At 36.6% G+C, this 72,089-nt stretch overlaps 3 protein-coding genes across 10 annotated transcripts; 2 read left to right on the top strand and 1 right to left on the bottom strand.

Annotated features, from left to right (window-relative positions):
• The first annotated feature begins 190 nt into the window (after nucleotides 1–190).
• LOC121989898 lies at nucleotides 191–845 on the top strand. The gene has a single exon (XM_042544197.1). It carries the CDS (start codon nucleotides 264–266, stop codon nucleotides 636–638), a length of 375 nt encoding a protein of 124 aa, XP_042400131.1. The 5' UTR covers nucleotides 191–263; the 3' UTR covers nucleotides 639–845.
• Nucleotides 846–2,600: 1,755 nt separating this feature from the next.
• Nucleotides 2,601–7,579, bottom strand: LOC121991814. 8 transcript variants are annotated; one of them, XM_042545858.1, is made up of 8 exons: nucleotides 7,438–7,575; nucleotides 6,774–7,041; nucleotides 6,215–6,627; nucleotides 5,392–6,021; nucleotides 4,346–4,464; nucleotides 3,939–3,980; nucleotides 3,213–3,801; nucleotides 2,601–3,128 (listed from the first exon to the last, which is right to left on the bottom strand). In XM_042545858.1, exons 2-5 carry the CDS (start codon nucleotides 6,841–6,843, stop codon nucleotides 4,420–4,422), a joined length of 1,158 nt encoding a protein of 385 aa, XP_042401792.1. In that variant the 5' UTR covers nucleotides 6,844–7,041; nucleotides 7,438–7,575; the 3' UTR covers nucleotides 2,601–3,128; nucleotides 3,213–3,801; nucleotides 3,939–3,980; nucleotides 4,346–4,419. The 8 variants fall into 8 exon arrangements, with proteins under 8 accessions (XP_042401792.1, XP_042401790.1, XP_042401791.1 ...); XM_042545856.1 differs by having other exon boundaries at nucleotides 3,213–3,636; nucleotides 3,725–4,464; XM_042545857.1 differs by having other exon boundaries at nucleotides 3,213–3,980.
• Nucleotides 7,580–25,252: 17,673 nt separating this feature from the next.
• Nucleotides 25,253–26,083, top strand: LOC121990718 (uncharacterized protein ycf23-like). Its single transcript, XM_042544799.1, has 5 exons — nucleotides 25,253–25,336; nucleotides 25,416–25,475; nucleotides 25,567–25,656; nucleotides 25,734–25,841; nucleotides 25,916–26,083. The coding sequence occupies exons 1-5, from the start codon at nucleotides 25,253–25,255 to the stop codon at nucleotides 26,081–26,083; spliced, it is 510 nt and encodes a 169-aa protein (XP_042400733.1).
• The last annotated feature ends 46,006 nt before the right edge of the window (nucleotides 26,084–72,089 follow it).

Genomic DNA, 72,089 nt, shown 5'->3' with positions numbered 1-72,089 from the left:
ATTTTCTAATAATAACAATTTAACCCAAAAAAAACAAGAAAAGAAAAGAAAAAACCAAAATGGGGACAAAAAGGCGTTCGAAAAAGGGCACACGGCCGCTCGATGGACGCCGCGTGTGCCGAAGGCCTGCCTTCTCTCCCTTCCTTCGCAGTCCTTATCCGCTTGTTCCTTTCGGCTCTATTTAAAGAGCGACCGACCACTTTCCCAAATCCTCCAGACGAAATTTAATTCAACGGCGACAAAAAGAAAACCGCAGCGAGAATATGGCGTCAGGTTTAGCCCTCCCCTCGATCCTGCCGGCGGTGGCCTGCGCGAGCTCCCTCGACGGCCGCGGCGGGCGGAGGAGCGTCCCCGCTGCTCGAGCCAGCGGGAGCAACTGGTGGTCCCCCCTGTTCAGCTGGTCGCCGGAGCCCGACTACATCGACGCCCCCAGCGCGGACGCCCCTGAGGATGACGGGGTGGAGAAGAAGGGGCGGCCGGCGGCGAGGAGGTTCTCGGCGTTCACGGAGGAGAAGGCGAGGGAGCTGCGGATCCGGATGATGGAGTCGGAGGCCTTCCACGACGCCATGTATCACTCCGCCATCGCCTCCCGCCTCGCCTCCGACGTTCCCCGCCGACGATCCGCCAACAATCTGTGAGAGATGGCCGTTAGGTCTCGGCGTGGCTTCCCCAAAATAAGACAAGAATAGAAAAATGATGTCTGTAATTGAAAAATAAAAATGTATCTGGGGAGTTATTGAATTTTTATATATAATTTCCCTTTCTATTGATGGATGTTACTTTACCTTCTTCGTGTTAAAAGTTAAATTAATGAAATAAATATTGATCTAGTAAATTGGTGATTAGGTAAAGCTCCTTAATTATATGAGATGAGTAGAAGGGAAGCCACTTTAGATATAATTTTTTTATAAAGAAAAAAGAAAAAGAAAAACTAAAATTGACATGCAATACTTATAGATGTTCGAATATTCCATCGCACCTTTGTAAGACAGAATATTCCACGGCACCTTTAGTAGATTCAAATTTTGAATCCCCTTAGAGTTTGGCCGGGCCGGGCCGGGCCGGGCCGCTGCACATCTTTCATCAAATCAAATTTTAAATGAACCGCCTGCTGCCATTTATTTTAAGGTAAAATACCTTTAACCCAATGTGATTTTTTATTCCTAGTATTTTATCTTCTGTATTTAAAAAATAACATTTAACATCCTACCAAAAGTCAAATGTGAAAAAACTTATAGATAATTATACTCTTATCTTTTTATCATTTTTTAATAATAACTTCAAAGGATAAAATCATATTAAATTAACTATTATATCCTTTAGTACATTCTTATAAAATTCATATATAGAACCGTATAAATAATCAAAAAGTAATAATTCTAACAGAGATAATCAGCCAAAAACACATTCCACCATCCACATCAAACTAAAAAAAATTAAAATTCTAAATTAAAAAATCAAAATCAAATGAAGATGAAACAAAGTTCATCATTAAAAATCTCCTCATCATTAAATGTGATGACCTACAATAAAGTAGGAATAATTTTGATTCATCAATTTAAAATTTTGGCTCTTTTTTTATTTAATGAGAGTGATGAAATGAATTTTTGATTGATTATCTTTTTCAGAGTTATTTCAGAGTTATTATATTTCTGTTGTTTAATGTAAATGTATGTATAAATTTTAAGAGAATTTTTATCGAAGAATATAATAGTTAATTTAATATATTTTTTCTCTCTTAATGTTATTATCGAAAAATAATAAAAAGATAATAGCACAATTATCTTTTATTCATTGTATATCACAATTGATATAAGAAGATTTTGAATGATAAAATTTGTTCCATCTTCATTTGATTTTAATTCTTCAATTCAAAATTCTTACTCTTTTTCCATTTGACGAAAGTTAGTTAATTATCCTTTTTAGAATTACTATTTTCTATTATTTATGCTACTGTATATATTAATTTTATAAAAAATTTTATCAAAGATATAATAATCAATTCAATATATTTTTTCCTATTAAAATTATTATTAAAAAATTGATAAAAAAAGAAAAGGCTGATTAACAGGATTAAATATTATTTTTTAAACAGAAACGTAAAATGCTTCTAAATAGAAAGTCTAAGGGGTTAAAAGTATTTTAACCGTTATTTTAATAGCAGATGAAATGTAAATTAATCGGTATAACTGCATATACGATGCTAACTTGGAAAAAAAAAATTTAAATCCGCTATCAGGCAAAAGATAGAAAAAAAATGATTCCGGCAATAATAATATCAAAGGAACAATGTTAGTGAGAAATTTTAAAATTTTAAAGTTGACATCCTAAATTTTGATAGAAAAAAAATGATTGGATCAAATCTGACGCCATCAAACGAGTCTTTTAAGTTTCAAGAAATTTTAGAAGGGTACGTGTAATTTGTACGTTTTTTATTTTTTTTTTAAAAAATATTTATAAAAAATGATATTTAATTTACATTTTTCATATTTGGTTTTTAAAAAAATAGATAATATTTTTTAAAAAAATAAAAAATATCAAAATATCATTTTCTATTTTTTCAAAAAATAAAAATAAAAACACACAAACCCCACCCTAAGTTTGTTGCTATCAAATAGCAATTTGATAATAATCAGATTGTCATTTACAGTGAAAGATTGTCATTTCTTGCTCATTTGATGTTATCTATCAGCGGTAAAGGATTATGGACTGATCGAACACCACGGTTCAATCTTCTACTGGAACATAAACTGACTGAACTTGATGGAAAAATTTCGACTAGACAGTCATGAGTCGAAGTACCAAAGTGAAAAAAACGACGAGTTGACCTCTGAGTGAAGTGCTCGTTTTGGAGATGGAACGGTCTTACAAGAACGGCAAAGACTGCCCAAGTCAGCTGTTGACATAGTTGCTAAAGCGCTTCCAGGTTGCCCCTTTAGGGACTGATGGGAAACTTGGCCAGGATCGGTCACCTCCGTGATTAATCAGATCATACAAACTGAAAACCTGAGTTATCAGGGAAAAAAATTATCGCCCGAATAGTTTGGGCAATCAGACCTTTGACAGGACACCGGACGAATACACGATAAGGATGCAGCAATGGATTCAACTTGGGTTTTTTCTGCCATCTGCAAAGTCGATAACTCACGATCATATATCACTTGTATTTTTGTTGAGTTCTAAAAAAGATTATAACTCATAGTAAATCATACCAGAAACTTGAAAAGCAACTCCAAAAAACATCCTTTTAGCAGATAATGACAACATTTTCTGCAAGATTATGATTTCCAGACCATAACATTAATCAGGTTCAGCAATTGTAAGTCTTTCCGAGCTATAAACAATCAACAATGTGGTATTCAGTTCCTCACAGATTGATCAACTCAAAAAACAGTGTATCCATTCTCTCAAAGGTTAATCAACCCAGAATCAAATCAATTAGCAATAAAGTTTGATTTTGAAGGAGTGCGCATCCTTGAGGAACAAAAGGAACCATGATTCCAAGACCAATGCAATTTTTCATGAACAAAAGGAACAGAACATTTTCCTGATTTAAGAAACATATATTGGATTAGCCCTTCATGATTCACTTCCAATGCAAGGCATAGTATTTGCAAGTTAAATCCCTCAGCCTGCCTGCATAGAGAAGGACTCAATAGGAGTTTAAAATATGAAGTTGCTTGTTATTCAAAAATCCTGATAGTTCAAAGGAAAGAGTACTGACATTTTCTTTTGGAGTTAGAGTAGTGTTTAAATCCACTAGGAAACAATATGCCCACTTGATTCCACAATAATATGAATCTACTGACAAAATTTAAATTTTATGGATAAAAATAAAAACCACATAAAAGTGAGGGGGGGAAAGCACAGAAATTTCTTTTCCACCCAAGAATGAAAGAGAACAACAAATGGTTCAAAATCTGAGGAAAGATGCTTGCCTGTCCAAAGTTTGCCAATGCACGATTGCACACCTCATGTGACTGATCCAGTTCTCCTCAAATGAAAACGTTAGAAGAAGATCATTTGAGATATAAGACATAAGACTCAACCATTGGAAAATGTCGACAACTTTGGCAAATAGGAGCAAAAACATGTCAGATAAAAGCTCCAATGTAAAGCATCTAGGGGCATAACTTCACTCTAGGTCATAATTCAGACTAGTTACAAAAACCTTGCAATAACACTAATAACAAAATAAAAGATTAATCGTTTGATGCTAAAAAAGGTTTCAAATTTTTTAAATTAAATATCTATGGTAAATTTCCTTTCATCTCACATGTATCACAGATAAAAGATCTGAAATAGTCACAAACAGAAATACAAGAACCAAAACTGATATACCCACCATGAGAATAAGATGGAAATCTTGCCAAACTGATTGAAGCGCAAAGGCATCACAATTCAACCCTCATCAAGGATTCACAGGCCTATGGAAGCAAAGCTTAGAAGCCTCCAACTTTGGCCCTGGAAGACGGACAATAAGTGTCAATTCTGTCCGCAAGATGGAACTAAAATTAAGCCATTCAAATGGATTTGACATACTAGTACTGATATAAAGCAGAAAAGCTTCACATAATCATGAGATCTCAGATCAACAACTCATACATAAGTGAGCATGACCGGTTAATTATTTAAAGAGATTCATGTTATGGTTTCAAGTGAACTCCATCCACTACAAAATGTAGTAACACAAATCAAAATTCTTGCTAAGCTAGCCAGTCATCGAGTAATTGAAATCAACTCCTCCAATAAATTGAATTTGTCAATTTCTCCTTATTGACAGCTTGACTCCATGTAAAACAATCAACTTTATTGCAACCAACACATGGCTTATTTTTCAGTATTTGCACAAACTAGTGGATTTTGAGTCCAATCTATATTTAAAAGGACAAAGCATTAATTGAAAACCTGATAAACAATTACCTCTGTTAAAGTAAATTTACATTTGTCATCCAACCATAAGTTCTCAAAAAAATCACAATATAAAAAAAACTCTTGATAGGACTGTGTTTATATCTATTACAACACTAGTACAATTGGATGTTATATCAATGAAATGAGCCAGTGTGGGAACTTCAGTCGGTGAATATTTCTCATTGCTAAACAAGAGCAATACAAAAAGATTATGCCACAAAGGTTGGCCCAGTTGTGTTAAAAAGGTAGCTAGAATACTCCATAGTTTTATTTCACCTTCATACATGTCAAATTATCAGAGCAATGATCAATGTATTTGGTAACTCCACAAAACCTAGGGAGATCTTCTAGTCAACTACAATGATATGTAGCCATATCAGAATTAATCAATTCCTTTAGCTCCAATGAGTGTTCATCATTTGATATGTTTAACATAAAGCGAAGGTTTGTCAACATTGCTTCTCGTTCCCAACTTACCGGCCCAGAAACATACATTGCTGTTAATGTGGATCTATATGCGCTCAACTCCAGCAGATGAATTTCTGATTGCGAGTTAACCTTCTTAGAAGGAGATGAATCTCTTACATAACTGCAAGAAGCTTCAGCATGATCAGTATGACTACACACTTCTTCATGGTCCTTCAGTGATCCACATGGACTGTTGTCAACACTACAACTGCCAACAGATGATGAAGTACTATCAGCATCAGCATTCACTGAACTCCAAAAATAGTTGTTTTCATCTGAATGTGGTACAATGCTCCCTGATTCAATTTTGGAGGAACCAGTTCTTTTGTTTAAGTAACAATTGATGTATTTTTCACCAAACAACCTTCCAGTTGAAGTAGCATTATCTACCTTTGCTTCACTCTCAGATATTCTTTGCCAACTTTCATCTTTCACAATTGCCATCTTTTTTCTTCCTCCATTGCATGTATTAGTGGGAACGACCATATCAAGTTTCCTTTTATTCATTCTTTTTGACAGAACCATTGGAAAATTGTTGTTTTTGGTCTTCGTCTTCTCAGGTGGCTGGAGCATAGGGCATTTTGACTTCCCACCTCTAACTGAGCCACTATGTTTTCGATCATTTTTTTCTCCAGAATCCTATTAGCAAGAAAAAAAATATTTCAATTGAAATACTCAGACAACATATGTACTGTGATAGTTATGAAATAAAAATTGACAAAAGAATACAACGACTAAAAATGAGTCACTATACAAATGTAAGAATGCTAAGAATCATAATTCATATCAACTTATGAAAGCCTTTGTGGTGAAAAACAGCATATCATGCTACCTTATGAATCACAGTCCATTTGTTGTCTTCCCAGGACAGTTGTCTCCTAATGTAAGATTTGTGAACTTGTAATTCCTTCAAGGAGTCAAGGAGCAGCATATAACAATAGTTTTTATCAATTATCGTCAGAACTTCACCAAGCTTCCAGGAATTATTGTCAAAGACCTCCACAACATCGCCAATGCTCAACTCTTTAAGGTCCTCTGATGGTCTGCATGGTCTAATGGCTTTTCTTGGCACTCTATCCACTGCCAAACAGCTATTTGTCGGATACCCATCATACTTCACAGAATATGTATGCCCATTACCAGATATGATTTCGGCACTCCACCAAGAGCCAGAAAGAACCTCCCTCCTGTTCCAAACTTCCACCTTATTCCCTTTCTTGAATCTCATTGCAGATCTTTCAATTCCTAAACAAAGGAGATCAGAGTTAGGGTCTGTTTCCCGAAGGATGGATATATGAATGGATGAATGAACTGATCAACAAGTATGAATATAACCAGAAGGTTGCTAAAAGAGTATATCCTTTGCCCCCTCGAGTTACTGCAGTTGGTACCTGCATGGGAGGCGGATGGGTGTTTGACCTCCCCATTCAAAGGGCCACTGCACTGGCCAAATGCCCCCATGATTTACCCCCTTCTTGGGGCCAGGCCACTAAGGTGACGGCTTCACCCGTTGCTTTGCTCCAATATTACGACTACCAGGCAGCGGAAAACCGAAAAAACAACATATTACAAAATGCGATTTTTGGTATCGAACAAGGCAACAGACCCCGTCAGACCCTACTGATCGATCTTGTGATGCAATGCAAAAAATCAAAATATCTGCTAAATGAAGTATTGTTAGAACCATAAGAAATTAAAGAGGCTTAAAACAATCTAAATTTTGATTTCACTAAATTAGGGATTTAAGATAAACAGTCTGATCCGAGACGGGAAAAACATCTTCAGACAACAGTAAATAACAAAATCCCAATTAAATCAAGTTTCCGACAGAAAAACAATTGCGTAAGACACAGAAAAAAAAACAAGAATAGCGAACATCCCAAGCAAACTAAACAAGCAGAGCCTGAGAAACCTAGCCCAACGAAACACGTAACGCCAAAACATCAATAGAAAGACCAAGCAAGAGATATCCAAGTTACAAACACAAAACAAAAGCACAACTGTGATCGCAAATTTATGATTACTAATTAGGCCATCTGACAAAAGATAACTCACCTTTCAACATCGAGAAGGACGAGAAGGTAACCAATCGATCAAACCCCCCGTTTGTTACGTGACCTCCTTCCACTCTCTCTCTCTCTCCCCCCGCTGGCTCAGAAACAATCGATGGGAAATTTGGCGATGGATGAGAAAATATAAACTCGGAACCGAGGCGGCCTATGAAATTCCGTTTATTGCGTGCGTTTGGGGTCCGGACTTCTCCAACAGGTTTCAGCCGTTGGATCTGAGAATTCATGGATACAACGGACGGCTCAGCATGTTTCCTAGGGCTAAAATCATCAGAGGGGCGGAACGTTAGGTCCGTGGTTTAGGGTTTGTTGGCTTCCGGGGCAAGTTAAATGAGCTCTCAACCGTTTCGATATTATTGAAGTAATATTTCTTATTATTCTATTAATAATTTAGATTTAATTAATTAATTTTTATATATAAATCAGATGTAAAGTTTAAAATTTAGATGTGATGTATTATTAAATTTTTTTTATTAATTAACTAAAAATTTAGAGTTCGTATTATTAAAAAAAATTCTTATTAATTAATCAGTAGTAAACATGATAAATTTATATTGTAATAATTATGATTTATAATATATATAATATGAATGATGTGAATTTTTTTAAATAAAATAAATTTATATTATAATAATTACGATTTTATAATTATTATAATGTAAATATTAAATGAATATTTTTTTAACATTTATTAATCCGCATTACAAGAGAAAATGTGGATTATAACAACTATTACACAATAACTATGATAATATGAATGTTATTGAATCAGATTAAATCTGTTCAAACAGTTCATAGATTAAGATCGAAATCGACTTATCAAAAAATCGAATCGACCTAAGAAAAAGTCAAAAATTAACTAAATACTATTAGAGCCGTCAATTTGGATTAGATCCGTCTGATTGGCCCGTGCCCCGTCAAATAATTTAAGCAGATTGGGTTAGAATTTTATCAACCCAAGTCCGTCACGGGCCGACCCGCCTAGGCCCATGACCCGCGCGGGTCGGCCCGCGATGGGCTTGGGTTGGCCCATGGGTTAAAAAAAATATGTAAGCAGTTTATATCAGTAGTCAATGCTGCAACTGCAAGAGTACCAAGGGTTAAATTGTAACATTTCATTATCTTCTTCGTTGAGAGGAATACTATATAATTAGGAAAAGCTCATACTTGTGAAGTTGAGTGTGATAGAGAAAAGTTACAGAAATATGTATGCACACAAAGTCGATTAATCTTAAAAGTAGATGACATTCTTATTTGATTCATTTATGAGATAAATCTGAAACATACATTATGCACAATGAAGAGCTTGGTGTATGTACCCAAACTAGATGAACTTCTTAAAAGTAGATGACCTTCTTATTTGATTCGTTTACGCACGCACAGTTAGGGTGCCACTGATCTAAACTGCTCGATGCACAGCCAGGAGTCCTAATTATTATTATTCCTCTTCGTTGTACAATTTTATGTCAGTTTATTATCTTTCTTTGTTATAATTTAAAAATAAAAATAGTACACCCAACATAAGTACTTGTTTATCTCCATTTATATTTAAAATACTTGTTTATGAATACATTTGATTGATAAAATATTTTCGAAGTAAAACATTGAAGATATGTCCGCGGGTTGACCCGCCAAACTCACGACCCGTCTTGGATTAGGTTGGGTTGGAAATTTTCTAACTCGTCAAGTTGACGGTCCACCCCGTCCCACCAAATAGTTGACTCGTCATGGGCCAATCCACCCCGCTATGAATTGTCTCGTCTGATAGTTCTAAATACTACACTGAAAGGACAACCGTTTTCAGTCAACAGTGTAATTAAACAAGGGAGACTGATTGGGTGGAGGCATCCTTTAAAAAGAGACGCCTTTGATCTTTAGTTTAGGATCATTCATTGCCCTCGTAAATTAAAAACTAATATTATAATTTATTTTCACGAATCCAAAAGAAACTCACGATCTCTTAAAATTTAACTATAAAGTGAATTATGAATTAGTTTACATTAGATTACATTATACTGAAACTTGAACTAGATCTTGGGTGTCATGCCCCACGATGAGTCCTGGTTAAGTGCCACAAACAGTGTTAGATCTTAATAAAACCATTTGTAGTTCAAGGAAAAGAAATAAAGAAAATAAAAAAGTTCATTCAACAACCATTATCTAGGAGTAAAACCTTGTCATTGCCAATAACATATGTGATCCTGTGTGCGTGCAATCTGATCACACTAGATTCTGGCCCCATAGCTTAGTCTAGCCGATAACTATAAGACAGATTTACAACATGCAACTTAATCAAATCATGACGAAATAGGTGAAAAATGTCATCTCTGTAATAATTGTAATAGAACTAATTACACTAATGCAGTAATCTATAATTGCACCAATAAATGACAAGCATGCAATAAACGTTAATAACAGTAAGGGTTAAAAAATTGTGTATCTCCGGTCGAAGCGTCGGACGTGCCGACTGTCTTTAGAGAATTGATTGTCGCCCACGGTGCAGAGGCTCTCCGGCAAAATCCTCCCAAGATTCGACAACCGCTCGCGTCGCTCGTAGGTGCACTCCAAAACGAGCACCGCACTCGGACTCAACCTTAGATCGCTAACCAAGCCTCAGAACTCAGAAAGAAGGAAGAAGAAGTAGAAAGCAATGGAGAAGGAATGCTTTGCTTTCTGGAGTGAATTAAGAAGGAAGTGAGAAAGTGTATTTATACACTTGAAGCAGTGCAGAGGAGGGACGCACACTTTGCTTCTGTACCTCTTCTCCCGCGCGGATGGGTTGTTTCGCATCCTCACGCAACGCGGACAGAACTGAAGCGCTGCTTCGCTTCCTCACGCGGATCAAAACCGAAGTTCGAATCAGAACCGGAAACCAAACTGGTTTGGTTCAGACTGAACCAAACGCAAGGCCCACGGGCTGGGGATTTGCACCCCCCCCCTGCGCGCGTTAATCGCGCACGTGACGCCCGGTTTATGGATTTCCGGCTCGAACCCCCCAAATCCACTCGATTTGGGCTTGGCCCGCGCATGCGTGTAGGTCCTCTTATCATTGCTAAGCAAGGATGGAAGGGCTTCCTATATAAGCCCTTCCAAGCTTCTCCACTTAGCAATGTGGGACTAAAAACACTCCAAAAAAAAATGCTTTGAATTTTAAAACAAAATTCAACAATCCCCCACAAATTCAAATCATTTTAGTCAAAAACAAAGATATGTTCTGAGGCTTGGTTGCAATGAGCTTTCAGTGAAAATACCTTCCGGTTTGAATTTTCACCTAAGTACACCAATCTTATTCACATAGGTTTGAAGAGAACAGAGTCTTGATCTTAAACCTTTTATATGTGAAGATTAATTGGTAACAACTCATCACTGGCGACGGTTGAATCCTTATGGATTGGTGCATTACGGCCATGCCACCGAATCTTGTTTCATAAGTGCTAAGGAGAGTTGCCTAGACCCCCCACACTGCGGCCTCACAGTTACACTTACATAGGTGAGTTCTCCAAGGATGTACTGCAAGCATCCTGTCATTAAGACCTTGAACTCATTAAGAGCTCCTAAGCTCATCCTTACTAGCAGTCAAGCATCTATCCAGGGAAGAGACTATGAGATTACATCTCAATCAATTTGATGCTTACGTTTCACCCTTATAGCTTGTTTGTACCACATTGAACCTACTTTTGGGGATCTTCAATCAGATAGGTTGGGTTGCCGCTATAGATGAAACCAGGATAGGCCTCAGTCCCATTCCCTTACTGGATCTCTTGATTTTCTCAGAATCAAGTCCTTTAGTGAGTGGATCAGCAATATTGTCTTTTGAACTTACAAAGTCCAATGACACCACTCCAAGAGATACTAGCTCACGAATAGATTTCAATCTTATTCGTACATGTCTCTTCTGTTTCTGGTTATACTTGGAGCTTCTAATCTGAGCTATTGTTGTTTGATTATCACAGTGCACTGAAATAGAAGGTATTGACTTCATCATTAAGGGAATTTCAGAAAGAAGACCCTTAAGCCAATCAGCTTCAGTTACTGTGGTATCCAAAGCACACAATTCTGCCTCAGATGTAGAACGGGTTATAATTGTCTGTTTAACATAACCAGTAACGCCTTTACACTCAGCAGTGTCGACTATCCAACTGGCATCACTATATCCCTCCAGGACTGCAGGGAATCTCCCATACCACAAGCCCAAGGATATAGTGCCTTTCAGATATCTGAATACTCTATCTAATGCATCCCAATGCGTTCTGTCCGGACAGCTGGTAAACCTGCTCAATTTCGATATAGCAAAAGAAATATCAGGTCTAGAACAATTTGCTAAATACATTAGACTACCTATTATTTGTGAGTATCTTAATTGAGACACTGCCACACCACTCTTATTCTTGTGGAGAGTTTTTGAAGGATCATAGGGTGTGACTACAGATTTAACTTGGCTATAGCCATATTTCTCTAATACTCTCTCAATATAGAGTGATTGAGAAATTGCTATTCCATCAGTTGAACGAGTCAACTTTAGCCCTAAAATCATATCAGCACAACCCATATCTTTCATATCAAACTTACCACTTAAGAGGGCCTTAGTCTCATTAATAATAGAAATGTTAGAACCAAACAGTAGAATATCATCTACATACAAACATAAGATAATACAATTATCACCTTTCATTTTAGCATACACACATTTATCAGAGTCATTCACTTCAAAGCCAAATGATAGCATAGCTCTATCAAATTTTTCGTGCCACTGCTTTGGGGCTTGCTTCAAACCATAAAGAGATTTGACTAACATACAAACTTTGTTCTCATTTCCAGAAACTACATATCTCTCAGGTTGATCCATATATATCTCTTCTTCAAGATCTCCATTAAAGAATGCCGTTTTAACATCCATTTGATGGATCTCAAGATGATATATGGACGCCAATGCTATTAATACTCGGATTGTAGTAATTCTTGTAACAGGAGAATAAGTGTCAAAATAATCAATCTCTTCTTTCTGTTTGAATCCCTTAGCAACTAGGCGGGCTTTGAATTTATCTACTGACCCATCAGGTTTTAGTTTTCTTTTAAACACCCATTTACATCCTATAGTGTTACACCCAGGAGGTAAATCTACTAACTCCCAAGTGGCATTAGAGATAATAGAGTCCATTTCACTTTTAATGGCCTCTTTCCAGTTCTTAGCTTCAGGAGAAGCCATAGCATCTCTATATGTCACAGGGTCACCTTCTATATTATAGGTGATAAAGTCCTGGCCTAAATCCGTAGATACACGTTGCCTCTTGCTCCTTCTCGGTTCTGTATACTCACTAGATTCATCTAGTCTAGAGTGACTTGAGGAAGGTGTACCCACTACGGATAATGGGACCTCTACGGAAGAAGGCTCACTTCTAGTAGAAATACTAGAATGAGGTGTTCTCGTCTTTATAGGAAATATATCCTCAAAAAATGTAGCATCGCGAAGTTCTACAATAGTATTTGCATCTATTCCAGGAATTTCTGATTTAATAATCAGGAACCTATATGCAATACTATTTTGAGCATAACCCAAGAAGATACCATCTACGGTCTTTGGACCAAGTTTTTTCCTTCTGTGTTCAGGTACTAGTACCTTTGCAAGGCACCCCCACACTTTAAGGTATTTCAAACTTGTCCTTCGACCTTTCCAAAGCTCATATGGGGTTTTATCCCTTGACTTCATTGGGACTCTATTTAGCACATGACATGCAGTGTATAGAGCCTCCCCCCACATAAAGTTGGGTAACCCAGAACTGCCTAACATGGAATTAATCATATCTTCAAGGGTTCGATTTTTTTCGTTCTGCTATACCGTTAGATTGAGGACTATATGGAGCAGTTACCTCATGGATTATACCTGTATCTTGACAAAATTTTTGAAACGGGTTCGAGGTAAATTCTCCACCCCTATCAGACCTTAACCTCTTATTAGTTTTATCGGTTTGATTCTCAACTTCAGATTTAAAAATCATAAATTTATCTAAAGCTTCATGCTTGGTTTTTAGCAAATAAACATAACAATAACGAGAGTGATCATCAATGAAGGTAATGAAATACCTTTTATGGTCTCTCGTTATTACACCGTTAACACCGTTAAATTCACAATATCGAATTTCTATCAACTGATTTGAAGGGTTTACGGGGTTGTTTATATTGCACACAAATTTCACATTTTTTCTTATCATTTATAGCATGCTTAGGGATCATGTCTAGATTCATCATCCTTTTTACGGTATTAAAATTGACATGTCCTAATCTGTCATGCCACAGATCATAAGACTCAATGTTATATGAACAACCAATATCAGAAGTTTTATTTAAAGTAGCATTTTCTACATTGAGTTTAAATAAACCTTCATTAAGGTAACCTTTTCCAATAAAGGTTCCTAAATGTAATATTACAACTTTATTACATTTGAAGTTCAACTCATAACCAGCACGAACTAACTTTGATCCGCTAATCAAATTTCGACGGACCGCTGGAACATGATGCACCTCATGCAGTGACAGGACTTTTCCAGAGGTGAACCTCAGGTCAACTTGTCCTATCCCAAACACCCTGGCTGCAGAATGGTTCCCCATGGTCACGGAAGTGCCTTCAATTACCTGATAAGTAAGGAAGGCAGATCGATCAGCACAACAGTGTACATTAGCACCTGTATCAACTAACCATTCATTGGGTTGATAGATCAAGTTTAGTTCGGGTTTGAAGGTAACAAACCTATCGCTGGTGTCGTCACTAGCAGTCACGACATTTACTTGTGCCTTAGTGTTGGACGTATTGCTTTGGTTCTTGTCCTTTCGCTTAGGGCGGAATTTGGCATAATGTCCAACCTGCCTAACAAGGCTTAGGTTTAGTTCCAGTTTTCTTTTGAACCTTTGGGTTGGGTTTCATCTTGTTCTTCATTTTCTGATTTTTGAATTTCTTTTTGTCAGATGAGACTACTACATTCGCCTTTGGAATAAAATCCATAGGCATTCTTGTATCATCATTTTTATGTTGCTTCCGATGTTCTTCTTCGATATTTAAGGCAATCATCAAATCTTCGAGAGAGATTTTACCTCTCCGATGTTTAAGAGTCATGCCAAAATCTTCCCAACTCGGAGGCAATTTTTCGATGATTGACAAGACCTGAAATTTTTCAAGTAATGACATATCTCCTTCAGCAAGACCATGAATTTGGACTTGGAATTCATGTGTCTACTCTATCACAGATTTGCCTTCAACCATTTTGAAGTTTAGGAATTTTGCCACAGTGTACTTTTCTAAACCAGAATCTTCAGAGTTGTATTTTTTATCCAAAAATTTCCACAGCTCTTTAGCTGAAGCGGTTGAACAGTACACATCAAATAGTGCGTCTAAGAGGGCAGATAGGATTCTCCCATGACAGAGATAATCCCTTTGCTTAAACCTCTCTAAGGTAGCACTACGAGCAGGTTCCTCTTCATTGGGTGAAGGAGGGTCTGTTTCTATAACGGAGAATAGCCCTAGCGTAGTAAGCCAAAATTTCATTCGTTGTTGCCAACGTCTGAAGTTTTGCCCGAAAAATCTTTCGGGTCGGGCGCTAGCCTCATCGGACCCCGTTACCCTATCGTTCATCATGTTTATTGATGCTACAATTAGGGCTATAAACAAGCCAAGCCGAGCCGAGCTTTAGGGTGTTCAAGCTTGTTTGATAAGATAACCGAGCCGAGCCGAGCCGAGCTTAAAATGAACCAAGCTTTTGAAATGAGTGTTCAAGCTTGGCTTGGTTTATTTTTTATGAGCTTGAGCTTGTTTGAAGCTTGGCTTGAGCTTGGTTCGTTTAGATGTTATCAAGCTCTCAATTCAAGCTTGGCTTGAGCTTGGTTTAAGCTTGGTTCGAGCTTGGCTTGAGTTTGGTTTTGAGCTTGGTTCGTTTAGATGTTATCAAGCTCTCAATTCAAGCTTGTTTGATTGTTTGAAACTTTTAATTGTTTGATTGGTTATTAAGATTGATCGTTTAAATTTATTTATTTATTTTATTATTTATTTAGCATATTGAAAAGAGTTTTATTAATAAATATGGTTCGTGAACATTGTTCACGAACGCTGTTCACGAACATTGTTCACGAACGTTAACGAGCTGAACACATATGTGTTCAAGCTTGTTTGTTTAGCTTAACGAGCTGTTCAAGCTTGTTTGTTTAATCAATCTTATGTATAATGAACGAACATAAATAAGCTCTTACCAAGCCGAACACCAAGCTTGTTCACGAACGCTTGGTTCATTTACAGCCCTAGCTACAATCAATTCTCTAAAATTGTAATAACTGTAATAGAACTAATTACACTAATGCAGTAATCTATAATTGCACCAATAAATGACGAGCATGCAATAAACGTTAATAACAGTAAGGGTTAAGAAATTGTGTATCTCCGGTCGAAGCGTCGGACGTGCCGACTGTCTTTAGAGAATTGATTGCCGCCCACGGTGCAGAGGCTCTCCGGCAAAATCCTCCCAAGATTCGACAACCGCTCGCGTCGCTCGTAGGTGCACTCCAAAACGAGCGCCCACTCGGACTCAACCTCAGATCGCTAACCAAGCCTCAGATCGCTAACCAAGCCTCAGAACTCAGAAAGAAGAAAGAAGAAGTAGAAAGCAAGGGAGAAGGAATGCTTTGCTTTCTGGAGTGAATTGAGAAGGAAGTGAGAAAGTGTATTTATACACTTGAAGCAGTGCAGAGGAGGGACGCACACTTTGCTTCTGTACCTCTTCTCCCGCGCGGATGCGTTGTTTCGCATCCTCACGCAACGCGGACAGAACCGAAGCGCTGCTTCGCTTCCTCACGCGGACCAAAACCGAAGTTCGAATCAGAACTGGAAACCAAACTGGTTTGGTTCAGACTGAACCAAATCAGCAAAAACAGACCGGGCCGCCCGTGAGCGCAAGGCCCACGGGCTGGGGATTTGCACCCCCCCCTGCGCGCGTTAATCGCGCACGTGACGCCCGGTTTATGGATTTCCGGCTCGAACCCCCCAAATCCACTCGATTTGGGCTTGGCCCGCGCATGCATGTAGGTCCTCTTATCATTGCTAAGCAAGGATGGAAGGGCTTCCTATATAAGCCCTTCCAAGCTTCTCCACTTAGCAATGTGGGACTAAAAACACTCCAAAAAAAAATGCTTTGAATTTTAAAACAAAATTCAACAATCTCTCCCTCCGCTGGAGCAATGGGGCCTTTTACCTTTTGCAACGTGTGTAGGTTCGTTTGAAAGCATGAAACAAAATGAAATTAAAATGGTAATTACTCACAGTGATCTCTCGAAAAAATTGTCGAAGAACCACCAGAGAAGTCGCTGCTACTGTCGCCGAGAAGATCACCACTCGGAACCTCCTCGAACTTTTCCACGAACCAAATCTCAGCCTCTGGACGTTCTCTAGCGCTCTCTGATCACCTCACAACTTGCTTGCCCCTCTTTGATCACCTTCGCATCACCTTCTACTGCGATCCTCTCTAATCTTCTCAAAGGCTTGGACACACTTTTATAAGAACACTAAGGAAGACGAAGGGGAAAGGACGTCCCTTCGTCTCCTTAGCGTTACAGCAACGAGAGAGACAAACTCCTTCGTCTCCTGTAACGGCCAACATCTCCCACTCGTCCAAATCAATCCATAATGTTATATGGTCACATAAACTATGCCAGTCACATAGACTTCAAGGTGGATCATGTCACGAAGACCAGAGCAAAATTAGTCACAAAGACCAAATAAGTCACGTAAACTTTATGAGGATCAAGTCACAAAGACTAGAACATAAAATTAGTCACAAAGATCATATAAGAACATCTATTCCATACATTAGGGAAAATGGTTCGTGCGACAACAAACACATTGAGCATTCAACTGCTAAGAAGATTGTCACACCTTACTTAGCTGCTCCATAGAACAAATCAGAGATATAAATATCCATAGAACGAATCAGAGACATAAATGACTTATTTTTACCCCAGATTAAATTATTTACATCATTATGAATATCTTTAATCCCTCATATTGACTATATGTCAAGAGCATGTTCAACATCTCCAATCAAACAAATTATTCACAATTACATTTTATGTACTGAACTAAAAATGTAACTGGTATCAGTAAATAAATGTCAAGATGTAAATCAATCTTAATCTTCCTTTTTAGCTAGAATCTATTCATTCTAATCAGTCGCTTTCCTAGTTATGCTCCATAGACCGAATCATCCATAGTCAATAGGAAACATGCTAAAGTAGCAGACACTGATCAAAACTTCAAGTAGACAGCTAAATAGTCAATTAGGGTAAGATTGAGATTAACTTATAATCTCAAGGGTCTCACATAGTAGAGAAGCAGGGATCCATTCTCCTACTACCCTTCTTGTCGTCATAACACATGTGGTATGAATCACATGCTACGATGTTATTCTCTTTACTAAAAAGAGCGCATGTTTTTATCAAATTTAACATCGTACTGATTTCGATCTAGACATATCTAATGTCTAATCCTGAATTAACATATGAATTCTAATCTGGCCTTTAAGCAGATTCAGTAAATGGTGGGTGCATTTACTCCAATCATTACACAAATGATCTCATCTTAACACAATTATCAAGGCGACCTTAACTTATAGGTATGTCTCTATTCACAACTACATAAGTTGTCCCATAAGCAATAATCTTACCTCTATTCGTACTTAACAAATAGAGATGATTGTCCATGTGAGTGGACCAATCTTAATCTGCCAACATGCTTATCGAGACTTTTATTCGAATGTAACAAAGACATATACACTGAATAGATCATGATATTTTTTATTTATCAAAATGTCTTTACAATTAGTTACATTCTTCGAAGTCCCAAAGACTTCACATGTCCATGAAATGACTCTTTAGTCAATGGCTTAGTAAAAATATCATCAAGCATATTTCGTGTAGGGATGTCCTCAAGAATAATCTTTTTCTTGTCAACAATTTCCCTTACAAAATTATACTTAATTTTTATATGTTTATCTTTGCTGTGATATTTGGGATCCTTGGAAAAAGCTATCGTAGCTTGACTGTTACAGTATACAGTAACAGGACTCCCACTATCCTCTGCAATCTTTAGATGCTTCAGGAACCTTCTTAGCTAGACAACCTCTTGCACAGCCGCTGCACAAGCCACATACTCAGCTTCCATTGTCGACAAGGCTACACAAGCCTGTTTCTTGCTGTTCCATGAGATGACACCACCATTCAGCAAGAAGACATAGTCAGATGTAGATTTTCTGTCATCAAGGTCCCCTGCCCAATCTGCATCTGAGTAGCCACTTAGGCTTATATCTGATTCTTGGAAACAGAGGCAATAATCAACTGTTCCTTTGAGATATTGAATATCATCTTCACCGCTTTCCAGTGTCTCAATCCTGGGTTTAACTAGAAACAACTAACTAAGCCAACAACATAACTTATATCAGGACGAGTACACAACATAGTGTACATCAAACTACCAATAGTACTAGCATATGATTTCTTCTTCATTTCGGCTATTTCATCTGGAGTCTTGAGATACAAACTTTCGCTATAGGTGTCTGTTCAATGTTGCAATCTGACATATTGAAGTATTGTAGCATCTTAGTGATATAAGTTTCTTGAGACAAAACTAAAAGCCTTTTTGATCAGTCTCTAACGATCTTCACTCCTAAGATGTACTCTGCTTCTCCCATATCTATTATGTCAAATTGTGATGAAAGCTAACTTTTGACTTCTATCACACAATTTTTATCGCTTTCAACTATTAGCATATCATCAACATATAATGATAAAATGACAAACTTTTCTTTTTCTTTTCTTAGGTAAACACAATGATCCTCATTGATCATTTCGAAACCATAAGACAAAATGACTTCATTAAATCTTATGTTCCATTGCCTTGACGCTTACTTTAGCCCATATATAGACTTCCTAAGTCTATATACTCTTTTTTCTTGGCCTTCAGCAACATAACCTTCTGGTTGTATCATATAGATTTCTTCGTCAAGATTACCATTAAGGAAAGCTGTTTTTACATCCATCTGATGTAATTCCATGTCATATTGTGCTACTATAGCTAGGATGACACATATTGACACAAACTTCACAACTGGGGAGAATGTCTCTTCAAAGTCAATACCCTCCATTTGAGTATATCCTTTTGCAACTAATCGAGCTTTGTATCGATTAATCGATCCATCTGCTTTCCTCTTTACTTTGAGAATCCACTTATTCCCAATAACCCTTCGACCCGGAGGAAGATCGACTAAATCCCAAACTTGATTCTTTCTCATTGACTCAATTTCTTCATCCATTGTAATTTTCCATTCTTTTCTAACTGAGCTTCTCAAAGCTTCCTCAACTGTTCGAGGCTCCTCATCATCAACTGGGAGAACCATCAATGTCTCATTCTCAATATCAAACCTTCTCCGAGGAATAATCTGACGACTACTTCTTCGAAGGTTAGACTGTTGAGAAACTGACTCATTCAGTGACAAATTACTCTCACTTGATTGACTAGATTCAGGCATCTCCTGATCTGTTGATAAAGGAACATTATCCTCCTCCTCTATCTCATATAGAGGAATTGTCTTATCAACTTCATCTCGTGTTGGGAACTCAGTTTCAAGAAAAGTAGCATCTTTTGACTCTATTTCAGAGATGATTCCATCTTGTCGCTCACCAATAAAAACATAACACTTAGAAGTCTCGGAGTACCTTATAAAGATACACTTCTTACCTCTGGGTCCTAATTTTTCATGTTCGTGAGTCTTGTCATGAACGTAAGCATGGCCCCAAGGTCTCAGATTACTTAAATCCGATTTTCTGCCTGTCCAACGTTTATGTGGGGTAGATGAAACTGACTTTGAAGGTACTTTGTTAAGTATATAGGCCGCAACTAATAATGCATCTCCCCAATAGAAGATTGGCAAATTAGCCTGCGCTATCATATACCTAACCATTTCAAGAAGAGTCCTATTTCTTCTTTCAGCAACCCCATTTTGCCCTGGAGTTCCAGGGATAGTTAGCTGTCTAATAATCCCTTTCTTATTACATATTGTCTGAACTGATCAGACAAATATTCACCTCCACGGTCAGTGCGCAAGGTTTTGACCTTATGTTCCAATTGATTCTCAACTTCGTTCAAGTAACGAATAAAGCAATCCAATGCTTCAGATTTGTGAGAAATCAAATACACATGACCAAAACGCGTGAAGTCATCAATAAATGTAATGAAATAAGAACTTTCATTTCTAGCCTTCATATTCATTGGACCACAAATATCCGAATGAATTAATTGCAATGGTAATTCAGCCCTAATAGCCTTACCAAATAGTTTTCTAGTCGTCTTTCCAGCAAGACAATGCTCATATATAGACAAGTTAATCTTAGCATGAGTGCCTAAAAGGCCCTCCTTAGCTAATCTATTCATTCGTTCTTGTCCTATATGTCCTAGCCTAGCATGCCAAATTTCATCATTAACAACAACATTACTAGTAAAAGCAATGTTTGAAAAACAACTATCATTATTATTTGGTTCTACATAAAAAATTATAAAACCATTTGTTACATAACCATACCCAATTAACATAGAATTAATTCGAAGTTCCACACAATGGCTATAAAAATTTACATTATAACCTAAATCAAGAAGACAAATGACGGAAACCAGATTCCGTCGAATTTCAAGAGCATACAGGACATCATGCAGAAACAAAGTACGCCCACCACGTAAGTTGAGCTTGCAAATGTCAATTCCTTTGACTTCAATTCTTACATTGTTTCCTACATATATCCATTTGTTGCCAGCTGGTACCCGACGATACTCCACATATGTAGCTTGATCATTTGCTACGTTGTTCGTTGCTCTTGAATCTATAATCCATAAAGGATATGAATTAGCTAACAACATTGTACTTGCAACATATTGCTCGTGGAAAGAAGATAACAATGGACCTACCTTTTTAGGCTCAGTACAATCCCGAGCAAAATGATCCTTCTTGCCACAGTTGAAGCAGGTCAACTTGCTCATAGGTCTTTGTCCATATCTCTTTTCTTTCTTCTTGATTTGGTTTTTAACAGCAATAGCACTAGCCCCCTTTCCTTTCTTAAACCATCTTTTCTTATTCTTGGAACCAGAACCTTCAGCTACAAAAGCTTGACAAGAAATCTTTGCGGATTCAATCATCTCCGCCTCAAGTTCAACATGGCGTGAGACATCGGTGAAAGTCTTGATACTTTCACTGTGGGTCAGATTTTGTTTCATCGTTTCCCAAGAATAAGAAAGGGAACGGATAACTGCTTGAACCTGTTGTTCATCGGTCAACGCATAACCAGCAGTCTTAAGCTCTCGAATCATGTTACTATCTCCCTGAGATATTGGGTCATGGTAACATTCGAGCGCTTTTTACAGCTATCAAACTTGATAGTTAGCTGACGGAGCTTACTTAGACTTACTCCAATATACTTCTCTCTAAGGGCTGCCTAGACAGTATGAGTAGATGATAATGACTCATACTCAAATACCAGGGCATCCATCATTGAACTAATCAATATACCTTTAGCAATGGAGTCCTTCCTTTTCCATGCCTTATAGACATCAAGGTCACGTCCGTACTGTGCTGTAGAACCATCAACCGATTCTTCCATGATTTGATTTACAACCTCTAGAACTTCTTGTTCCTCAATAATATATTGTATCTTGAGATGCCAGATTTTGTAGTTATTCCTATATAATTTCTCGCCCTTATTGAGTTTACTATGACTCAGTGTAAATTAGAGTTAGTTTACAAAATCAAGTGATAACATTGTTTCCACTCATCATTTGGATCTTCTAATCTAATCAACATTGATCAATCATATTACACATATCCTATCTAATGAACGAATCATTATTAAAATGAACTAATCATTTTTCATATAAACTAATGATATCATGAAATGAACTAATCATTTCTAAGTTTGTTAACAATATAACAGAACTTTTCATTATATAATTCTGTTCGTACATAACGACAGAAATTATTGCATGACTCAAAAACTCACTACAAGAATTTTTGCATTCAACAACACCCAATAGACAACGCTTTTTAATAAAAACGTTGTCGTTCTTTGTTTTACAACGCTTTTAGTGAAAAGCGTTGTCTATGGTATTTACTTTTTACTAAAGACAACGGTTTTTAATGAAGTGTTGTCTTTAGTGTTGTTGTTTATGGTCAAAGACAACATTTTTTTAAAAAACGTTTTTTAAAGTGTTGTGTATGTTTCCCCTAAACTCACTTAAAATAAATTCGCAGCCCTCGCTTTGCTAAACTCTAAACCCTCAACGCGCGCGCGCCTTCTCCTCACCACTCCTCTCCACGAGTTCTCCTCTCCACTCCTCTCCACGAGTGCCTTCTCCTCTCCTTCTCCTCTCCACGAGTGCCTTCTCCTCTCCACTCCTCTCCACGAGCGCCTTCTCCTCTCCACGAGTGCCTTCTCCTCTCCACTCCTCTCCACGAGCGCCTTCTCCTCTCCACGAGCGCCTTCTCCTCTCCTTGCCGCGTGATCTCCTCTGAACCCTAATCTCGACCCAAACTCCTCACGCAAAACTCCTCACGCCGGCCCAACTCCTCCAAGTCGACCCAAACCCTCAGTCTCTTCCGCTTCCTCCTCTTTCTCCCTCTCCTCCGCCTCCCCCTTCTCCTTCGCTCCCACCGCCGCTGGCGCCGCCTCATCTTCCGCCACTGGTTTCTCCCTAGGCGCTTCTTCCTCCGCCGGTTCCTCCCCATCTCTCTTCGGCCTCTCAACCTTTGGCTCCTCATCGGCCGCATCCTCAGCCTTTTCTACCTCCAGTCTTTTCTCGACGTCTGCTCCATCTTCCGCCGCTTCTACCTTCAGTCTTTTCCCGCCATCTGCTCCATCCTCCGCCTCTACTACCTCTAGTCTTTTCTCGCCATCTGCTCCATCCTCCGCCTCTACTACCCCCGGTCTCTTTTCCTCACAGGCGGTCTCTTCTCCCAAACCCATCCCTTTTCCCTCAGCATCCGCCGCACCTACCGCTTCCTCAAGCCCTAATTTTGGTTTTGGATTGGGGGCTTCGACTCCCAACTTCGGCTTCGGTTCGTCTTCCACTGCTGCCTCTCCGTTGTTTGGTACTTCCGCTTCCCCTCCGGCGCCGGCCTTGTCCTCGGCTCAGACACTGTTTGCTTCGTCAGCTAGTGCCGCACCTTCGGTGCCTTCGTTTGCTACGTCCTCATCTCCCCCCGCCTTTTCTGTGCCGACGACGTCTGCTCCAGCTCCATCCTTCGTATCCCCGTTTCCTGCCTCCTCCTCTGCGTCCCCTCTATTCTCTTCTTCTGCTACCGCTACCTCCTCTCCTGCCATCACCAGCATTTCGACCTCTCCTTTCTCCTTTGGAAGTGGCAGTTCCTTTGCTCCGAGTTCGTTCGATGTCGTGTCGTCTGGTAGTACTACTTCTGTTTTGTGAATGATGATGTTTTAATTTGTGACAACCATCCATCTGGATTATTGGTGTTATCTGATCGTTAACTTGACGTTGCTCTCTGTGTTTAACCTTGTTGTAATTGATTTTTTGTTAGGATATGTCAGTGGTTGGTGTTCCAGACTGCTTGCTCGACTAAGGTTACTCGTCGCTTTGGAATTGCTATGGCCACTTGGGTAGAGAAGGTCGGGGCTCAAGGGGCCTCTGTTGTTGTGAAGGGTGTTTGCTACGACAATCCGATTGGGTTCACTCGGGCTGTAGGATTTCCAGGGTCTTATTTACACAGTTGCTAAGATCATGAATCGTTAGTGCGGCGGCTGGTTAATAATTTACTGGTTAACCAACTAAGCTCTGTATAAGATTTAACTGTACCTGGGCTATTCAAATAAACTATCTCAATATCGACGAATATTAGCGTTAGAAGAAAGGAACAAAGCTTAAATGCTGTTTAGCAGCAGTTTAGTAATTTAGAGATTGATCATATGGAAACTAATCCAATTCAGAAATGTTCATATATACAAAAAAAGAGTAAAGTAATTAAGCAGTCGCCGGAACTTTCTTGGGCCACAGCGAACGATATCAAAGAAAAGGCTGGAGGTTAAATATATTTGCATTAACAAAAAAAAACACTTTTCTTTGTCAATTTGTGTTGAATTTAGGCCATTAAACGAAAGTATTTTCTTCAACTATATATGATATACAAATTAAAAGTTGATATTACTTATTCCAAACAGTCTGGTAGTATGGTTTCATGGTAAATTACTTCTCCTTTGAAAGTATGATGATGTTTTGTGAATGATGATGTTTTGGAAAAATTGTCACTTAGGTGAAAGGATGTTTTCTGGATTAATATGCAAGTACAAAGCACTGTATTATATGTTATTCTGTAAAGTTCTGTCAGTGTAAATTATCTAGTTTCTTTATCTAGCTTTTGTTCCACTATTGGGTTTGTTTTTCTAATAATTACTCGTGCAACAAAATACTGAGCAAGAAGCTGTAGATCTTATAATCAGGTAAAGTAGAAAAAGTTAACTACTTCATTATGCTTTCATCTTAGTATTTGTATATTTGATTTGTCTTCTTTGAACCAGCTTCAAGTCAAAAAGCCAGATCCTCTAGATAGCTGTTAAAAATAAGGTATTATTTGGTTTGTCAGTGATCTTAATATTTGGTAATATTTGGTCTTTGATGCTCACGACAGAGTTCCAACGCTGCATGATTACCTTGTTCAAGCAGATTGCTCGCTGCCTCAGTAGCTCGCATTTTCAGAGTTCCACAGCTCTTCTTTCTTATGATGATCTTGTTCTTGCATATTTGTGTTTCCTCTGTGGACCCTTTGGCATTTCCTTCTGCAGTGGAAGCAGGTGCCCAAATGGTTAGGATGCGATGAACTTGACTGGTTTCGATCGGATTGTCTGTCATACCAAACATTAAAATCCTTGTGCTAAATGCAGGTGGAAATTGGAAATTATGATTCTTTCTACGAGATGGGAATTCAGTTTTCCCCTGAACAGGTATATGAATCATGATCGTACTTTTCCTTGCAGTTCCTCGAGTATTTTCAGCTATTTCTATCTCGTCACTATTCTGTGGTGCCATTGTCAGATTCTAAAGCTCACTAGAGAAACTAGAAGGATTCTTCCATCCATTACACTGTCTGTAACCGTGCCACACATGCTTAGTCTCCCTGATCAGGTAGCTCATTTATTTCCTCGTAAACTGAGATTTGTCACTAACACAATCTCTCGTTGTTTTTTGTTCAATTTAAAAAGGTGAAGCTAGCAGAGTTGCTGGAACAGGAAGGTGCTGATATAATCCAAACTGAAGGAGGGAAATACTCAAGTCCATCAAAACCTGGTGTCCTTGGTTTGATCGAGAAGGTAACAACAGTACGAATAAGAAATCTTAGCACACTTGTGATGGAAATGTGATATTTTTCCTCTTTAAAATGTAGGCCACACCAACGCTAGCAGCTGCATACTCCATTTCCCGAGCAGTTCAGATTCCAGTTATGTGCTCATCTGGATTAAGCGCTGTCACTGCACCTATGGCTTTAACAGCAGGAGCAGCTGGTGTGGTATGCGTTCTTTTGCTTTCTAATCTAATCATTATCTGCTACTAGTGAAAGAAATATAGACTCTTTCAGATTCTCTTGTGTTCTTGATTATCTGCTACTACTTCATTGTCAGAAGTAGTTGAACACTAACACTTGGACGCCAACATTTTTGAGTTGGCGCCTAGATTTGACCATCTAACAGACACGGCTAAAGGATCAACTTCTATGAACACCCTTAATAACTTATACAGATATTTGTGAACAATTAGGTTGGTGGCTATCATTTATCCTCCCTTTTTGTTGTTTTTTCCATGTACCCAATGCAGCTTTCATTTCAAAGGTTCCAAGCTGATGAACAAGGATGGGTGGACACAATCAAGTTAGTGCGATTTGGAGGAGCTGTCAGGATTAGTACCATGGATTGGCTTGGGCAATCTCAATATTTGCGTCAAACTGTCTTCTGGCCTTCCCTATCATCTGCAGATTCTGAGGTATACTATGCACATTTACCGTGAATTTTCCTTATTGAGCTTGGGCTAGTGACGGTTACGAATGTATTTTATTTCAAGAACCGTATAAGCAAGTGTTCGTGCATCTAGTTTTATAACAATGCACTTCGTATCTTTGATCTAAAAAGCTTCTGAAACAAGTCATCTTCTCCAAGCATGCCCTGGTCAACATGCTAGTCACCTACTGGAGTCATTTCCTCGATGGCACGGATGAATACCTGAAATCCATCCTCTACTCCACCATTCTTTGCCACTCCTCAAGCCGAAACAACTGCAAAGGTAGAGTCAACATCAAGTATTACATTGTGCCCGGCTACAAGAAGACCGGGGCCGCAAAATCCAATAAAGACAGGTCAAACATCAAGTAGCATTTTGTAACTTATTCCTCTTAGGTTATATGCTTGGTTAATATATATGCTTAGAACTTGTAAAGACAGGTCAAACATTAATATGCTTGGTTAATATATCCATCTACAGCACTCCTTTTCTACTCCCCTGCTTTGTTCCTTTCTGTTTGATCTTTTGTCTACTTCTCTAACCGGGCTTCTAGCTACCCCTTTTGTGTTTCTGGTTTCTCTCTTTTGAATCTTTATGGACAGATCGAGCAGAATATTCGTGCTTGGCAGTGTAGATCGAACTGCATATGCGAAAGGCATCAGAATCAAGGAAGGGAGCGGAGGGTTTCCCAAAGTTCCTTTGATTTCTCCAATTCTCCTCATGGCAGGTTTATCAATCTGCCCCTTTCTCTTCTACTTGTTCCGTAATTTCTGTGTAAAAGGTTTAATGAATTATTTCCGATTTTTTAAGATTTAAATTTTATGTTGTATATATATCACAATTTTTTTTTTGAAAGCAACGGATAGGGAGATCCACCGGTAATATGTATCCTACTATATATCCAGTTATGAATTGATCATTGCTTTTGTAATGTGTTCCTCCTCAGTTTATTGAAAATTGAAATTGCCGTCTATGGGTGAATTATGTATGTCGACGAGCTTATATATCGCATGGTTATTGTGCAATGCCACAGAGATTTATCTCTTTGGAGCCTGCATCACTTCTTTGAAGCTTCTGAATGGTAAGGACCTGCTCTTTGTTCAATCTGATATGTTGTGTTTTTAATGGACATAAACAGATCAGGTTCTGATAGTTCTTGTTCATTGTTATCTCTTCACATCTTTTATAATTTCTTTCTGATGTAGCTCAGCATCTAAATTTCAGGGATTAGCACAGAACTAATGCCAATTTTTTTATTTTGATGCAGTGTTTAAAGAGCTTGAGTAGAAGTTGGCCCTAAAGAAAACTTGTCAGTTACGATATAAACACACTTACGGTATGAATTACATGTATATATAACATTGACATATTATTTAGTACGAGATTTACATGTATGAAAGTTTTCATACAAAATTTCTTGATTGCCTACAACCCCAGGTGTGCTGATGACAAGTTGAAGAAGATGGCTCTAAGAGTGATAGCTGAAAGCCTTTCAGAAGAAGAGATTGCTGGACTTAAAGAAGCAATTCCATGCGATGGACACCAACAACAGCGGTTAGTCAATGATGAGGTTTTGTAAAACTTGTGTGTTTGAAAAATTATTGTCATGAAGTTAAGGATAACTTGTATGATACAAATTTAATTTGTGGATCAATATGTATACATTTTGTTTGTATAATATAAAGTTTTATTTATTTGTTAAATAGTCTTATTATAAAAATGATTGTGGTTGTGGATATTCAATTATATGTAAATTTTGAGTATTTTTATAATTTTTGCTATTAAGAAAAACACTATTTTTTATAAATTTAAAAAGACAACGTTTTTAAGTAATAAAAGACAACGCTTAAAAAACAATGTCTTTGAGACCAACCACAACGCTTTTAAAGCGTTGTCTTTGATATGTGCATTTTTACAACAGCATCTTTAACAACGCTTTTTAAGAACGAATAGACAACGCTTAAAAAGCGTTGTCTTTGTGACCAACCACAACGCTTTTAAAGCGTTGTCTTTGATATGTGCATTTTTACAACAGCATCTATAACAACGCTTTTTAAGAACGAAAAGACAACGCTTAAAAAGCGTTGTCTTTGTGACCAACCACAACGCTTTTAAAGCGTTGTCTTTGATATGACTTTCTACAACACCATCTACAACATCACTTTTTAAGTACATACGACAACGCCAAAAAAGCGTTGTTGTTTAGCTTTTTTCTTGTAGTGACTAGATGAGCTAACACTGTTCGTACATAACGACAGTAAACAGAACACTAATAAACTAGATATGTCAACACTGCTCCCACTAGGACAAACACTAGTGCAGCAGCCAATATTATCCCTATTAACCTGGATTCATTTGGGATAATCTCAGATGGGGCATCTTCAGGATTCTCCATCAAATCCATTTCTGGATCTTCCTCGAACATTTCCTAGTCCTTTTTAGACTCTTCAGGCTCTTCTTCACTCATATGGTGAAGCAGTTCCTCACACAATTCTGAATATGTGACGCGTCCTTCATGACGTCCCCATACATAGTCTACTATTACCCTAGGATACTCTAGCAATGATTGCATTAATGTCCATATCCTATAACTGTCCAGGACTGGAAACTCTTCTTGCTCAAGTTTCCAAAATAGTCTATCAAGCCGTCTAACATGTCCGTCGACTCTATAAGCGGACTTATACTCTATCTCCTGAATCTCCTCTCGGAGTTGGTTTCGCCACACTTCACGACGAGTTAATGTGGTAATAGTCTGTGCCATCTGAAAAATTGAATTTAAATAAGTTAGTACAAAACCGACTAACCAGTACAAAACCAGTTTAATTCAATTTATACAGGCATAAAACCATCATTATAAATCAAGAAAAATAAATCTTCTCGATTTTTATGAGTCTAAATCGACTGACCTATTGGACCGGTCAATCAGGAGTCCGGATCTCTAAACTTAATCTATTGTCCTCATTAGATCTAATTTAATTGGGCAGAGATTTCTGACCTATGTTCTGTTATTGTTTAAGCCCATTTGAATCAATCTCAGACTTATTGATCAAACTCAGGTCCGTTTGATTCGTCCAATTGTCCATTGGATTAAGTCGGACCTATTAGAACAAATCTAATTTTTTTATGATCAAAACTGACATAACAGAACTAATCCGGTCATATTTGATTAACCTAACTTCTGTAATCAAGATCATCCTAATTAATTCAATAATAAACTGAGCCGGTTAAACCAACAAATAATTTGAATTAGCTTTAGGTATCATTGAATCAAACTGGTCTGCTTAAATCAACTAATAATTTAAACCAGACTTGAGTTTGATCGGACAAGCTGATTTGGTTCCATTTTCAATAAATTGAATAATAAATTAATTAAATATTTATTTATTTATTAATTAAATACATATGGATTTAATTAATCAATAAATATATCTAATTAATTTAAACCAACTGCTCAGTCTGTTATTTCTTAAAAAGAAAACTTTTCAAAAAAAAAATAATAATAACATTTCGAATTTTTATTTCATCAAAACGTTTCAGTAGTTTTTTTACTGTGTTTCGTCAAACGGTACTGTTCATTCCTTCTTCAATCGGTTCATTAATCGATTAAGTTAATTTTTTTTTTCTTCAATCGATTCATGAATCGATTCATTAACTGTGGATTTTATTCAACCGATTGTTGAATCGATTAAATACATGCACTGTGCTGTCAAAAAAAAATTACACTGTTCATATTTTTGAATTTCTCTTCAATCGATCCATGAATCGATTGAAGAACTCCATACAATTTTGAATCGATTGGTTAATCAATTCAATTGATGAACATTGTTCACTGTTCATCTTCTTCTTTGCGACAGAAGAAGAAAAAACGCAAGTTTTTCCACGTCAATTTTTATGCTTTCAAATTTATGCTCTGATACCATTGTTAGTTCTTTTGAGAACATGAAACAAAACGAAATCAAAGCGGTAACCACTCACAATGATCTTCTAAAGAAATCGTTGAAGAACTGCCGGAGAAGTCACTGCTACTGTCGCCAAGAAGATCACGACTCAAAACCTCCTCGAACTTTTCCACGAATCAAATCCCAGTCTCTGGACGTTCTCTGATCACCTCACAACTTCGCTTGCCCCTCTTTGATTACCTTCGCATCACTTTCTATTGCGATCCTCTCTAATCTTCTCAAAGACTTGGACACACCTTTATAAGAAGACTAAGGAAGAAGAAGGAGAAAGGACGCCCCTTCGTCTCCTAATTGACGTTTGCAGCAGTTTGCAACAACGAGATGTTTGTAGCAACGAGAGAGACGAACCCCTTCGTCTCCCCAACAACGTGATCACAGTAGATTCTGAGAAGTGCTGCTTCAGGGTCTTTTGGATGGCACTGTCTGTTGCTTCGTCAAGAACCAAAATCTTGCTCTTTTTCAGGATCGCCCTACCCAAACAGAGAAGCTGGCGCTGGCGCTGGCCACGCTCTAGTTTTCTCCATTTTCAACGACTGCATCAGGATGAGTTTTAAGATCACAAGGCAAAGGCATGAAAGGAAGGCTCTTTACCTTCATAGTCGATGGAGCAAAGTGACAAGTCGTCACCTTCCATATATCTTCGTCTTTCTACTCCTCAAGTGGGTCAATGTTGCCACAAATGGTTCCCTCAAACATGGTCGGGTCTTGTGGGATCTTGCCCAATCTCGGTCTTAGATCGTGAAGTCCTAACATCTAGATGTCTATATTAGATTATTTTCTACTATGATATATATATATATATATATATAGAGGATTGTTATGCTACGGACTATTTCCTACGGATTGTTACGGACTTGTCATGTCATTTTATTTTTAATTTTTTAAATGCAACTTTTTCTTTTTTCTCTTCGTTCTCGCTGCTCACTGTGCTCACCACGCCTCCTCGCGCGCCCGCCACACGCCCTGCCACCGGCCATCTGCCCACCGCCGGCGGCCTCCGGCCGCCTGGACCCACCCATACTATAGACCAGAAGGTGAACCCGTCGGGGATAACGTCCGGAATCCGGCCGCTATCGCGACGTACTGGACGCTCGCGACTGAACGCGATCGTGCCAGATTCCGGCAAGATCGCGGCCGGATTCCGGCGCGATCGTGGCCGGAATCTGGCGCGATCACGTCCAGTCGCGATCGCGTCCGGAATCCGACTGCGATCCCGCCGGATTCCGGTCGCGATGGCGTCCAAAATCTGGCACGATCGCGGCCGGATTCCGGACGAGATCACACCAGATTCCCGCCACGATCGCGCCGGAATCCGGCTGCGATCTCGTCCAGTCGGCAGCGTCCAGTCGCACGATCGCGTCCATTCGGCAGCGTCCGACTGTCTGGAGTCCGGCCGACGATCGCGGCGACGAGGTGCGATGAGCGTTTCGTTAAAAAAATTAAGAAAGAGAAGATATTGTATTAAAAAAAATAAAATAATATGATGTGGCAGTTGGTCCGTAACAATCCGCAGGATAGAGTCCGTAGTATAACAAATCTGTATATATATATATATATATATATATATATATATATATATATATATATATATTGATTTTAATATAAAAGGGTCTAATATGATGATTGTTTAGTTAAAAGACAATTAAAATTATGGGGTTTTATTTTAAATAGAATCCCTCTTCTCTCGCTTTTATAAAAGTAATTATTCAAAATGAGTTGTCAAAAGAATAGTGATTAGAAGTTATTGTAACTCCCAAGAGAAGCTACCGTAAGATAACTTCTCATCGTAGATAAAATATATAAAGGATATATCTTTTATTATCAAAGATATCAAGAACATAAAAGATAGAGACAAGAGAAAGAGGAAATAAATTCTGGAAAAAAAGACAGAGAGAAGAGATAGAGGAAGCAAGTTTCATATATCTAGAATCTTATATATTATATATTCAGGTATATTTTTCTCATTATTTCATAATATTAAATATTGTGAAAATTATTATATCCAAGTTCCTTTTTTGTATGTTAAAATTTTGCTATCTCTAATATTGGTATTAGAGTCAAATTTTATGAATATTATGATTTTCTATCAGTTAATTTCCTAAATGAATTATCGTTGTTTAGGAATTCCATATACATGGTTTCTAATATTTCATTACATTTTAGAAATGTTAATTTCATTTCTTTACACTGTTCATATGATGTTTTGTAAACATGAACACTGATGAATATGCATAAATAGAGTCGAAACAGTGCATGCATGAATGTTTAGTTGTTAATTCAATCCTGTATATTGTTCATTCTGATAAGACATAATTTACGAATGCATAATTTATATTATTAAAACCCCATTACCTTTAATTTAAATTGATTAGTGTTTTAATATTAAAGAGTTTTATTGAAATTGTATGTTTTAATTTGGGATTATATATTATGAATTCGGGGTTTGTTAATCACTAATGTGATCAACTCTGTAGAATTTATGATTCTAATATTAAATAATTATACATGAAATAATATGAATGATACATATTTTGGATTAATTAAATTTCATTGTTATAAAGCATATAATGATCACCCAAAGATGACATGCATGTTATTTTAAGTATGGATGTTAGCCCATTAAAATATGTTCATTTAGCATCATTGTCATTATAATCATGCATTTGAGTATCACCCAAAGATGAACTTAAATACATTATTAAAGTTGATCTAAAATTGATCCATTAAATCTACTTGAAGTATTAATGCATGAGTTTGTATAAATATTTACAGCTCTCAATAATATGTTTACATTTGAAATTAATGGAATGATTAAGTTCAATGACTTGAATTATGTTGACTAATCTGAACAAATCAGTTTCAACTGGGTGTATGGATTTTGATATGACATTGGTAATGGAACAAAGACTCATAGCCATTACAGAGACTAGTACAAAAGCTATCAAGACTCTTTATGAGGCTTGGGTGCGGTCTAATGGGCTGAGTTTGAACTTAATGAAGATGATTGAAAATGTCAAGCCATCTATGCCCAAGATCGACAATGCAAGGGAATTTATTAAATTAATTAAGGAATACTCACAATTAGAGATTACTGATAAATCTATTATGGGAACCTTTGAGTGAGTTGACGACTAAAAACTTTAATTGGTCTAAGCTCATTCATGATCTTGTGACAAGTATGACAAATCTAGCAGCAAAGTTGAAGTTGATGGAAATGGATGTGAGTGAGTCATTCCTAGTACAGTTTATCATCAACTCATTTCCTTCTAAGTTTGGACAGTTCCAGGTGAATTACAATACTATTATCGAGAAATAGAACTTTGAAGAAATCAAGGCTATGTTGGTTCAGGAGGAAGAGAGGTTGAAGAAAATAAGAGACCACTCCATCCATTTGTCCACTTATGACAGAGTCGATAGCAACATGGCTAAACCAGGCAAGAAGGGTAAAAATAAAGTCAAGCTCTTATGAAAGTTAAAGAAAGTGGAGTCCATAAAGAAAAGAAGTGTTATTTTTGTAACAAAAGTGGTCACTTCAAAAAGGACTGTCTAAAAAAAAGAGTTGGTTCGAAAAGAAAGGTAAATAGATGGTTTATATTGTTTTAATCTTGATGTTAATTTTGTTGAATCTCTGTTTTATGTTAAACACATAACTGATAGTAAACACAATGCACATAATGAGAATTTTGCTTATTTGTGACATTAAGGATTAGGTCATATATCCCAAGAAAGAATAATGAGGTTAATGAAAAGTGAAATATTACCTCAATTGGATTTTGATGATTGAGACATATGTTTGAATTGTATTAAGGGAAAGTGAACCAAATATATATCAAGAAATCCAACCACAAGAAGCAGTCAACCACTTAAAATTATACACACTGATATTTGTGTCCTTTTGACGCTCCATCTTGGAGCGGTGAAAAATATTTTATCACCTTTATTGATGACTTCTCATGTTATTATTATTTATACTTATTGCATGAAAAATCTCAAGCAACGAACATCCTTGAGGTGTTTGTTGATGAGGTTGAAAGGCAGTTGGATAGAAAAGTGCAAGTTATAAGATCCGATAGAAGTGGTGAATATTATGGAAAATATAATGAGAATGGACAATGTCCAAGTCCATTTGCAAAATTCCTTCAAAGTTGAGGCATATGTGCACGATATACTATGCCTGGTACACCGCAATAGAATAGTGTAGCTGAAAGGCGTAATCATACTCTTATGGACATGGTTAGGAGTATATTAATTTATAGTATTGTACCTTTTCATTGTGGATGCATGCATTAAAGACTGCTGCATATCTGCTTAATAGAGTTCCTAGCAAAGCAGTTCCTAAGACTCCTTATGAATTGTGGATGGGAATGAAATCTAGTTTGAGGTGTTGGATCGTGATGCACGTGAGAGAGGGGGACTCTTCTTTTCATTTTTTAAAAACACAAGTACGCAGTGGAAAACAAGAAATTCGAAGATAAGAAAATACAAGAAGAACACAAGTAGTTTTTACTTGATTCGGAGCCTTCGACGACTCCTACTCCAAGGCCTAGGTCCCGCGGATCTATCGATGGGCAATCCACTAAAACCCTCTTCTAGTATCCCTGAAAGAAAGAATTGAGTACAAGAAAAGTTAGGCCAAGTGCAACACCCTGCACTTGTCCTTTTATAGTAATTATGTACAAAAAGAAATCTTACCAACACTTCAATGATAGAAATGACAACGCTTTGTGTTGATGACTGTCTGTCGGGCGTGATCGGAACTCCTCAGAGTAGTCATTGGGCTCAGTAGCTTCTCAGTAGAGTCGCAACAGGAACCGGGAGCAGTTGAAGGCTCAAATGTGCGCGCAGTAGCTCGTATGTCGTTGTTGATCAAGTGCCTACTCGAGACTGCCTTATAAAGGACTTGGAGGGTGCCTCCCATAAGCATAGAAGGCGCCTTCAATAAGGCAAACTCGATCCCAAGCAAACTGACACTTATCTGCGACCGATTTCAAAAATTATCCTGCTGAGGGTGCCTTCCATAGCCATGGAAGGCGCCTTCTATGAACAGTTCTGAGGCACCTTCCATAGCCATGGAAAGCACCCTCGGGTACTGTTCACCTAGGGATGTAAATGAACCAAATGGTTCGCGAGCTATTCGGAGCTCGATTTGGTAAAAAGCTCGTTCGAGTTAGTTCGGTTATCTTATCGAGCTGAGCTCGAGCTCGATTTCGAGCTTGACAGTTTTATCGAGCTGAGCTCGAGCTTAAGGATATTCGGCTTGTGAGCTCGCGAACATGTTCGTTTATAGGTTCGCGAGCTAAAAAAACGAGCCTTAAACCGAGCCAAAAAATGAGCTCTAAAATGAGCCAAAAAAAAGAGCTCTAAAACCAGCTTTAAAATGAGCCAAAAAAATGAGCTCTAAAATGAGCCAAAAACGAGCTCTAAACGAGCCCGAGCTCGCTTAACGAGTTAGGCTCGTTAACTTTGATTATCGAGCTAATAACGAGTCGAGCTCGAACTGTTCACGAGCTTGATAATTCTAAAATGAGCCGAGCTCGAGCCTTGTGATAAAAGCTTGATTCGAGCTCGAGCCCGAATATAACTTAAACGAGCCGAGCTCGAGCCTAATACTGTTCGGCTCGGTTTGGCTCGTTTACATCCTTATGTTCACCCGAAGGCAGCTTTGCTTCTTTGCTTGCTTTCTTACCCTACAGCAAATGTGTTAGTCCAAATACCCCGCAAGACAAGTGTTAGCACAAATATAATAAATAGAGTAATTAGTTCCTGTCCTCGCAAGACTAGGAACTAGTGAAGGTCTCAGTTTAGGGATCCCAAATGGACCTAAATTGGACCGACGCCTACTGCCCCTCAACTGGGATGCGTCCTCACAGTCACTCTCCTCAGTGACTTACCTTTACTTACCTTTTGCCAGACATTCGGTCAGCCCGTCGACTAGTCTGGACTTTGTGTCAGATATCCGATCGACCCGTTGACCTAGCTAGACTTCGTGTCATCTATCCAATCGGCCTGTCGACCTAGCTGGACTTCGTGCCAGCTATCCGATCGACCCATCAATCTAGCTAGACTTCGTGTCAGCTATCCGATCAGCCCGTTGACCTAGCTGGACTTCGTACCAGTTATCCGGTCGGTCCCTTGACCTAGATGAATTTCTCCTGCACACTTAGTCAGATTGTTAGATTACAATGAACCTAACTTAACTTACTTTGTCATTCATCAAAAACTGAGTTAGACCGTTAGTGCTAACTGCACCAACAATCTCCTCCTTTTTGATGCAATGACAATCTGGGTTAAGTAAAAAAATGTGCAAAAATAACTAGACCAATGAGATGATTTTGATTTAGCCTGAGTTTGATTTTACTAACTTAATCCACCTAACCCTCCCCCTTTGGCATTTATCAAAAAATAATAAGCATAGACAAGTTTGGGAGAATTGGCTAACGGAAGGAAAATTTTAACAACAGAAAAATTTCAGGGTTACTGAGGAAATTAAACTTACAAAAATAAGTTAACAAGTTGTTCAAAAATAAAGATTTTCAATAAAGAAGTTTAAAAAGGATTTTCAAATATGTCTTAAATCTTCATGTCAGAATTTCAAAAAATAAAGTTGAAATGATTTTCAACGTCGCATAATTTTCAAAATTTATTATCTTTTCATTAGATTTCCAAAAGATATAAAATTTGAAAATGCTAGACCAGAGTTAGAAACTTAAAGAAACAACATTTTCAAAAAGTTTGGAAAATATTTTGAAAATTGAATTTTGAAAACATTTTAATATAACTTTCAAAACATTTTGAAAAACATTTTCAAAAATTGAATTTTGAAAAAGATATAAGGGATGTTTTCAAAAATGTCTTTTCAAAAATTTAAGGTTTTCAAAAATAAGATGATAAAATTTTAAGTAAGAAAATCTTTTGAAGACGAAAAGTTTAAAGATAGCAGTAAATCCTTTAAAAATTTGAAGCAGGTTTTAAAAATAATTTTGCAAAATATGCAAGCAGTTTGCAAAATATAAAATATTAATGCTCTCCTGAAACAATATTTTAAAATAAAGCTTTTGAAAATATTTGCCAAAAAACATTTAAAGTAAGATTTTTAAAGTATTTTTTTTTAGAAAATTTAGGTAGGATTTTCAAAATAGATTTTAAAGAGAAATTTGATAAGGAATAATTAAAAAAAATTCTAAGGAATTTTAAAAAAAACTTAAGGAAATAATTTTCTAAAAAATTTGATCCTCTCCCAGAATTTGATACTCCTTGTGAATTTAATACTCCCTCTGAATTTATTACTCCCCTGAATTTATTATTCCCCTGAATTTATTACTTCCCCTTAATTTATCTCTCCCCATTAAGTTAACACTAAGGTTTGAGTATGTTAAATTTCAAAACATTAGCACATTTTTCTACCTAAGTGTTTTAGGGGAATTAGAGTTAGTAACACTTATGTTTATAAAGTTTATTATTTATATAATTATCTCTATATACTTGGTATAATTGTTCATTTAAGTTTGCTTAATAATTAATCAATTATTCTAAAAATAATTAACTTTAGATTTAGGTGTATTAAGTTAAACTTTAGTTTAAGGTTAAATAAAATAATTTATTACTAATTCAATAACAGTTAATCATTATCAATAGTTTATTGATTAACTTTTACTTAATTCAATAATTTAATATTTATTTGATTAAATAATTTAAATTTCATATTAATGGATTGAGTTAATTGATTACTGAAAGTATCGGTTATAATTTAACTTTTCATTTACTTCATTTTTTTTAGATTTAATTTACGTAAAATTAACTAAATTTAAAGTTAGTATTAATTCGAAGTTAAATTTATTAAAGTTATTAAACAAAGTTAAGTAAGATTCAATTTATGTCAATCTTTAATTATGATTTAATTAAAATAGTTAAAATTTTAATTAATATTTTAATGTAAAGTCAAGTTTCATTTAGAAATCACTTGATGTAAAGTTAATATTTTAATTAGGTTAAATTAAGGTACTGATCAAGTCAACCTAAGTTCTTAAATAAAGTTAGACTGAACAATTAATTTTTAATTATTTACTTATTAATTATTAAGTTTAAAGTTTAATTTAATTCAATTTTAATTAATTTAATTATAATTAAAATTAAAATTTTAAGTTAGTGTCTAAGTTTTAAATTGATTTTAAAAGAATCTTTTGAAATAATTTTTAAAAGGATTTTATAAAAGGAAAAAGGATTTTAAAAGAATTTTTAAAATAATTTTTAATAGTTTTTAAAATGATTTTTAAAAGAGTTTTAAAATGATTTTTAAAAGAGTTTTTTAAAATGATTTTTAAAATAATTTTTAAAAATAAATTTTTTAAAAGGATTTTTAAAGTAACTTTTAAAAGATTTTAAAAATAAATTTTAAAAGATTTTTTTTAAAATGATTTTTAAAAAGAATTTTGATTGAGAGTATTAATAGATTAATTAATCTATTAAATAAGTTAGGAGATAAGTAGGTTAGGTTAATTTTTTTTAATTAAGATTAACAATTAAGTAGATTTAAATTAAATAAGTTGTTAATTTTAAGTTGTTAAATTAAGCTGAAATTTAAGTTAAGTAACATAGATTAGAATTAATTTTAATTTTAAGTTTTTAGGTTTAATTTAAGTTTAAATTAATTTAATTTTAATTTTGATTTAACTTTAAAGTTTAATTTTAAGTTTTAAATTTTAAGTTTTAAGTTTAATTTTTAAGTTTAAATGTTTAAATTTTATTTTAAATGTTAAGTTTTAATTTTAATTTTAATTTTAATTTTAAATTTAAATTTAAATTTAAGTTTTATTTTAAATTTTAAGTTTAATTTTAAATTTAAGTTTAAATTTTAATTTTTAAAGTTTAATATGAAGTTTTAATTTTAAGTTCAAGTTTAAATTTTAATTTTAATTTTAAGTTTAAATTAATTTTTAAGTTTTAAGTTTTATTTTAAAGTTAATTTAAGTTTTAAGTTTTATTTTTAAGTTAATTTAATTTAATTAGATTAAATTAATTTATTTTAATTAGATTAATTTAATTTAATTAGTTTATTTTAATTTAGTTTAATTTTATTTAATTTAAATTTAGTTTAATTTTATTTTTAATTTAATTTAATGTAAGTCCTTAGTCATCTCACCTTATCTATGTTATCAATCAGGGAATTCTATAATTTTTGTGAGATGAGTTAAGTTCAATTTCAGGATTTGGTTTAACTTTCTGTTAGATTCAGGTTTAACTTTGGGCTCAATAAACAAGCATTCTTCGGATAAACTACTGAATTATTGTGAGTCACTTAGATATCATTAGAGTAACCATGCCTTTGAAGTTTTCCAAATAGTTCTATCCACTGAACTTAGTACAAAACATTGGTCTAACTAGTTAAGATTCATAAGGGGTAGCTTCAGTCAGTTCCACTAAGCTAAATGCACCAGGTCGAAGCCATATCTTCCTAGACATGCATAGACAGAGTTTTCCTAACCTACTATCATCCAAAACTTCACCAGTACCGTAGGACAATTTAAACTTTTGCCCCTTTTTAATCTAATCCTAATTACCCTACCGGGTAAGTTGCTATTTTGGAGGTACTAACTAATTTGGAGCCTCTCCTAAATTATTAATTTCTTTTTAAGATTTTTGTGTAATTAAAGTTAATTTTATTTGAGATTTAATGTTTAATTTACAATTTAAATTTAAGTTTTTAATTTTAAATTAATTAAATTGGTCAAATTATCCTTCAAGGAGTGTATTTAATATTTTAATTTTCTTTAAATCTTAATTTTATTAAGTTAAGATTATTTTTAATGTTTAAATTTTTATTAGTTTTTAAGTTCGAATTGTCTGAATTATATTTCTTTAAAAGTTTATCTTTTAACTTTGTATTAATGGTTGATTTTGAATTTTCTGGATTATCTTTGTTTAAGATGTTATCTTTAATATTTAATTTGTAACTTTGGTTTTGATTTTATCAAAGTGTTTGAATTTATCCTTATGTTTTTTTGTCTTTTATGTTTATATTATTAGTTGAATTTATTAGATTAGTCTTATCTTTAAAATTTAATTTTTTATTAATTAAATAATCTTGGTTTTGGATAGAATTTTCTAGATTGATATTGTCTATATTATTAAATAATTTATTAAGACATTTATTGATTTTATTTAAATCTATTTTGTTATTTTTAAATTTAAATTTATGTTAATATTTGAATTAATTGTTTCTAAATTTTTATTTAATTTTAAATTTTCTGAATTAATCAATGTGTCTGAATTGATTTGGTCAATGTTCTATTTGATCAAGTCACGGTTGATGCAATTTGATCAATGTCTTGATTGACTTGATCAAAATCTAGATTGTCATACAGCATACTAGGGATAATTTCATAAGTATCTAGATTATCATGTAGATAATTTAAATTACTACTTACAGGGATATTTTGGTAAATTATACTGACCTTAAGCGCATCCCCCTAATTCAGTAGGCTTCTTCGTTGTATCTGACTTTAGTCTGGATTCAATTTTGACTTGATTCTCTAACTCCAACGATTCCTCGTGAAGTTGGTCAGGCATGTCCAAAACTTGTGGGCATCCTTGACCTTTCCTATCCTGCATGTAACTTTGTTAGGTAACAGATCTGAAATTAACTCTAATACCTTTTGGGTTGCTTCTGAGTTCTGGGTTGATCGTCTCAGTGCCATGTTGTCATCAAGGTCATTCATAAAGATGAAGCTTTCCATCTACATCCTCCACAAATTGAATTCGTGTCTCTCGTATATCTCATATGGTGGCGATTCGTGGATGCTCCGTCCTTCTTGATGAGACATTGATACACTTACAAAAATTATAGACACGAAGCAATTTCCAAGACTTTGACTTGAGGTAAGTAGTTTGGGAGATAAAGAATTAAAGGTATTTCATTTTTTTAAAAAAATAATAAAATAATAAAAAGTATTATGACAAAATTTACCAGAATGGTAATTTTTTCAATTCAAACTAATAGTAAAAAAATTAAAGTAAAGTTTTCAAAAAAAATTGGAGGGAAAAAACGCAAGGCGTAAAAATAATTTTTAAACGAAAATAATATATAATTTTACTTTTGAAAAGGACCCCCTTTGCCTAATTGATGATTGCACCAATTCAGAGTGGTACCTGCTTTGATACCATTTATTGGATCGTGATGCACGTGAGAGGGGGGTGAATCACGTGGTTTTCAAAAAACTCTTCTTTTCGATTTTAAAAACATGAGTATGCAATGGAAAGTAAGAAGTTTGAATATAAGAAAATATGAGAAGAACACAAGCGATTTTTACTTGGTTCGGAGCCTCCGGCGAACCATACTCCAAGGCTCAGGTCTCGCAGACCTATCGATGGGCAATACACTAAAAACCTTTTCCAGTACCCCCAGAAGAAAGAATCGAGTACAAGAAAAGTTAGGGTATGTGCAACACCTTACACTTGTCCTTTTATAGTAATTAAGTACAATTTTTTTTTTTTACCAACACTTCAATGATAAAAATAATAGCACTTTGTATTGATGTCTATCTGTCCGGCGTGATCAGAACTCCTCGGAGTAGTCGTCGGGCTCAGTAGCTTCACAGTAGAGTCGCAGCAGGAACCGGGAGCAATTGGAGGCTCAAATGTGCGTGCAGTAGCTCATATGTCGTTGTTGATCAAGTGCCTACTCGAGACTACCTTATAAAGGGTTTGGAGGGCACCTCCCGTAAGCATGGAAGGCGCCTTCAATAAGGCAAACTCTATCCCGAGCAAATCGACACTTATCTGCGATCGATTCCAAAAATTATCTTGCTGAGGGCGCCTTCCATAACCATAGAAGGTGTCTTCTATGAACAGTACCGATGCGCCTTCCATAGCCATGGAAGGCGCCTTCTATGAACAGTACCGAGGCGCCTTCCATAACCATGGAAGGCGCCCTCGGGTACTGTTCACCCGAAGGCAGCTTTACTTTTTTGCTTGCTTTCTTGTCCTACAACAAATGTTTTAGTCCAAATACCTTGCAAGACAAGTGTTAGCAGAAATATAATAAATAGAGTAATTAGTCCGTGTCCTCTCAGGACCAGGAACTAGTCAATGTCTCAGTTTAGGGATTCTAAATGGACCTAAACTGGACCGACGCCTACTGTCCCTCAATTGGGACGCATCCTCACAGTCACTTTCCTTAGTGACTTACCTTTACTTACCTTTTACCAGACATCCGGTCAGCCCGTCAACTAGTCTGGACTTCATGTCAACTATCAGGTCGGTCTGTCGACCTAGCTGGACTTCATGCCAGCTATCCGGTCGTCCCGTCGACCTAGCTGGACTTCGTGCCAGTTATCCGGTCGACCTATCGACCTAGCTGGACTTCATACTAGCTATCCGGTCGACCCAAGGATTCTCCTCAGTGAGAGCAAGGATTCTCCTCGGACGATGCGCCTATCTGGGACAGATGAAAAGGAAAGGCACCAAGGGTCGATGATTCTTTCGAACGGATCAACCGGTAATTCTCTCAGGGGATCATGGATGCCCCACTACCCCAACAGTACACACCATTGATGATCGGGGAATATAATGAAACAACCGGCCCAGAAGACCACTTGATTAGGTTTGACAACACGGACATGTTCCATCAGTATACTAATGGAGTGAAGTGTCGAGTCTCCTTCATCACCACCCTTTCCGGATCAGCACATAGGTGGTTTAAATGCTTGTCGATCGGATCAATCCATAACTTCAAGGATTTTCGGACAACATTTCTTCCTCATTTCGCCAGTATTCGTCATTGCCAGAAGATAAACTTTAACTTGTTCGTTATGAAGAAAGGTCCCAAGGAGGCATTGAGAGCATACATCAAGATATCACTACAAGAAAACAGAGCTTTAGAGACGAAAAATTCTATCTCTGAAAGTCATTTTTTCATCTCTCAAGAATGTTCGAGACAGAATATTCCGTCTCAAAAATCTGTTAGTGAAAGCCTCGTAGCTAATTTTGAGACGAAAATATTCTGTCTCTAATTTCAAAAACGGATTGAAAAACTATTTATAAATCTGTTTGTATTTGTCCAAATGAAAATAATTTCAAATACAAATTCCATTTTTAATTTTGTTTTGAATCCATCATTAGTCTGTCTTAAATTACATATCAAATATAATTTTAATCTATCTATAAATTCATTTATAATTTTATTTATAAATTCGTATATAAATTTTGTCTTAAATTTTGTTTTAAATCTATCATTAATCTATCTCCAATAACATATTAAATATAATTTAAATTTATTTATAAATCCGTTTATAATTTTATTTATAAATCCATATATAATTTTATTTTTAAATTAATCACTAAATTTATAATATATTATATTTTTATATTCCTCATTCACATAATACTTTAAACAACCATACATTTCAAATAAATTAAAAATATTTAAAACAATTAATTTCTAATACAAAAGTATTATACAATTAATATTAAAATAAATAAATATCCACATCATTTAAATACACTTAACTATTAATCAAAGATAAAGTAATTTAATCTTTATTTCACCTATCACAACGTCCACGGGACCAGATCCTCTTGGATATAAATGATTTGTATATCCCGCCTCTTGAAATCATTTTACGAACCATCTCCTTTAGATTTTTTCTTCTCTTTGCTTACCTTCCTCGATAAGTTGTTCTTCCCTCTGTCTATTTTCTTTGATAACGAATTTCCATTTATTTTTGCTTTCAATAATTTCTTCCTCCATGCTCTTTCTAGTAGCACACATTTCTTCAATTTCTTGAGATAATTCTTTGTTTTTCTCATTGGAGCATATTTCATTGGAACTTCCATCGTATGATCTTTTGAAGTATTGATTCCGTTCAAATTCATACACCCTCCCCTTACATGGGTCACCCACCACATCACACCATGATTTAAGATTGAATGAAGGCTGAGAAGATTGATCATCAATATTTTGTCTCTCTTTATATTGTTCCTGTTCATATTACAATAGCTTATATTAGTTTAACAAATATAAAAACAAACAAGTAATAATTAATACAAGAAAATAAAAAATTAATGAATAATTAATTATGTTGACTTACACTAACTCGAGCTAATTTGTTATCCACAAACTTGCCAGTACCTTCCTTTCTTTTATGCATTCGTTCAAAAATCTCAAATTCATCCACTTCTAATCCCAAATCTTTTTTCTACCCTCATACATAATTTATAGCAATATCAAATAGAACAAATGAAATACATTGAATTTATATTTAAATGTAAAAAAATTTAATAAATTTATGAGATGTGTAAATTATTAGAATAAATATATTATAAAAGGAGGTTTACCATTCTCTCAAGGTGCGCTCTAAAAGAAATTGAACCCCCAGTATGTTTGGTAGTAGACTCATCCTTCGCTGTCATTTTATTCTTACGTGCAATTTCACATTTGATCTTGTGATCTTCTTTAGTCCAATGAATTTTAACTAAGTCATTCCATATATTAGCTTCTAGTCAGGTCCTCTATCTATCATATCTAATATGTCTAGTTCCCTTCCTAAATCTTCTTGTGCAGATGATAATATTTTTTTTTTAGCCAAATGAATGAATGTCCTTTATCTCTCAGTTGAATTTTCATTCCATATCTTTTTCATTTCTCTATCTCTAAAATTATCCCAATTATATCTCAACTACATCAAATCCAATAAGTAATCAATGGTTATAAATAATATCACAGGTGAATAAATAATCAATGGTTGCTCTAACAGTCGAGATATAGAATGCTATAATAAGAAGCAATGCTTGTATATGATGCATGCCATTTATTTTTTATAACTGTAGTATGAAGCTCAGTAAATGGAGATAAACAAGTTCAATGGAAGACATAATAGTAATAAAACTAGCTTAGCACGCTTTAAAGCGTGCCTTTTGTTGACCTTTTGTTGACGGTTGGCTGAAGAATATGAAGCACAGTTATCATAACCACATGACTATTGAGGAGTAAAATGGTAATCAAGTATCTCCCAAGAGAAGCACTTTCCCATCTCCCCTGAAACTTTAAACTATCAGCAATAGTAATCCCAGATTATTTATAATTAATTTTCAAGTAATTAATTAAGTATCAACCTCATCTCTGTGGGAGTTGATAGAGCACATGATAGAGACAAGATCAGTGTTTGTGGTGAAATGTTTCAATCCCAGCATCCCTTTCAGTTGTTGCATGATGACGATAACCGCTGTGCCTCCCATGAAACCAGTGATCGTCGAATGTGAGAAGAAATACCACCAGTCAGCCTACATATTCACATATTCATCCATCTATACAGCTTAAGATATATATATATATATATATATATATAGAGAGAGAGAGAGAGAGAGAGAGAGAGAGAGGGGCAAAAGGTGGAACCGTCACCCTAGCGACCCCTGGCCTCTGGCCCCGACCCTACAAGATTCCAGAGAGAGTAAATCACGGTTAATGCTGGGCAGGATAGGTGACTGGGGGTCGAAGGAATTTTTGGCGCAGCAGACCAGGATTTTATCCCCGAGTGCAACTAGCGACTTTCGACTCCACGACTTCAGTGGCAAGCTGCAGGCACCTAACCAGCTGATCCAGCCCGTGGGGGCTATATCTATATATATATATAGAGAGAGAAGGAGAGAGAGAGAAGCTACCATGCGGCACGCTCCGTGCGGTTTGGTGTGGCGTGCATCAAAATTATTGTTGGATCGATCCATTGATCGATTCAGCCCCGCTTGTCTTCTCCCGTCGGTCGTCGTTGATCTTCACGGGACGCTGGCGGATCACCCCTCGGCTGGATCACAACGCGACCGAATTCCGGGTGGATCACAACGCGACCGGATTCCGTCGCGACCGAATTTCGGTCGAATTGCGACCAGAATTGGCAGCGCCGTCTGCTAGTGTCGCAGCCGATTTTGGCCACGAAACAGTCGGATTCCGGCTGGATCACAGCCAGAATCGGCGGCGTTGCGCCCACTGATCGATCCAGCGGGACTAAATCGATCCACTGATCAATTCAGCCCCGCTTCATCTTCTCGCGCCTGCTAGATCGATCCAGTGGATCGATCCACCGTACCGATCCGCACGGATGTGTGCCGCGGGGTAATATTTTCTTACATATATATATATATATATATATATATTATAATTAAATAAAATTAATTAGTGAAAACATTATCGACTTTTTTTTTTTGTAGCTTACGTACACTAGAAATTAACTCACTTTAATTCTCATCAAGCGAGGGAAAACTATTAATAAATAGCAACTCTGCGTGGTCAATTACAATTTATGACCTGAAGATACCGAGCGCCGCTTGAAAGAATGCAGTGAAGAAGGCGGCGGTGAAGAGAAAATGCGTGTACAACTCCAGGTGGTCAACCGACGATACTTTTGCTCCGATGGCCAAAGCAAGAAACAGCGAGACGGCGACGGTGTCCCCCACCGCCACGTTTGTGGAGCTACCAAATATCGCATAGATTAACGATGGGATGAAACTCGAATCTGAAACGGGGACAAATAGTGATTAATTACTTAATTAATTAATCATGCATGTAATTGATTCCGAATTAATTAAGCAGATCATAGATACAGAGGTCGATGACCAGGTGAAGCCGTGAAGGTAGGCGAGCCAGGCGTAGCTGATGCCTTGCGGGACAGCGAGGATGGCGACGGTGAAGCCGGCGAGGAGATCGCACCGGAACTTGGCGAGGTTATATTTTGGTCCCCACTCCAGAATGGTTACCAAGTACGTGAGCATTAGCGTTGATCTCGAGGACTGGTGACACTCTGCCTCATCCGAACGCCGCCGAAATGGGTCCTCCGGCAAGAACATCTCCCTCAGATCCTCTCTCAAAGACGTGAAGAAGGACCCTTTCCTTCTTAGGTTCACCTCCATGCAATCAATGCTGCAAAAAGGCGGGTTATCAAAAATTACATATTTATAGAATTATTAGATAATACTAATCTTAAATACATTGAATCTAGACCCTTTTATTTTTACCGCCTCATCATATTTTATCTCCACAAACTCTTATCATTATCAAAAATTACCACCTCATATTCTATCTCTATCCTATCACCTCTCATCCTTATTAAGAATTATCACCTCATCTCATAATATTCTATTAATAATTTTATCTCTATCAATAAAATTAATTTTAATTTCCAACCGTATCCACTGAAGCCGGATAGAATTCGGATTCTACAGACTACCGGGGTATATTAATTATGGAAGACTCCCATATAAGCAGTTGTAGCACCTATTCCGAATACAGATGTGAATGGTAACGAAAACATGTGTCGATTATAAATACAAGAAGAGGCCACGGTCGAAGTTAGGTGCCGCTCGAGATTATGCCCCAAACTAATATGTAAGAGACATGGTTGTTCCTTGCATACGAAGAGTCACAGCCGATAGAATTAAAGAGCATATATCAGTCATCGAAGTTAAAGGGTATCTGATAATGAAGAGTCAGGTCTTTCTTTATCTATAAAAGGTATTCGCTCCAATAGTTAAAGGTTTGCACAACCATCTAGAAAATTACTATTTCTCCAACCATTTATACCTCGTGTTAATCCTTATCAGAGAAGATGAGTCCCCCTCGTTTGTTGGATTTCGGAAGATATCAGATCAACTTGCCAACTATCAGCTACTACTGATTGTTGACTGCTGACTTGACCCCTATTGACTCATCGACACCTGATCCTCTAAGACTTGACTCATCGTAGACCGATTCGATTGAAAGACAATAATTGATATCGAGGAAGACAACAAGATACAACTTGGGATGGAGTTAACCAATCTCTCGTTCTTAGACCAGAGAAGTGCTGAAGAGCCAACCACCTTCCATATCTCTTCATCTTTATACTTCTAAAGTGGGTTTATGTTGCTCCTAACAATTCCCTCGAACATTGTTGGATCTTGTGGGATTATGCTTAACCTTGGCCTTAGATCATGAAGTCCTAAAGTGGAAATGTCTAGCAGTGAATAACTACCCCAGCAACTATTGTAAGTTTTGTGTCCCAGGTGCTACAATATAATTAGATATTTAATTTATGATTTAAATATATAATGTTTATTTGATAAGGCTAGTCAATTTGAAAAGATGTCTACACATAAAAAAAAAAAAAAATAGAACTGCCACATCAGCGACCCCCCTAAAGCCGGTCCCACGGATATGGAGGGAGGTAAATGCAGGTACACAGTTGAAAGCGCATAGCCGGGATGCTAACCCCAGGCAATGACATCCCGAGGATCGAACCCTGAACCTTTCGATCACAAAACCATGCACCCCCAGCTGTGCTACGCCCTGGGGACGAAAAAAAAACATAGAATTTATTATCTATGATCGATCAAGAAAACAACTCTATAAATTAAGATAAAGACAAGAGATAAATTATTTCTTCATTCTTCTATATAGAGAAATCTATGACTACTCAAGGTTAGTACTTTATTTTATCATATATGAATAGGAGTGTGATTATCATGAAGTTCTAAGACCCATGTCTAAATTCATCAAGTTTTTGTTATGAATTTTATAAAGTTATATGTGGTATCAGAGCATGATTTAAGAACTCATGATTTTCCATTCGTTTATGTTATAATTCATGAACCCTAAATTTCAATTAAGTATATGTTTCGCTGCCATAACCTTTTGCCTTCATAATTATATATGTCATATGTGTTAGAGCAATCAGTGTGATCCTAGGTTTTGATATTTGGACAAAAATTTAAATTAGGTTCATTGTTGTATTTGATATGCGCTTGTGAATATGCAAGATGCAGGTACAACAAAGAAAGTCCAAGTGAGATCTTGGCAAAGGCAAAGTCCAAGATGAGTCTTGACGGTGTAAGTACAAGTGTGTAGTCTTGACAACGTAAGTCCAAGTGTAGTTTGACAAGGATGAAGACCGAGGCCGAAAGAAACTCGTGAAGGCAAATCGTGAAGGATGGAAAGCATCCGAGGGACGCAAAGTTGATGGAGGAGGCTAAAAGGCAAGGTCATGAGAAGATCTGACAGTAAATGACAAGGCTAAAGGAAGCTCTTAAAGGCAAGGCGTGAAGGATGTGAAAGCATCCAAGAGACGTAAGACTGATAGAGAAGGCTAGAAGGTAAGGTCGAGATTGTGCGGACAAGGACAAGTGCACGAGAGATTGTACTCAGGGTCAAATACTAGGGTTAGAGTTTATTAGTCAACTAGCAAATGGACTAGTCAACTGGGCAGGACACAAAATGTTTCTATACCTGACGGCAATGAAAACCAGTCTACTGGTACTGTAGCTAGCTAACTAACACTGTAGCCAACTGACTGACACTATAGCTAGTTGACTGATATTATAGTCAATCAACTAGTACACTGTAGTAGTCAACTGATATATTGTAGCAATCGACTTATAAAGAGTCGTTGGCAAAATTACGAATTCTGTGGAGTTCCGTTGGCTAGCACCAGTCGACTGGTGCAAGGACCAGTCTACTGGTAATGGTAAAATCAACTTGCTGATTTCCCCAAGCACAATATAATGAAGTTTAGGGTGGTTGGCTTTGGTGATGACAATAGACATGCAAGGACTAGTCTCCAACGATCTCTTAGTGATCAAGAGTGTGCATTCAAGTGTTTTCTCCACTGACAATGAGCTTGAGCTAATAGAGCGTTCCGGGGAATAATCCATCGACGGATTGAGATTATCCATCTAATGGAAAGCCATGGAGTAAGTGTAAGCTATCTCTGCACCATGTAAACAAATGTGTTGATTTGTTCTTCTTATTTTTATTGTCTTTATGTTAGCTTTCTATTTGATTGTTTGTATTTCCACAACGCTAATAAGTGTAGAAAGCAATTGAAATGGATGATCAACTATTCACCTCCTTTAGTAGGGCATCGAAGTCCCAAACGTGTGTGTGTATATATATATATAGGTCAAAGTTGCTCACAATTTCTATTTTCGTTAACTCAGTAGTAGTGATGGCGCATGATGATGTTTGTTCCGTACAACTATTATATTCTAAATTGTCACTTTATGAAACTAACAATGATGACATAATATATTCGGTTGTTATATAATTTGAATTTATTTTATGTTTGTTAATCACTAAAGTGATTTTACCATAAAGTTAATAAATTCTAAATTATATAATCAAACTTTAATTACCTATAAGTATGCTTGGAAATGACTTATAGTTATAGGTAATTAAAATTAATAACTATAAGACATTTAAAGATCACCCAAAGGTTGATCATTTTCTCTTACAGTTTATGAATATAAAATGTGGTAATTCACATATTAGATTATATATTTTGTATATCTAAAGATAACAAAATAATTTTGCTTAAATATTTTGATTACTAATTTATAGTGAATCATTAAGCATTATGATGTTTATATATGATTGGATCATCCAATCAGTACACATTAATATTTATTGGTACTGAATCTGTAATTAACAAGTGATTATTATATTATTCTTGCAGTACCTATTTCTGTTTCACTTCAATCGCATGTTTCGTCTATTTCCATGTTTAATGGTCTCAACTTCTCTAATTGGTGTGATCAAATTCAATTCCACCTTGGTGTTATGGGTCTTGATTTGTCACTTCGAGTTGAGAAATGTGCTGCTATTACTGATACTAGCAGTGATAATGAAAAACCATTTATGATGCTTGGGAAAAATTGAATAGACTAAGCCTAATGTATATGCGAATAAGCGTGGAAAACAATATCAAGTCAACTCTTCCTTGTTCTGAAAGTGCTAAGGAATTTATGAAATTTGCATGAGTGCATTCCCAAACTGTTGATAAGTCTCTTGCTGGACGTTAATGGCTACTTTAACCACCATGAAGTTTGAGGGTTCTCGTAGCATGCATGTTATTGAAATGACGAACATTGCAGCAAGACTTAAGTCCTTGGGAATGGATGTGGATGAGAATTTCCTTGTTTAGTTTATCATAAACTCATTACCGACTGAGTATGGTCCATTCGAAATAAACCATAATACCATGAAAGACAAATGGAATGTGAATAAACTTCTTCACAGTATGCTAGTTCAGGAGGAAACAAGATTGAAGAATTAAGGAACTTATTCTCTTCATCTTGTAACCAACCAAGGAGCTGGAAAGAAAGCTGGAAGAAAGAATGTAAAGGGCAAACAAAGGCTACATAAAGTGAATGAGTCATATGCCGGAGTCAAAGAAAAGGAACACAACAATCTTAGGTGTCATTTTTGTGAAAAACAAGGACCCTTTTAGAAAGATTGCCTGAAATGTAAGGCATGGTTCGAACAGAAAGGTATGTTTCATGCTTTCGTATATTTTGAATCAAATTTAGTTGAAGTTCCTAATAATACTTGGTGGCTTGATTCTGGCTGTTCCACTCATATTTCAAATTTGCTGTAGGGATTCCTTATGACCCGAATCACAAATCCAAATGAAGAATATGTCTATATGGGAAATCGAGTCAAAGCTCCAGTTGAAGCCATTGGAACTTATCGTTTAATTCTAGATATTGGGCATCATTTAGATTTGTTTGCCACTCTTTATGTACCTTCTGTTTTTCACAATTTAGTTTCCTTAACGAGACTAGATCTGTTGGATATTGTTTTAAATTTGGAAATGGTTGTTTCAATTTGTTCAAACAAAATTTTTTCATTGGTTCTAGTATTCTTAATGATCGTTTATGCAAATTTAGGCTTGATAACCTCTTTACTGAGACTCTTTTAACCTTGCATCATAATGTTGGAACTAAATGTAGTTTAGTAAATGAAAGGTCTGCTAACTTGTGGCATAAACGTTTGGGGCATATCTCCAAAGAAAGATTACAAAGATTGATAAAAAAAATGAAATCCTACCAGATTTGGATTTTACCGATCTCAACATTCATGTGCGTTGTTGAACCGTTAAATAACTCACATGAACAACATATAAATGATCAAACTCCTATAAATGAAAGTATCATCAATAAACCGACAGTGGATGAAACACATGAAATAGTATTAAGAAGGTCTGAAAGACAAAAGAGACCTGCTATTTCTAATGATTATGTGGTTTATCTTCAAGAACATGACTTTAATATAGGAATACATGAAGATTTGGCTTCCTTTTCACAAGCCATAAAAGGTACTAATTCTAATAAATGGTTAGATGCCATGGAAGAAGAATTGGAATCAATGGCTCATAATGAAGTTTGGAATCTTATTGAATTACTAGAAGTTCGTAAGAAAGTTGGATGTAATGAGCCTTTAAGATCAAATACGACTCTAATGGAAATATCGAAAGGTACAAGGCCAGACTTATTGCCAAAGAGTTTACTCAAAATAGTGGTATTGATTACAAAGAGACGTTTTCATCTGTCTTTAAGAAAGATTCCTTTAGAATTATAATGGCCTTGGTGGCTCATTATGACTTAAAGCTTCACCAAATGGATGTGAAAACTACCTTTCTGAATGGGAATTTGGAGGAAGAAGTATATATGGATCAACCTGAAGGTTCTTCCATAGAAGGAAAAGAACATATGGTGTGTAAACTTAAGAAATCAATATATAGACTTAAACAAGCTTCTCGCCAATGGTATTTTAAGTTCAATGATACCATCACTTCTTTTGGATTTAAGAAAAACACTGTTGATCAATGTATATATCTAAAAGTTAGTGGGAGCAAGTTCATTTTTCTAATTCTGTATGTTGATGATATCTTACTTGCAACACATAATCTAATTAGTTTATTATATGAAGCCAAGAAATTTTTCTCCATGAATTTTGAAATGAAAGATATGGATGAAGTAACCTATGTGATCGGAATAGAAATATTTCAGGATAGATCACAAGAAATGTTAGAGTTATCTCAGAAAGCATACATTAACAACATTCTTGAGAGATTTAAGATGGGAAAATGCTCACCAATTGTAGTTCCAATACAGAAAGGAGATAAATTTAGTCTTATATAATGTCCAAAGAATGAATTGGAACACAAACAAATGAATGACATTCCTTATGCATCAATTGTTGGGAGCTTGATGTATGCACAAACTTACACAAGGCCAGACATTAGTTTTGCTATTTGAATGCTTGACCGATATCAGAGTAATCCAGGTTTAGAACATTGAAAAGTAGCAAAGAAAGTACTGAGGTACTTGTAGGGAACTACAGGTCATATGCTTACCTATCGGAAATATCATCTAGAAGTGATTGGATATTCAGATTTTGCTAGATGTATTGATACAAGAAAGTCCACATCTGGCTATTTGTTCCTTTTAGCTGGAGGAGCAATCTCGTGGAAAAGTGCAAAACACTCTGTAATTTCTATATCCACTATAGAAGCTGAATTTGTGGCGTGTTTTGAAGCTACAATTCAAGGGAATTGGTTGCAAAACTTTATTTCAGGACTTGAAATAGTCGACAGTATTACCAAGCCGTTAAAAATTATTGTGATAATTCAGTAGCAGTCTTCTTTTCAAGAAACAACAAGTATTCTAAAGGTGCAAAGCACATGGAATTAAAGTATCTTGCTGTTAAGGAAGAAGTTCAGAAACAAAAGATGTCAATTGAGCATAGTAGTACAAATCTCATAATTGCAGATCTATTGACAAAAGGGTTACCTCCGAAGACATTTATTCAACATGTCGAACGAATGAACATTATTAAAAGACTCTAAATGAATATTTTATATTTAACATCTTAATGTGAGCTCATTGATGTATTGTTTCTGATATCAAATGGCATGATGCTTGTTATTAGTATATACATGAAGTTGACTGAATTTTGTCTTAAGACATACACTATATGGATCATCATATCATTGATTTTTTTTTCGTTTATGAGTCATATTAGGTAGAACAGTAATCTTGTGGTACATGAAAGGAACTATATTGAATTGATGATGTAGAATCGCCATGACTCATATCAATGTACATACTTAACTATGACATTATGATATGACTAATGAATGGATACATTTATCTTTATGCTTTGAGCGTTAAGTTATTATTTAAACCATAGTGTTGTTCACATGGCCAAAGTGGAAGAATGTAAGTTTTATGACCCACGTGCCACAATATAATTAGATATCTAATTTTAATATCTAATTTATTATTTAAATATATAATGTTTATCTGATAAGACTGGTTAATTTGAAAAGGTGCCTACACACACACGTTGATAGAACATGTAGTTATCTAAGATTAGTTATCAGAAATGGTCCTCTCTCTCCATATAATGGTATAACATAGAATTCATTATCTATCGATCAAGAAAACAACTCTGTGAATTAAAATAAAGGCAAGAGAGAGAAGCCATTTCTTCATTCTTCTATATAGAGAAATCTATGGCTACTTAAGATTAGTACTTTAATTTTATCAGATATGAATAAGAGTATGATTATCATAAAATTCTTAAGATCCATGTTTAAATTTTTTTGTTATGAATTTTATAAAGTTTACAACTATTAGATCAATTATGATTTACCACTGTCGGTTCTTTCCACAAATATTTATTTTCATTCCTCTACGAAAGGACAACGCCCCTAGGCGAATATTGAATTTAAATAAACTTTCGAAATAATTGAATAAAACTTTAAAATTCAATCCATTAATTCGATTTATTAAAATTTTTACTCACTCCAGTCTGCATTTTGAACATAAATTCAAATGAATGAAAAGGAAAGGTGACAAATGAAGAAGGAAATTTAAAAAAAAACAAGTGCTTATGCATCAAATCAAATCAAGAGCAAGTTAAATGAGCATCTTCAAAATAAACAAAATAAAATAAAATACATAGTTAGACTATTAATAGCTGAAATCGTTACATCTATGGCTTCTTCTTTAGGATGATTTTCTACCATCTGGAAGGAAAATAAATGGACTTCGCCCAGCAATAACATCGCATGTACGGAAGGATTGAGGTAATTAATGGGGCATTCTATATCTGCTCGGAATCTATACTAGATTTCTTGATAATAACATTTTTGCATGAACCAACTGTGCAAGCCTGTGAGACAATACTTAAATTATTTTGTACGTAAGGTGAGCAATCAATTAATAATTGAACTGGTCAAATTAATTTAAATCAAAATTGGACAAATCGATATTTTTTACTTAAATCGAACTAACCGAATTTTCATATAAAAATAAAACAAATCGATCAATAAAACATCAATTAAGTTGGTTAAAAACATAAATAACCAAACTTTCAGTTAACTCCAGACTTGAGAGATGACGACAGTCACGAATTATGGAATTAAAAATGTTTCAATTCTGATTCAGGCATAGTTGAATTCAGTTTAACCAAACTGAAATTTTAAAACCGACATCAAACCAATTCGAACAAAATAGTTGATATTTTAAAAAATAAATTTCTAAATTAACCTAACCGAACTTTTAACTTCGATCAATTCGGTCAATTAATTCGGTTTAATTGACTTTTTGCTCACTCTTAACAATTGATTGAGGCCTTCGATTTAATCAAATTTAGACTTTTAAAAATTGAGACTCAATCGATTATAAATCGGTTAAACAGAATTAATTGATATTTTTTTACGAAAAAATCAAATTGAACCCAACTTTCAAATTTGATTGATATTAATTTGATTTAAACTGACATTTTGCCCACCAAAGGCATGTTTTCCTTACTAAAGGCATATTTTGCCTATAACGTACCTTATCATTGTTAAATCATCCATTAAGAAAAACTAGCAATAGAAATAGAAACATGACTACAACAAAAGGATATAACTAAAGTAGTTAAGTAGGTAACTTAGAGAGGATAAGATTAACTATTGTTTGCTCCCTACTAAAAGTATCAAAAGACCCAATTTAAGATAGTTTTATAATACTAAAGTGAAAAGAAAACAAAGATTATTAGGCTGTGACCTATAAGTCATGAAGTTCTATTTCTCATACATTGCCAATTGGAGTTGGTTTGTTTGATGCTATTAAAAGAGGTGGTTCACTTTCAATGGTGGTTACAGTAGTATTTCTCCACAGATATCATTGAGTTTTCAAGTTGACAGACATTTTCTATGACCCAGGTTAATAGCATATTAAGATTAAGTCCATATCGCCAGAAACATCTGAACGGAAGGAATGCCAATCCCAAACATCAGAGATTGGTAGCCAATGTCCATGACAAAGACAGAACTTAGAGTGTTCAGAGAAATTACCACGATCAATTGCGCCTCTTGGCATTGAGATTAGGAAAACTAAAATCATTCAATTGTAGCAGTGATGACAGTGTATCAAATCCAAAGTAGAGCCATTCCATTGCAGCAACAGTTTGAACTTTGGCCGAGATACTGATCCAACAGGTGGAAATTAGTGCCTATAAATCTCTGATTCTGATCAAAGCTTCTTATTATCATCTATCCAGAAAAGTATTATATGACTGGAGTTTTGCACACATCATTCAACCTTGATAGTTCCCGGTCAGCACCTATGTAATAATTCTTAGATAACAAAACAAACACACGATCAACGGGCCGGGAGAGCATTTAGATGAAGAACATGACAATTTATCATACTTACTACATATAACATTACTAATCAACCAGTAAGCTGTACATTATTTTTATTAACAAAACAAGCTTATGATTCTTGAAAATGTAAGCAATGAATATGATAACTGTATTTTAATTACATTAAAGGTTGACTGTAGATTTTCTTTTTCATAAGGCTTGTTTGTGGAGACAAGATAGAATAGATTTGGACTGTCAATTGTGCTAATGGCAGAAGTTTTGGTAGAATAAATTTTAAAATTTTAACGGCAGAAAGAAGGTTTGTAAATCCAAAATTTAATTTGGATTTACTCATACTATAACTTTAGCACGTACAGAATGAAATATGAAGGAATAGTTAATCTAGTTTAATCAGAAATCCCAATTTTAAGCATCTCGGATCAATTATCAAACAATGGTAGATTAATTAAACATCGCCCCTTCTTGAATCAACATGATACGATCGACCATTGGGTTGGACTCTTCGTGGTGAGTTATCTGAGTGGTTTGGGCTGAGATTTGGATCGGCAAATTTATCAGATCAAGTGAATTGGGATCAAGAGCATCAAGCAGATTGTTCGGAGTCGGGCCATCAAATTGAGAGGCTCAATGTGCCGGCTCACAAGTGTGTAGTCTGCACACCCCACTAGCTTCATTTGCTTCATGGTCATGTTTTTTTAATTAATCAAATCAATTGAATTTTTCAAAAAAAAATCAAATAAATTGAAATGATAAAAAATTAGTTAATTCGATCAAAAATTGAAATAATCAATTTTTTTTGGACCAATGATAGAACAGGGAGATCAAGAGAGGTAAATTTGTGAATATATGTGAATAGAGATGAGGAGGAAGAGAAAAAAAATTCTTCATTGTGAATGAGACTTTAGTTGGTTTATATTAATTCACATGCATTGATGATGTGAACAAAAGTATGAGGAGAGACTCTCTCTCACGCGTGGATGCACAGAGGGTACAAATCCAGGGCCTGGATTGCACTGAATTATGTTGACTCGTGTGCGAGCACGATCTACGCGCGTCGAATGCCGGAGCTATCGGGGAAAAATTTACTTAAGTGGAACAACCAATATTTTACCACGTAAATTCTTTTTGTTTGTTGTTCAAGAAGGTAACGGAAGTATTAACCATTATTAATGGCGATATCGTAACCTCCTGAATAATAATGGTCGACCATTGATGGTTGTCGGCTATCATTAATCCCCGGGTATTAAATGACCATTACTCATCATTTAATGCTGGTAAGGGATGGTGCTCCTATATAAAGGGAGACCATGGTCTTGAGTAATATGCACACAAGTAGAAGCTCTCCACCTCCGTTCCCTTCCTCCTCTATCGTGCAACTCTTGTTTGGCAGAGTGCCCATGATGGCAGTCGGATACCACTTAGTTCGTCGTGACCACCGGCGCTTGATGAGAATCATGGTTAACTATCATATCCTGGGAAACAGAGGATCCTAAGTAAACCTCAAAGCACAACCGGAGGTGAGGCGAATCTATTTTAAGGAAACTGCGACCATCGCAGTCCTCGGTCCATTCTCCCGCTCAGCCTCTCTGCACGACCAACTGCTCGCTCACTCGGTAGGCCGCTTGGCTTCTCTGCCCGCTTGTTCGCTCGTTCACTCGGCCTCTTCACTCGCTTGGCCTCTTCGTTCGCTCGGTTGCACGCCCGTCCAACTGTACGCTCGCTCGGCCATTCTGCCTTCGGCTGCTTTGCCCGGTTGGTCACTCAGTCTGATAGGTGGCTCAACTGCTCTACCAGCCCTACTACTCAGCCGATTTGCCTGGTAGGTCACTCTTCTCGGTCGACCAATCTATTTCTTTCCCACCCGACCCTTTAGTCCACCTAGCCGCTCTGCTCCACTCATCTATTGAGACTCGGTGTTTGATAATCTCCACTGTTTGACCTGTCAGTCGCTCGAAACATTAGGCCACTCAGCTTATTCGTCCACTTGCCCGCTCGACACTCGTCTGTTCGGACTTGCTCGCATGGCTTCTCGTCCGTATGGAATCGACCACTCGGACTTTGTTGCTCGGACGCTCTGCTCACTTAGCCACTCTACAATCAGTACTTGGCAAAAACTAGCCCTTGCTGATAGCCTAGATTATCAACACAGGTAATTTCAATAGATAAGTTGAATTTAATTTTGTGTATTTAAATTCAACTAATTCTCTAGAATCTCTGGTAGATTGTTTGTCCAACAATCTTAAAATAGATTCGGTTATGTTGTGATGACCACAGAACAAAGTGTTAAGGTGCAACAGACTCAACATATGAAGGCCCCCCTCCATCCTGATTGAACTGTGATAATCAATCACAGGAAAAAATCAGAGAAGTTCAATGGACTGAACTTCAAGAGGTGATAGAAAAAAGATGCTCTTCTACTTGACCATGCCCAATCTGGCTTGGTTCTTGACCGAGGACCCTCCCAAACATGCTGAGGAAACTAATACATAGACCATCAGTGCAGTGGAGGTATGGACTCATTCTGAGTTCCTTTGCCGAAACTACATCCTCAACTGCCTTCCCGACTCGCTGTATGCTGTATATAGTATGAAGAAAATGGCTAAGGAGCTATGAGAGTCCCTAGACAAAGAGTACAAGACGGAGGATGCAGGGGCAAGAAGTTCATCGTGGGCCGATTCTTGGACTATAAGATGGTTGATTCTAAGATGGTAATCAGCCAAGTCTAAGAGCTTTAGGTGATCTTACACGATACCCACGTAGAAGGAATGGTTCTAAGTGAAACCTTCCAGGTGGTTGCTATCATTGAGAAGCTGCCCTCTAGTTGAAAGGACTTCAAAAACTACTTGAAGCACAAGCAGAAGGAGTGTATGTGGAGGAACTCATTATTATACTTCGCATTGAAGAAGACAATAAGAGTTCAGAGAGAAAGTTGTTCCCTCAGGCTACTATGAAAGCCAACGTGATCGAGCATAGTCAAAGTTCGAAATGGAAGAAGCCCAAATCTTCCAAGATGAGACCTAGAGGAGGCATCAGTAAGAAGAAGTTCTCTACGAAGTACTTCAACTATGACCTAGTCGGTTACAAATCTTCAGAGTGCAGAAACCGGAAGAAGAAGCAGGAGGCCAACCTGAATGAGGGACTATAAATGGATGACCTCTGTACCATAGTCTCTGAATTGAACCTGGTGGGTTCAAACCCACTGTAATAGTGGATCGATACTGGAGCCAACAGACATATCTGCTGCAACAAGGAACTGCTCCTCGACTTCAAAGAAGTTAATGAAGACAAACTGTTCATGGGAACTCAGCAACCTAGGATATCATGGCCCAAGGAAAAGTGGTGCTGAAGATTGTTGGTGCGAGAAGCATCCGATAATCGAACATGAATTTTGATAATGGCAAAGGATTCAAAGTTAAGATTATTTACGATCTAATGTGTCGAATGAGCTTGCAGGAAAAGTCCTAAGGTATCTTAAGTAAAAGTCTTAGCTACGGTTAGGCATGCAGGAAAACCCTAGGGGGTGGTAACACTAGGTCATAGGGGTGGTAACCCTAGGCAGAAAGCCTTGGTGGGTCAAGGTCTTCGGGCAAAACTCCTAGAGTCGGATACTCTAGGTGAAAATTTCGGTGTCGCGGATCGGGTGGAAAGTCTAGGCGGGTCGTGGAGCGGACGTCCAGTGGAAAAACCTGAAGACTCGGGTGCTGAGCAAAAGTTCAGTCGATCTCGAGGATCAAACTGGCAACAGGTATACTCTCCTGAGTGGAATAGGTGAGGGCGCGTTCCCCGAAGAGGAAACAATAAGCGTTAGTTCGACTTAGGATTTTCAGTCGAAAATTCAAAGTCAGAATCGGGCAGTCTGGAGATAGTCAAACACTTCTGTTATCATGTTTATTATGTGCTAACTTCGTTTTACAGGATATGTTGTTGTTTTGTGGACTAACGTAGCTTGCAGGACAAAGAAAGAGCTCAAATCCTTGGATTAACAGTGTCCAGGGCGCCTCCATGGAGCTTGGAGGTGCCTCAGATGCTTTGGAAGAAGGAGCGCGTGAAGTCAAGATGAAGGTGCCCTTAAGGAGTGCTGAGGCGCCTCGGATGGGCTTGAAGGTGCCCTCTATGGCATTGAAGGCGCCTTCAAGAGGATGAGCGGTGACTTTTTTAGCCCTTATCTTCGCTGCGGAATTGGCGGAGTTGAGGGCACCCTCAAAGAGATTGAAGGCACCCTCAATGGGCTTTATAAGGAGGTCTCCAGCAACAGCATGGATAATCAAGTTCTAAGCAATCTTTCTTCAACGCATAGCTAACGAGATGATCCGGCTAAGCTACAGCAAGACCCTGACGACCCGAAGCTGCGAAATTGCAATTCTTTGTTGTCGGTATAGCTTTTTCAATATAGTCATTGTAATAATTCTTGTAATATTTGCGTGATTATAGTTGTTGCCTAAAGTAAACGCTCAACGAGTGTGGGCCTTGGAGTAGAAGTCATCCAAGGCTTCGAACCAAGTAAATCTTTGTGTCTTTCTATGTTCCTTTATTTATTATTCTGCTATGTTATCCGATAAGTTTCCCGAATATGAAAAGTGAAAGCCATGAGCGCTATTCACCCCCCCTCTAGCGCATTTTGATCCAACAATTAATATCAGGGCAGGGTCGCTTCGATTTGGTGTAACCACCAATCAAGCATTTTTTTTTGTAGTGATTTTCAGTTTTTCGGAGTTGATCGGAATTGGTATTATTGTCGCTTTCTGATCTAGTTTTTTCGTAATCAAATTTTTCTCGAAGTTGGTGCACCACCACTCAAGATCGCGTGTTACTTTTTCTTTTAACCCGCACCACTAATCCAGGATCAAGCCCTGGGACAAGTTTCTTTTTATTGTTTTCCTTGTGCAAGTTTCTATGGCTCTTCAAGAAGGCTACAGTATAGCCTGACCTCTGCTCTTCATCGAAGAAGACTTCGACTACTGGAAGGGCCAAATGGAGTCGTACCTTCAAACACATTTCGAAGTATGGATGACCGTCAAGACTGGTCTTGAACTCCCAACTGATGGCAATGGCAAACTGACATCGTGTGAGAACTGGGATGCAACTCTAATAAAGAAGGTAGAAGCAAACGCCAAAGCAACCTATACACTTCAGTGCGACTTAACCAAGGAGGAGTTGAACCACATCGGCTCGTTCTCGAGCGCTAAAGAATTGTGGCAAAAGCTGATCGAGTTGCACGAGGGCACATCCGACACAAAGGTAAGTAAGCGTGACTTACTACTTAATAAATTATATAATATTAAAATGCAAGAAGGTGAGACGGCTAGCTAGCTCCATACCCGTATACAAGATCTGCTCAACGTACTCCACGCAATCGGACAGAAAGTGGAGAATTATGATATCCTAAGGTATGCCCTAAATGCCTTTCCGAGGAATACCTTGTGGGCATCCATGGTAGATGCTTACAAGGTATCTAAGGATCTATCTTTAGTTAAACTAGATGAATTATTTGCTGAATTTGAATTACGTGAACAAATTAATGCTCGATCGACCGAGAAGGATATAGCTTTGATTGTAAGTACAAGAAGAGCACGCGAACCAAAAGCAAGATGCGAGTAAGAAGAAGAACCAGATTCGGACGATGACGATGACGAGATCACAGCCGAACTCGTCAATCTAGTAAGAAAGCTCTACAAAAAGAAGAAGGGCTTCAACAAGAAGAATGTCAAGAAGGTAATCCAGTCCAAGGAGGTTCAACCAAGTTCCAAGGTTAAGTTTGAAGTAACTTGCTACGGCTGCAATCAAAAGAGGCATATCAAAGCCAACTGTCCGAATCAAAAGGATGCAAACAAGCAAAGAAAGAAGAAAGCTATGAAGGCAACCTGGAACGTGCCCTCATCAGAAGAGTCCGATGAAGAGCTCGAACAGACGAGCTTCCTTGCATTGACGACCCGAGACCAAATCAACGAATCCGAAAGCAAGGATGAATCGAAAGCTGAGTCCAAGAGAAGCTACGGATCTGTATCCATTTCTGAAGGGCCGAACCCCGCTGTAAGTATCTCTCAGTTGCATAACTTAGTTAATTATCTTATGCGTAAATTAGCTAAGTCCAATGTTTGGATCAAATCACTTCTAAAGGAGGCGGCATCCCTTAAAGAAGTGACTAACTCCGAATCCTTGACTGACCCTATTCAGACTGAAACCTCAACTCAAGCCCAAAAACTTGAGGAAGAGAATTCCAGCCTAAAAACTCAAGTAAAGGATTTGAAGATCACATTGGAATGGTTTACACTGGGTTCCAAGAATCTTGATTTGATTCTGGGAAAACAGAAGGTCGTATACAATATATCCGACTAGGATTTAAGACAAAAAGGAAATATCGTTCATATCTATCACTTGTTAACAGACCAAATAGAAAGGTAGTCCAAGCATGGGTACCTAAGTCTAACTTGGTCAATCAAGTTGGACTAAGTCATTATTGGGTCCCCAAGGATCAGATACATTACCTTGATAGACGATATCGAGGTTATGATCCAGGGGGAGCCAATAGAAAAACTATCTTTATAAATAAATAAGAATTGTTTGATGATTGCTTTATTTTTCCTGCTTTTATTATATGCTTAGATTATGATAGATTAAGGACTTAAGCGTAATTTACACTTGACTGGTTAGTCCTAGAGATTTCAAAAGGAAAATTAAATATATAATTTCTTTGAAAGGCTCTGTCTAGAAGTGGTGGATGATCTCATACCCAAGAAGGCCTAGTGCATCGCCACAGCCTGGGAGCCGATCCTTAAAATGTATTTTTAATTGACTAATTGAAAAATCTAAGTCAAACTCAAATGTAAATTAATCCTTAGACATAATCTAAATTAAAAGATAATCATCTCACAAAACTACATAAGATTTCCTAATTGATAACTTAGAAATGGGTGAGATGGACCTAGGATGAACTTAGTCGAATTTAATTAAACAACTTAATAAATTAATTAACTTACCTAAATAATTAACTTAACTATTCTAATTAACTTAATCAAATTAATTAACTCGATCAAATTAACCTAATTAATTAACTTAACCTAATTAATTAACTTAATCAAATTAACCTAATTAATTAACTTAATCTAATTAATTAACTTAATCAAATTAATTAACTTAATAAAATTAATTAATATATTAACTACCTTAACCTAATTATTTAACTTAATTAACTTAACTCAAATTGAATCCTAATTAAGTTAATCAACTAATTAATTGTTGACCTAAACCTAACTAACACGAAAAAAAAAGGGGGGGGGCAACACAAAGGAGGCGCCCTCGAGAGCGACGGGAGATTTCCCGCCAATCGGTGTTAAGACGCCTCTGATCAATCCGAGGTGCCTTCCATACAATCTTCAGGGCGCCTTCAAGGGCATTGAAGGTGCCCTCAACACACGAATTTCAGCAAACAGAGGCTTCTCTATTCACCGTCTTCTCACAAAATCTACCACACCAAGGCGCCTTCGACTCAAGTTTCTCCCCTCTAACTTCATCAAAGCCTCACAATGCCTCCTAGGTATACCCCAATCCATCTTAAATGTTTCTATATGATTTTATTGTGCATTTTTTTGTTGTTATATCGGTGTTTGCCTAAAATTAGAAAACAACGTAATATTGCGTCTACTTTCAGCAGTGCATCGTCCACTAATCCTAGATTCCCCACTGAGTGACATAGGATTGAGTTCATTGAGTATACATTTTCTCCAATTAAATGTAGATATTTGAGTAGATAATTTTTTACTAGCTATTGTCAGCCTGTGGTCCAGATGATTGAGCACTTTCAGCTTGATAAGCTGGTTTACTGCAGTAATGCAGTAAACCAGGACTTATGTGCTCAATTCTATAACAACCTTGAGAGGGTTGATGATCTGACCTATTCCACTAGAGTTGGTGGAAACGATCTTCAGTTTACCCCTGTCTTGATATGTACTAGTCTAGATCTTAGACCCTCTGCATATCCATTTTTGTGCTACCCTAATAGGGATCTGCCATTTGACGAACCCTACTACCACATTACATTGGATACACTATCTGTATTTTTATGGGAAGGAGAGACCACCTATAGTTTCTGACTTTAGGTCACTCTCTCTTAGGGTCTAGGACTACATTATGTATAAAGTCCTGACTGCATGCATTTTGCCCATCACATCTAGGGATGTCCCGAAGATGCACCCCTCTCATTCCTTATTTTTGTATGAATTATGTCAGCATTTAGATATTGACATTGCATTAAACATGTTTCATAACATCATTCATGCGGCCAGTCTCGTTACGTCCTTTGTAGTCCACATGCCTTACTGTCATGTCCTGACATATATCTTCTCGACTTTAGAGATTGATATGACCCAGGGGATGGTGAACTCTCTTAGACCTTATGACGAGATCAGCTAGCGTCACCTTAGGTTAGCTCATATAGACATCACCGCTCAGGGGGTCCTTGCATGGAGAGGTGGGCCGCCGCCAGCTGATCCAGTCGAGGATGAGGTTGTTGCTCCAACCGAGGGGTTCGTCCTAGCTCCAGATGAGTATTTTTATCCAACCGAGGGAGAGGAGGTGTTAGGATTCACTGATGTTGAGATATTCGGGGTTCCTCTCGATCCATTACAGCCCTCGACTTCAGCTCAGCCCTCAACGTCAGCCCAACCTTCCACTTCCACATCTATCAAGGATAGACTCGCTCGACTCGAGGAGTCTTCCACGTAGACGCGACAGCTCATCTTGGACGATTTCCATACATTACGGGCTGAGATGACCTCCGGATTCACTTCTCTCCGAGGAGATTCTTCGAGCACTACATGCACCCGAGCGACCTCTATCACCTCCTCTAGCTGACGATCCTCCTAGTTGATCATATTTTGGACATGCATTCTATTTATTGGACTTACACTTACTTCTTGTGTAGATAACTCTCTTTTGATTTGTTTGGTCTTGTGCTTAATATAATAGAATTAACTTTAGTATTCTATTTTTTTTTTAAATTATGTTTTTAACTCAGTTTGTTTTAAAAATTGATCTTAAAACTCTAGAAAAATATTTTTCAAAATTCCAATTTTGTTAGTTTTCAAAAATTTGGACTTAGCCTAGGAATTTTTCCCATAGAAAGCATGTTCCCTATATTTCAACCAGAGCATCTCACAAGCACACTAGGTTTAACTTGCTTGTGTATAAAAACACTTAGAATGATGTGAGATGTATAGGGTACTGCTTGGAATTAAGAATGCTTATGCCTGTGCATCGATATAAGTCTAGGCAATAAATATTAATTTACATTAATCAAGTTAAGTTATCCTGTCTTAGTCAAATCTAACTAAATCACTAACTTAACTTGACTAACCAAGTGAAAGCTATTGCCTTTTAGGTAAGCAGCTAGTAGCTAATAGTTAGACATTTGGCTAAGGAAATTAAGTATTTAGTTTTAATTTTGTTAATTACTCATGCTTGGACTTTAGGACTTTTGGAAAAGAGAACTAATTTTTTTTTAAATTGACTTACTCGTTTTTGATTCTAAGTGAAAGTGGCCTTAGCTAAAGTTTTACAAGTTGTTACTATTTAAGCTAAGTATTTCTCAAATTTAACTAAGTTAAATTAATTTTTGAATCTCTAAAATTTTTCTTTAAAGTTTTATCAAATATTTTTGTTCGCTCTTTTTACACTAAATATTTTTGCTAAGTTACTTTTCAAACTTTTCTTTAGCTAAATATTTCTTTCCAAACTTAGTTTCTGAAAAAAATTTTAAAGGAAAAAGTTTTTTTGATCTAAGTACTTTCTCAAAAATCAGATTATTTTTAAAAGAACTAAGCTCCCTACTTAACTTTTGATAAAAGCTTTTTTATTCATTAACTTAGCTAAAAAGTCTACAAGAAAATTTATTCTAAAAGCTAAATTTTTATCAAAATATTTTAAGTATTTGTTTAACCTTCTATTAAATTTTTTGTTAAGTTAGTTCCAGCTAACTCTGTTTTGCAAGGTAAAAATATCTTCTTGTTGCCTTGGACTAACTCCTTTTTTTTTTCTTTTTGTAGAAAAAGGGGCTGAAAAGAGGGGTCTGGGCGCCCGAAAGGGGTCCGGGTGCCCATACCAGCCTCCCCCTGGGCAAGCCTAGGGCGCCTTGGCGATCTGGGCTCCCGGAGTCGGTCCAGGCAACCAGACCACAAAAGTCGTATATAAGCTAATGTGGAGTGCGTCGATTGGCCGAGCCATGTGGTCCAGGCACCTGGAGGAGTTCCAGACGCCCAAAATGGACATATTTGAAGGCCTTCAACCAGGAGATTCAAAATAACAATTGCTACGACTTTCTCTCTTGCTGGTGCTCATAAAAAGCTCCTACGACGCTGTGAAACTCCTTTGATAACCAGTGATCAAGATCATTTTCTTTTGTTGTCAGTAACATTGTTTTGTAGTTCTTGTACTTGATATTTGTAAAAATTTCAAACTATTAGTGGATTTCCCAATGAAAACATTCAACGAGTGTGGGCCTTGGAGTAGGAGTCGTCAAAGGCTCCAAACCAAGTAAAAACAATTTGTGTTAGCATTGTCTTTTTGCTTTCATTTTCTGTAGCGCAACTTAGTTTTAAATCAAATTTTGACAATCACTATTCACCCCTCCATATAAAGAATTTCTGATCCTATAGATATGTTAATGCTTGCACAGATGATAGAACAGTTCAAGGACATCGCATCTACTATCCGCAGTAAGCAAACAAATCTTCACAAGGGAAGGTTCAAAGGGTAAAACTTACATGTCCTATACTGGACTCAACTGCTGAATGCTATCACATACCCTATTTCCATTTATGTGGGGGACTGTTGGATATATGTGAATGAAGAAGAGGTGGAAGAGGGAAGAAGCTCTTCATTGTGAATGGGATTTTAGCCCCACATTGGGAGTTTCAAGACATATTAGTTAGTTTATATTGATTCACATGCATTGATGATGTGAACAAAAGCATGGGGAGAGGCTCTCTCTCACGCATGGGTACGTATGGGGAGAAGGGTGTAAATTCAGGGCTTAGATTGCACTGAACCATGTTGACTCGTGTGCGAGTATGACCTGCGCATGCCAAATGTCGGATCTGTCATGGAAAATTTTGCTCAAGTGGAACAATGATAACCATGATTTTACTGTATTATTTTGATTCATTTATGCATGATTTGATGTTATGTTCATAGATAAAACCTAGATTTATATCACATTTTATGCATTGTATCGATTTTGGACTTAATTACAAATTATTATAATTTTATGTTATTTGATGCTAATATTTGATTCTTATTTTATAGGCATCAAAGGATCTTGGATTTGGATCTATTCAAACTGAAATTGGGCTCGAATCGGAGTTTAAACGAGACGATCAAACCTTGGAGTTATTTGGACCGTTCATCAAGAATAGGACAGATCTGAACCATCCAGTGAAGATCTGGCCCATCCAACCTAATGAGGAGGAGATCTCAGCCATAGATGAAGATCTAGAAGTTTTGATCCAGATCTGAGTTCATATAGCCATTGATCCATCCTAAATTAATTTGGACCGTTCATCGAAGATTGGTCATATCTGAACCATCCAGTGAAGATCTGGTCGATCCGACCTAAGAGAGAGTAGATCCAGACCCTAGATGAAGATCAGTACCTCCGGATCAGATTTTGGATGACTTTTCACCGTTGATCAAGAGCCAAATCAATCCCAGCCGTCCGTTCAGATCCAGATCTGATTCAAAACCCAGAAGCTACAGTGTTTTACAGTGTCGACTCCTTCACAGCGCTGTTCTTCGCGTCCTACGCCGCTTCTTCGGATTCCTACCCCATCTCCACTTCTAGATCAGTTTTCCGGCCAATTTCATCGGCGATGATGTCCTCAGATGCTTGCGACCAACTTCCGGCGATCTGACCTCGCTTAAAGGTGGTCCTACGGCGAGAATTGTGCTCTACGACACTTTGCTTCTGCCACGCCCGATTTGGAGGTGTTCCTCCGATTGGTGGTTCCGTTTCTATCCGTGAGCTTTGGCGGTGTTCCTCCACTGCTACTGGACCATTCCCGACGACATTCCATCCACCATCAGCTCCATTTCAGATCTGAGTTCACAGCACACAGATTGTCAGATTTCTTGAGGTTGGCAGCGTCGATCTTCATTAGTTCAGTTTGGAGTGGTCTCCGATGGTGCTGGTGAAGGCTGAGCTGAGTTCGGTTGCTGAGGTTGTCTTCCCCGATTACAGTTGGAGTGTTCTTTGCTGTTTCCTTGTGTGACGGCAAAAGTGTGAAACTTTGATAGATTGGTTGTGAGAATGGATCGGTTAGGGTTTATTTCACTTTGTTACTGTTCTTACAGATAGATTATATTTCTTTTGATTTAGTTATGTTTTTATCACTGCTATTTATCATTTCTTATTCTTGTTGAAGGTTAATTCGTGTTTGGAAGCTAGAATTTCATTTATGCAAGCTGGTTTAAGTTTTGCTAGAGTTTGTTTAATTGTTAAGCTGTTAAGTTTTTAATTAGGTTTCAATTCTGCTTAGAATAGATTTTATTCGAGTCATATTATTTCATTCGTGTTTTAATTGTGTTAAAGATGAAATCCATTACGTAGTGTGACAATGTGTATTGGACTAATCATTGGTACATAGTTAGGTTTCATTTATGCAATATATTAATCTCTTAATTGTTGTGCTTTCATTTGTTAGATTTAGATTCAAAGTTTAAAACCCATTTCTATATTAAAAACCCCAAAAATAGGATTAAAATACGATCCTAAGATTACATCCTACCGTTTATTCCTCGAGAGATCGATCCTGGGCTCGTTATTACAACATTAATGTGTCGTTAAGGGGTTCAGTGGAATATACATTTGTACAATTTGATTAGCGGGTGTGACAGATTCGCATATCAAATTTTGGCGTCGTTGCAGGGGAAACATTGTAGTAATTTTAGGATTGTTCTTTATTTTGGAAAACTTTAAAATTTTGTTGTTTTGATTGCTTTCATGCTTATATATCCATGTGTTTGATTTGATTTGTTCCTGAGTCTTCTGATTTTATTTGCTAGTGTTTCAGTGTAAGACAGGAAATTCTTTATACCATGGATCCATATTATCAGTATTTTGGAGATTGGAGCCAGAGTTATTATTATCAGCCTCAGACTGGGATTTATGCGCCTGAATATCAGCATGAGGATGTACAAGAACGATTTACAGAGTCAGTTTGGAAATGCATTGAAGTTATGCAAAAAAATGAGAGAGCATCAAGAGCAACAATTTTCAAGGATACAGAATATACAGTTACAATTGGATCAAATTGCATCATCCATCAACCAGTTACAAAAACAAAGAGCCAGTGAGGAGATGGATTGTGGAGCTCTTGTCAGGCCTGACACTGCATCTACTTCTTCACTAGATTCTTTTAGTACTTTTTATTGTTGTGATGATGTAGTTGTTAAAATTCCTGATTCTACTAATGGTGTTGCTTTAGATGTTGTGAGTGATGCAAAAATTGAAAATTTAATTGTTGAAGATGATTTAAGTGTAGGGGAGTGCTTACTGGAAGCATTACCTCAAGAATCACCTGAATTTGATGATGATGAGGATGTAAGTGTAGGGACTTGTGCTATGGAGCCAAGCACCCAAGAATCACTCCATGAGGTTGAATACTCTCCAGAACTAGAGCTTGAGCATTCATTTGATGAAAAGGAGGTAACAATCACCACTCTAGGTACTTTTCAAGATGACATGGTGAGTATTTTTTGTGATTTTTCAGAAAATTTAATGGAGGTACCATTTATTGACTTTATTAGATGTGATTTATTTCTTGATATATTTTCTACCCACACTAATGCTCTCCTATTTTCTTTTTATCCCACATGTGTGTGGGAAGTGTTTTCTTTTATTGATGTTGTAGTAGAACATAAGCTTCCGGAGTGGGTACTTAAACTGAACCGCCTCAGACCTTCAGAAAGAATTTTGAAGGGGAAAATGATTAATAAGAAGAATTTGAGTGGAACCAAAAGTACTCCACTACAGGGGTAGCTTCTTCTTCTAAACCTTCTTCAACCACCGGAAATGAAAGAGGAGTTGGTTCTAATTTAGCTTTCTTTTGCATTTTAATTCATGCTTTTCTAATAAATTCTTGATACACTTCTTTAGTTCTATACTTTGCAATTACACTTTGTTTTTACATTTTGCATTTTATTTCCACATTTGCTTCCATACTTTGCATTTAGTTTGGTATACATAGCATGTCATTTGAATAAAAGTCTCCATGAATTTTTCTAGTGATACTTTTAAGATGATAAAAGTCTCTTAAATTTGATCATCAACTTTAGGTCATTTGATATGATTGAATGCTTTTCTTACATGAAATTAGTTAATTTGGTGGTGGATTCCAATTTGATTAATTGAGTAAGATTGCATGAAAATTACCTAGTGAGGACCACTTTAAGCCTCTACCTCATTATTTTCTTTGTGTGACATGCACTTACAACAATTGAAACTCTAGAACTTGCTTAGCTTCTTTTCAAAATTACAATAGCATATGTGTGCATGAAAATTAAGGAAATTTGTCATTCTCATTTCATCATAGATTCTAATTTCTTTCTCCACAATTTTCTTAAAACATTCTCATCTAGCATTTTAACCTTTGAACATCTTTGCTTGTCATGTTTCTATTGAGAGTGTTGGTTGAATTCTTGATGAGTTAGATTGTGTAAGATGACAAAATTTTAAGTGTGGGGGAGATGTATAGAGCTTTTGTATGCTTGGATTCATTTGTTAATGGACGGGATTCAAATTCAAGCCAAAGATGAAGTTTTGGGAAGATGTAATAGAGTTAAATGCTTAAGGTTTTTAAAGTTGGGATGCTACTGTTCTAGAAAACAAGATGCTGAAAATATTGCCATGAATGAAGGGCTCTTAAGATTGTATGCTAAATGTGTCTATTTCTTGAGCTTTATCATGTCAAGAGCAAGCTACAATTGCCTAAAGTTTTGAGACTTGATACTATGTTGACACGTTCAGACTCTAGGAAACACATGTTGGAAGAAGAGTTCCCTTGGCGCTAGAAGAGTTCCTTTGATTTGCTTAATTTTGCATAAATGTGAATGAAGTTGAAATTCATTTCTGGATTTTGTCAGAAGCAAATCTGTACAG

Source organism: Zingiber officinale, chromosome 6B, assembly GCF_018446385.1.
Source record: "Zingiber officinale cultivar Zhangliang chromosome 6B, Zo_v1.1, whole genome shotgun sequence".
NCBI lineage: Eukaryota > Viridiplantae > Streptophyta > Magnoliopsida > Zingiberales > Zingiberaceae > Zingiber > Zingiber officinale.
Note: the sequence above shows the minus strand (reverse complement) of the source record. Positions and strands in the feature narration are given on the sequence as shown.

Coding starts and splice junctions, on each gene's coding strand:
- LOC121989898 (XM_042544197.1), top strand. CDS start 264: ATGGCGTCAGGTTTAGCCCTCCCCTCGATCCTGCCGGCGGTGGCCTGC.
- LOC121991814 (XM_042545855.1), bottom strand. CDS start 6,843: ATGGGGGCATTTGGCCAGTGCAGTGGCCCTTTGAATGGGGAGGTCAAA. Junction 6,022..6,214: donor AATGGACTGTGATTCATAAG/GTAGCATGATAT, acceptor TCTTGCTAATAG/GATTCTGGAGAAAAAAATGA. Junction 4,465..5,391: donor CAATGTATGTTTCTGGGCCG/GTAAGTTGGGAA, acceptor TCCGTCTTCCAG/GGCCAAAGTTGGAGGCTTCT.
- LOC121990718 (XM_042544799.1), top strand. CDS start 25,253: ATGATGATCTTGTTCTTGCATATTTGTGTTTCCTCTGTGGACCCTTTG. Junction 25,476..25,566: donor TTCAGTTTTCCCCTGAACAG/GTATATGAATCA, acceptor TGCCATTGTCAG/ATTCTAAAGCTCACTAGAGA. Junction 25,657..25,733: donor TGCTTAGTCTCCCTGATCAG/GTAGCTCATTTA, acceptor CAATTTAAAAAG/GTGAAGCTAGCAGAGTTGCT.